At 37.5% G+C, this 72089-nt stretch overlaps 1 protein-coding gene, 1 long non-coding RNA gene and 1 pseudogene across 3 annotated transcripts; 1 reads left to right on the top strand and 2 right to left on the bottom strand.

Annotated features, from left to right (window-relative positions):
* Positions 1 to 5501: 5501 nt before the first annotated feature.
* Positions 5502 to 17272, bottom strand: LOC140879354 (probable ADP-ribosylation factor GTPase-activating protein AGD8; annotated as a pseudogene).
* A 10290-nt stretch (positions 17273 to 27562) lies between these two features.
* LOC140884675 (uncharacterized) lies at positions 27563 to 30066 on the bottom strand. The gene is made up of 2 exons (XR_012150697.1): positions 29872 to 30066; positions 27563 to 27832 (listed from the first exon to the last, which is right to left on the bottom strand). It is a non-coding gene; the product is annotated as an uncharacterized lncRNA (long non-coding RNA).
* A 17617-nt stretch (positions 30067 to 47683) lies between these two features.
* Positions 47684 to 51691, top strand: LOC140881400 (protein ACCUMULATION AND REPLICATION OF CHLOROPLASTS 6, chloroplastic). 2 transcript variants are annotated; one of them, XR_012149941.1, is made up of 6 exons: positions 47684 to 48204; positions 48540 to 48764; positions 49384 to 49644; positions 49731 to 50675; positions 50925 to 51055; positions 51181 to 51319. XR_012149941.1 is itself a non-coding variant. In XM_073286684.1 (6 exons), exons 1-6 carry the CDS (start codon positions 47701 to 47703, stop codon positions 51469 to 51471), a joined length of 2361 nt encoding a protein of 786 aa, XP_073142785.1. In that variant the 5' UTR covers positions 47684 to 47700; the 3' UTR covers positions 51472 to 51691. The 2 variants fall into 2 exon arrangements, 1 of the variants encoding a protein (XP_073142785.1); XM_073286684.1 differs by having other exon boundaries at positions 49731 to 50679; positions 51181 to 51691.
* The last annotated feature ends 20398 nt before the right edge of the window (positions 51692 to 72089 follow it).

Consider the following 72089-nt stretch of genomic DNA (forward strand, 5'->3'; position numbering starts at 1 on the left):
ACAATCATCGATCAACTGAGAAACACCAATAGTAGAAAGAGATAAAGAACAAAGCTTTCGGCTCAAGGCATCTGCAACTGCATTCGACTTCCCGGGATAATACTTGATTTCGCAGTCAAAATCTTTCAACAGATCTAACCATCTTCTCTGTCTCATATTCAGCTCCGCCTGTGAAAACAAATACTTAAGGCTCTTATGGTCAGAAAAGATCTCGAAAGACTCACCATAAAGATAGTGACGCCAGATCTTCAGTGCAAAGACGATCGCAGCTAGTTCAAGATCGTGAACCGGATAACGGGTCTCATGCGGTTTCAGCTGTCTCGATGCATACGCTATCACATGCTTATGCTGCATAATAAAACAACCCAAGCCTCGGTTAGAAGCATCACAATAGACTGTGAAACCTCCAGTACCCTTCGGAATAGAAAGAATTGGAGCACTGGTCAGTCTCCTCTTCAGATCAACAAAGCTAGCCTCACAATCTGGAGTCCAAACAAATGGCGCATTCTTCTGAGTTAGCTGGGTAATTGGCTTGGCAATAGACGAGAAACCCTTGATGAAACGACGGTAATAACCAGCTAAATCCATGAAGCTTCGGATCTCAGGTACTGATGTAGGTCTAGGCCAATTCATAACCGCTTCAATCTTGCTGGGATCGACAGAAATCCCATCTTCAAAAATAATATGACCGAGAAAGACAACTCGATCTAACCAGAATTCACACTTAGACAGCTTGGCAAACAACTGCTCAACTCGCAAAATCTGCAGTATGGTCCTCAAGTGCTCTGCATGGTCAGTACGGTTCTTCGAGTTGATAAGAATATCATCGATAAAGATAATCACGAACTCATCTAAATAGCGCTGAAAGATACGGTTCATCAAACCCATAAAAACCGCTGGAGCGTTGGTCAAACCGAACGGCATGACTATAAACTCAAAGTGACCATACCTCGTCCTGAATGCGGTCTTAGGAACGTCTTCCTCTCGCACTCTCAACTGGTGATAACCTGACCTCAGATCAATCTTAGAGTAGATAGAAGAACCCTGTAGCTGATCAAAAAGGTCATCTATTCGGGGTAAAGGATACCTGTTTTTAACTGTAGCCTGATTCAATTGGCGGTAGTCGATACAGAGCCGCATAGAACCATCCTTCTTCCGAACAAAAAGCACAGGAGCACCCCAAAGCGATACACTAGGTCTGATGTATCCCTTGGAAATCAAATCCTCAAGTTGTTCCTTCAACTCTCTCAATTCAACAAGTGCCATACGATAAGGAGCTTTTGAAATAGGTTGAGTACCTGGCACTAAGTCAATGCTGAATTCGATTTCTCGAATAGGCGGCAACCCAGGAACATCTTCCGGGAATACATCCGCAAATTCTCTAACCACCGGTAAATCTACCAAAGCTGGGCTAGATTTCAGTACATCAACTGCATACACCAAAAATCCTTCTGCACCTTTCTGTAGCAAACGAGTCATAGATAACACTGAAATCAAAGGAATTCTAGATCGAGAACCCTTACCAAAGAACTTCCACTCGTCTGCCATTTCAGGTCTGAACCTGACAACCTTTAGAAAACAATCGACTGTTGCCCTGTACTTGGTTAAAGCATCTATACCGACAATACAATCAAAATCTGACAGTCCAAGTACAATACAGTCGAATTCTAACAAATTTCCTTCAAAACACAGTTCACAGTTCCTGACTAATCTGACAGAAACAATTCCTCCACCCAAAGGTGAAGTAACAGCTACTACTGTAGGCAACAACTCAATAGGCAAAGCATGTAATAACACAAATTTCTCAGAGATAAAGGAATGGGAAGCACATGTATCTATCAAGACATGAGCAGAATAACCGAAAATCGAACAGTTACCTGCAATGACATCGTCAGGTGCTGCCTGAGCCTGATCCTCTGTCAATGCAAAGACTCGTGCCTGCTGTCTTGGAGGCTGATTTGCACTAGAGTTACCTCCCTGTCTGTTCTGCTGCTGAGGCTGGAAAGAGTGCACTGCAGAAGACTGCCTCTCAGGCTGAGCTGCAGGTCTAGACGAACTCCCACTCTGAGCTCTATCTCTGTTACGTTGAGGGCACACCTTAGAGAAGTGTCCCGGTTGCTGACATGTGTTACAATTGCCAAAGACTCCCACACACTGATCTGGTGAGTGTCTTCCTCCACACTTGCTGTAGTACAAGGATGATGACCCAGAACTCGGTCCTGAACCGAATTGCTTCGAACCACTGGAACTGGACGAACTGTTCCCCTGCCTTTTGAACTGTTTACCTCTTGCCTTGTACTGATCCTTTCTGTTTCCCCCACTGTTTCCACCTTCATACCTTTGCTGGTGGTTCTGATGCTGCTGTGGCTGATTCTGATACTGAGATGGTTGGTTCTGATACTGCCTCTGCTGCTGAGGTGCTACCTGATTACCTCTTTGCCTCCACAAGCCTGCTTCTGCTCCCTTTGCGTGATTCATGGCGTCCGCAAAGTTGTCTGGCCTAGCAGTGTTCACCAAAGTGAAGATGTCAGGATTCAAGCCATTTATGAAGTGATCTGCCTTAGCTTCTTCATCTCCGGCAATTAGTGGTGCAAAACGCAACAGACTATCAAACTTGGCAACGTACTCTTCGATGTTCAGATTCCCTTGTCTCAAATTGGCAAATTCTGCTCCCTTGTCCTTACGGTACGAGATAGAAAAAAACCGCTTATAGAATTCAAATTTAAAAAGAGTCCAAGTAACTTCCGTACCTCTATTCTCTATTGCTTTCTTTGTCATAATCCACCAGCTCTTAGCAACCCCACGTAGCTGATGAATGACTAACCTGATTCTGCGGTCATCTATGTAGTCAATGGAATCAAACAACTGATCAATATCATCCAACCAACTTTCACAGTCAACTGGGTTTTCTGAACCTATCAACAACGGCGGATTGAACGACTGAAACCTCTTCAGCAAGGTTTCCATAGGAGTCGCTGAAGCATCCAACTGATCAACTTAAGTGCTAGCTTGCTGAGTTGCAGGGATAACTGGCGGTGTGTTTCTTTTTATCACTCGACGAGGACCCATCTGATAATCAAAGTTTAGGACATGAGATATCTCAATCGCTACAATCAGTGCCCTTACAACCGCTTGGAATACCGGATACCAGTCGATAATAGAAACAGTTATATCTCAAGTAGATCATGCTTTTAAAATTAAATCACATAACCATGTAATTCAATAATTCTCAATAATAAAGCATGCTTGCATGGAATTAAGTACACAGTTAAAATAATTCAAACACATGCGAGGAGCCAATACACGCAGACTCGATCTACCCCGCTCACTCTAGTTCAACCAAGAATCTTAACTCTCTGATACCACTTAATGTAAGACCTCGGTTCTAAACAACTAATCTCGGTAATAAAACAACAATTAGTCAATCAAGAACCAAGATTAAAAGCAATAAATTAAATTTTTTTTTAAAAAAAATGAACAGTGCTCCGCTCGATCTGCAAGATCTTGCAGATCGAGCGAGCCAAAAATCTCAAGCCTCTATCCGAGGCAAAACAGCCCTCGCTCGATCCGCAAGATCTTGCGGATCGAGCGAGACACAAAAATCCTCAAACAGAGGACTGAACATTTTCTCTCGCTCGATCCGCAAGATCTTGCAGATCGAGCGAGGACAGAAAATGGCAAAAAGAACAGAAGAAGCTATCTGAACTCAAACTCACACATTCAAAATACAATCATGCATCAAAACATACTATCTCCAATTAATACATGAAGTTCTAGAGTCGATCAATTACGCATATGGAAATAACATAAAATCGATGAGCTCGCATAATCGATACAACATAAACAACGAAGTTCGAGATCTAAACATGTTCTAACATAAACTAGGTAGACATGCCGACACGACTTCTAAATCGAGTCTCACTTCTACATCTTTCCCTTGAAGCTAACCATGCCTCTTCTGACTTGGTCCTGCCCCACCTGTTGCCAAGTACACATACAAAACAAAGCAACAGCCGGATAACTGGTGAGAATGATAATCCCAGTAAAAGCAACATACCAAATAATGAATAGACAACATGCTATCAATACAACATATATTCAAGTCAAGGTTAATGATATGCATGTCTTTAAAATCCAGGATATCGATTCTGATAAACAAGGGATTGCTGCAGTGCTTTTGGGATCCCGAGGATAAGATCACGTAGCAACTCACCGACTCTCCCAATCGAGGTGGTGCCACGTATCCCACTCCTCTAGACTTTGAGCAACTATAATGAGTATGCTAGCACCAGGCGAAACGACTACGTCCCAGGCCACTCAATCATAGTTCCCAAACGTCTAAACAAAAAGGGCGGTTCTGCCCGCTGAAAGCAAGATTGGCTCAAGATGAATGCATAACAGAAACATAAACATAAGCCACATAACAAAAGTCCAAGAAATCAACAAGACACAAGTTCTTCATGCTAGAACAAGTGTACAAACAAGTATGTGATTTAAAAAGGGAAACTCAAGAACTAAGCTGTCTCGAGTATGCTATCCCGCTACGATGACTGCTTTTACCTCTCAAGGCAGTAGTTCCATCTTCTGGAAAGCTACAACAAAAGATTGTATCAACGACTATACAACCTAAACAACAATCAACGGTTCATGGAAATCTCTTTACCGTTCTTCGTCCAACTCTCGACGATCAAATGCTGCTAACACAGGGCTCGACAACTCCAACGAATCTGTACGAATACAAGAGATGATTGATCAATAGCCACGATCAACTTACAAGCCAAGTTCATAACTTAAAACGGTTCGAAACTCCAAAACTCAAACCGACGGCATAACGGCTATAACTGAACAAACCGGCAACGCAGACAGCAGTTCAATACCGATATCAACTCAATTCAATGCTAATACAACAACAACAAGACAAACCCAACAAATCTCAAAACCATGATTTTCGAAAATAGCTTCCAAAAATCATAACAATTCCGAACGTCGCTCTAATTCAAAACCGACAGATAATAAACGATCAGAACTCTGAAGAGAACAACATACTCGAATCTAGAACGATTCTAACAACATCCAAAAACTAGAATGTATCTGATCGTAGAAAACTTACGATAGAACGAAGCTCTCGCAGCAGTGATCGCTAATCTGCCTTCAGAAATAATTTCCAACGGACGGATCGAGCTCGGACTGAAATCTGAAAGCTCAAAACTCCAAAGAGGCGTTTCAATGGAGGCTCACGGTCTTGGAGAGGAAGATGGAGGCTTCTCCAATTAAAATCTATGTGTAGATAATATATAAAAATCAATATTTGCGTTTTAGTCCCTGAAATTTCCAAAATTTGCAAAAAGGACCCTGATCAAAATCAAACCGGCTCGAGAACTCTGTAATCTCTGATTAACTCAAATAAACTCATTTAAGATAAAAACAGGGCATTACATCTCCCGTGATCCAAAAAATTTTGATTCCTTCTGTTGCCAATGATAGTTTCTTACCTAAAATTTTTATGTAGTTGTGGTACCCTTCTTAGGAAGGCAAGTTTCCATCCCATAATGAACAAAAAAGTTGGAGGATTTTGGTGGAGTTAAATGGTTAATAACTCGAGAACCTCCAGAACCAATGAAACGACCCTAACTTCTAAGTTTAAAAAAATAAAAGAAAATACGGATTTTTTTAAAAATTTTGGCCATGACTTGTTTGAAAGTAAACAAAGCCACCCTGTCACAAACAGCAGTTCATAACAAAGGAAAAGAACGACCAATAAAATATTCAAACTGCGATAAACATAAAGTACGAATGAAAGGCAACCCCACACGGTTGCAATAATAGCAATAACAAGTTTTACGACTCAAACTTAAGAACATGGAAAACACATCCTGGGTAAACTGAAAGTACTCAAACACAAATTCATTATTACATTCATAGTCTATGCAACACTAAAATAAAAAGAGTAGCGACGGTCATTGGGCTACGCACCGCCGGCGGCCTCACACCAGTGGATCCTGCCCCTCCGTCTCTAGGTACGACTCCTCACCTACAATCAATCAAGCATAATGAGTCTAAAGACTTAGAAAGTATAAACAGTGATATAACAAGGGTTTAAAATACTTGAAGCAATACACAAACTACTGTACATAGTATACTTTGAAACTTAAACTGTAAACATGCGTGAAACAAGGAAACGAGGCAACATGCAAGGATGAACTCACGCCAACTCACGCTATGAGACTTTGAACTTTCTTGACTTAACTGTAACTCATGCATGTCATATAACTAAATAAATTAAGACGAGTCAACTGATACTTGAAACGTTACTTTAACTTTTGCTTTAGAACTTAGATCCTTGAATTGTGACTCAAGTTTCGATCATGATCATGGCTGCAGTGCACTATGCCGGCAAGACGCCGAGATTTCTCCCGATGCGTTTGCCCCTTTACTTTTTTTTTTGTAGGGGAACCTAGATGAACTCGGCCGCTTACTACACGTCTCATTTGGTAGGGGAGCTGGGATGTCTCCCAACCGCTTATTACACGTCTATGGCAAGTGAGTGAGGCATCCCCCAACCCACATTGCCCTGTCCAGTCACAATCAACTCACTTTTTTCAAAAATATTTTCTTTCCTTCTTTGACTCGACTCAAAATACTTAGCATGCAAGAATTGAAGCGACTTCCTTTAAAAATATTGCTTGGCTCAAAGACGAGACTCACGCACACGAATACGCAACTTTAAGAAATGAAACTAAACTCAAAAATATGGGTGCAAGGTGGGTGAGTGGCTGCCCCTAAGCTAAAAGCCCAACTTATTCATCAATTTCCTCAAACTTGACTTAAACCAAGCAATCAAACCGTAAAACCATTAACTCTATCATACCTTAACCAAAACCCGTCCCCCTTAAACCGGCACTTGCTAAACACTTCAAAATAACTCTAGGACCAGATTGTAACCCCCAATGACAGCCCAAGCATCCCAAACAAAAAGCGTTTCCGGACAGCCCCTTAGACTCTACAAAATTCTGCACCAACACCTTAAACTTAAAATACCCTTAACTTATCCAAAACTTAACCGAAACGAGCCCAATTTATACCGACGCGACCACAACGTCTTAACCTTGACCTAGGACCAGACCATGACACGCCCAGACCTGATTTGGTGCCTCCCCTGTCCCGAAATCAGTAGCCCCTGCCCATTGAAACCACCACCCCCTTCCCTTCTACCTTGAGGGATCAACTCCATACCCTTTTTCCTTAACTCTAATTCATTCCAAACCACCAAACACACTTATTAACCTCTCTTAGGACGTAACACAAGCATCTAGGCAGCCCCTTACCACACTTCAACTCCACAATTCAAAAATAACAAGATTATGCACCAAAATGCCTTCAATCTTTGTACAATCAATGAAACCAATTGCCAAACAACAAAATGCATACACAACCTTCAATTACAGCCCTAACATCATAAATTTTCGAAATAAAATAGGGAATCAACTTCTGAATTTTCGAAAATCCTCATATGCAATCAAAACACCTCATGTCTTCAATCACTAATCATTATGCAACTCTTTTAAAACCTATAGCAATTAAATTTCGAAAATCACACAAGAACCCTACTGAAAATTTGATGAAATTCGAACCTTGCATGCATATAATAACAAGCATTTTGAAAATTTAAAAGAGATTAAGAGCAAAAACATATATAGCTTGAATGAAAGCCCAACAAAATGCATATACTTGCCTTCACTTTTTATTACCCAAAAATCGAAAATAAAAGGGAAATGAAGGGGCTGGACTCTTGCACAACAATGAGCTACACCTCCCTTGAAGGTCCTCCGGCGACGGCGGCGGTGGTGGATGGCGGCGGCGGCGGTGGCCGGAATTGTGAAGGGGAAAGGGGCGGCCAAATGGGAGAGAAATGAGAGAGTGTGGGGGGGGGGGGGGTGGCTAGTCTAGATGAAATAAGGCTAGGGTTTTGCAAAAATGATATATTTTGTGATTAAAAGTTTGAGTGTGTAGTGTGTAGGTGTATTTTAAAAGTGGTACTACACTAATAAAAGTGCTAGTCTAAGTATTACAATTTTACCTCTACAACTTTGCACCTTTAAAACACCTAAGTTTAAAATTCCCAAGTCAAGGTATTTATATTGGATTTTTACTAATTCGGGTTTAATAAAATTTTAACTTTTGAAAAGGTTAAAGAATAAACTCAAGAAAATAATAAAAGTACTTTTTGACACCCGAAAAATTCAAAAATCGAACTTTCGTCCTAAATTCCTCTTTTCTCCCGTCTCAAAATTCTAAAAATAAGTCTTGGAAATTATCGCCGAAGTCCACCATCGTCGCCTGCCGTAACTGTAAATCACTTAACTCAAGCATCTCAAAATAAATAACTTAATAAATTGAGCAACTCTATCTTTAAAAGAAACTTAAGCAATTAAATTCAAACAATTAAAAGTATAATTACTAAAAATGAATTTAGGCACTATATTAGGAATTTAAAATAAAAACTTAAAATATTTTGATGTCACTGCGATTAATGGAATATTCAAATAATAACAGGGCGATTAGAAAATAATTTAAACAAACTAAACGAACGTTTAAAAATAATTTAAATAAATACACAAGCGGTATAAGAAACCTTTAAAATGATTTGGACAGATAAAATCATTTAAATAAATAAGCTAGACATTTAAAATAATTTAAATAACTAATCAATAAACTTTAATTATTTTAAATAAATAAACTGGACAATTCAAATCATTTAAATAGGAACATATTAAACGTTTAAAAATTATTTAAATAAACAAATCTTAAATATTTAAAATCTTTAAAACGATTAAATTGCACAATAAAATCATTTAAATAAATAAACTTAAACAATTAAAACATTAATTAAATAGTTAGTACAAAATAATCATTTGAATAAATAATTAATATTTTATTAACACATAATTCACACAAAGAATTTAAATCAATAAAAGTTAAAAATAATAATCATAATATTTATTTAATTTAATGCACGCAGTTTAGTAGATTGGATTTTAGATGCTACAATTCCTTCCCCCCTTAAATGAAATTTCGTCCTCGAAATTTAAACTTACTAACTAGATCCAGATACATTAGACCAGATCGGTACTATCTATTCTTACCTAGTACCTACACGAGTCGGCGTTAATAAGCTTTCGATGCACATTCTGATGTTTATCAACACCTACCAAGCAAGGAACTAACTAACTCCCACTGTAAAATAAATTTGAAAATTCCTATTTATCCCCAATGGTAGTAGTTTATGAGAAATTTCTAATTACATGTGACTTTAAAAGTTTTCAATTCGCCTCCTAAACTGCTAAAATATCAGATACCTGCCTTAGTTTGATAACCTTAAATCCTGGATCGCAATTTCAAGCAATAAATATCTGTAAACCCAATAAAAAATTTATGTCGACCTTACTCATAACTTAAAAGCTTTCTAACAACGAAACTACGCTTATTGTCTATTTAACGATTAAACTTATCTAAATATACGACTCGAGCACTTAAGAAATTTACAAATCCTCAAAATACTTAACAACTAAACACTAAACTTTTCTAAATAGAATAGCTAAGGGAACTACACACCTCTACCTCAACTTCCCTCAAGATACAAGATGGATCTGACCCTTACTTCCAAAACATCGACACATGGAACCCATCATGTATTACTAACAAATCTGCGGCATATCCAACGATAAAACAAATTACTAATCTCCTCAACATTTGCATAAAGACCGACAAACAGAGTAAATTTCCCTACATCCCAAATCGATAGTATTACAGGGCAACGATACCCTCAAGAACAACTTATTAACCAATTTGAAATTCTAAAGATCTATGACACTTATTAGCAGTTCTGCGCTTAATGATCACGTTCTAGGCTCAATACTTTATTAGTTACTACAACTCTCAACGCTTCTAAGGATGATTAAAATTTTCTTAAACGACGACTCTAGCTCGGATAACCTTCAAGTGGGACGAATTGTTCTTCTCAACTTAGGATTTATTGACCAATTTCTATAAACAAACCTAAGCTAACCCTTGATAAGAAAATATAACCATAAAATTCCACTGTTGTTCAGTCTCAAGGTATTAACCGATAACATATAGAATCCAAATAGGGGACTAAACAGATTCCAATTATTCAATCACCAATTTATACTTTCGCCTCTTGGTCATTCTTAATTCTACCAAAAGTTGAATTTTTTAGTTAAAATTTCCCAACGGATTTAACCACCTTTCTCTAACTCAGACGCATTGACTAAGTAATCCTTACTTACTCTTCAAGTCAAAATATACCACGAGCTATTATCCACTTATTGGATTAGATGGTCTCTAAGTACCAAACAATTCTACATATCTCCTGAAGACATATCTCAAATCCCTAGTTCAACTAGAAATCAAGTCTGAAAATCCAAAGATTCCCAAATTATTATATGTACAACCAGAATTTATATTTCAAGAACTTAGTATATAACTGGACACCTCGAAGGGTTTGTAACCTGATCGTAAAGGCTTTCTAATTGATCCTCCAGTACCTTAGTATTTCACCGATAAATAAATTTACAGCTTATTTAGGAAAACTACCTGAATATTCTGTTCATCCTTCTGTACCTATAGTTGGTGCATTACTCTTACCGATCGACAATCACAAAATCTTAGAACGCTAATATAAAGTACTCAAAAGTATCTAGAGACCACTTTATTTCCCTATCTCGCGACTGACCAGCCATTCAGCTTACTAAAATCATCTGTTTACTCTTAACGATCCTATTAAAAATGAAACAACACATTCAACTAATTCACTAACTAGCAATCTTCTCGCTAGGACTAGTTATAACTAGTAGTCGACATTCCTCTGATCACACAATATCTTAGGGTTTTATCTAGTACTAATGCTAAATCCCAACGGTCTAAATACTTACCAAGCGGTTACGAGCAATTTTCTACACAAGAAATCTAATTGGTAATTGAAAATATGATCCACCCAAAATCTTTATCATGATGGATCATGAAAGAAAAAAAAATTTACAGGTAATGTTGCTCGATATGAAATGAAACGACGCAAGCATTACAAACAAACGAGCTGAAAATACCAATCTAGATAAGTGAAAACAACTCACTCATAATTCAATTCTAGGAACGAATGAATAATAATGGAGGCTCCACGAATATTGAATATGAGCCAACAAGATACAAATCTCGTGACCATTCATCCATGGGTAATGAAATCATGCTCAACAATCAAAACACAATTAAGACAGTCAGTGTGACTACAGTCGAGAGAAGTACACACAAGTCAATAATCAAGGAAAAACAACGGTCTCAAAATAAAATCAGATGTCAGCCAGACAACATGAGTAAATTACCAAAAAAAAAGTGAATCTTGCTCACATCAACATGTGGCTCGAGAACCGAAGGATAATTTCCATAAGTATGAAACATTAACAAAATTTTGCTAAGAAGTTCAACCAATGCCAAAGTGGCAGAATTCAACGCTGATTAATGTCATACGAATCCATAAATGCTCAAAGAAAGTGCAAAGAAATTTCAGATACTCAGAAATATATGTTACTACAATGGATACAAACATAAATGAAGAACAAGGAAATAATGATCGGAATAATAGTTCTCATAATTGAAAGGCTCATAGTAACCGACTCAATATTTCCCAAAATTCATATTTGCCCAAATAACAAAAGAAAACTCAAACTATCCATAATAATATAAAACCAAGTTCGTATCCCAAGTCTTCACATGTGCTCTATCCATAAACTTAACTGACTAAACACATGTCTAGAAATTCCTAATTAAACTATTCACTTAGTTGTACCCGATTAAAATTCCATCCATAAGAGAATAAATTACTACAAGGGCAAAACAAATAGTATCTTCTAAAACTTATTAGCACTACCTAATAACTCAAACAACATCCACGTACTGTCCAAAATTGGAAGGAATATTGGTACACCAACTCCGTTTAACTTGAAGTCGCGTGCTATAAAAATAATCATTTAAATAGTACACTTAAAACTACTAAAAAAATTTTAAACAGTAAAAACATTGAGCTACACATTCAAACAAATAAAGCATCTAGTTTGAAAATATTTTAGAAAAGATGAGATCAAAACATTTAAAGTAATAACTCAAATGCGTCTAACATATAAAATTACTTAAAACTTACAGACTTTGAGGCGAGATCCCTTGAGTTTCGGCAACCAACAGTAGGCTCATCCCAAACCAAGACCATGCTCTGATACCAACTGAAACGACCCTAACTTCTAAGTTTAAAATAATAAAAGAAATACGGATTTTTTTAAAAAAATTGGCCATGACTTGTTTGAAAGTAAACAAAGTCACCCTGTCACAAACAGCAGTTCATAACAAAGCAAAAGAACGACCAATAAAATATTCAAAATGCGATAAACATAAGTACGAATGAAAGGCAACCCCACACGGTTGCAATAATAGCAATAACAAGTTTTACGACTCAAACTTAAGCACAGGGAAAACACATCCTGGGTAAACTGAAAGTACTCAAACACAAATTCATTATTACATTCATAGTCTATGCGGAACTTAAATAAAAAGAGTAGCGACGGTCATTGGGCTTCGCACCGCCGGCGGCCTCACACCAATGGATCCTGCCCCTCCGTCTCTAGGTACGACTCCTCACCTGCAATCAATCAAGCATAGTGAGTCTAAAGACTCAGCAAGTATAAACAGTGATATAACAAGGGTTTAAAATACTTGAAGCAATACTCAAACTACTGTACATAGTATACTTTGAAACTTAAACTGTAAACATGCGTGAAACAAGGAAATGAGGCAACATGCAAGGATGAACTCACGCCAACTCACGCTATGAGACTTTGAACTTTCTTGACTTAACTGTAACTCATGTATGTCATATAACTAAATAAATTAAGACGAGTCAACTGATACTTGAAACTTTACTTTAGCTTTTGCTTTAGAACTTAGATCCTTGAATTGTGACTCAAGTTTCGATCATGATCATGGCTGCAGTGCACTATGCCAGCAAGACGCCGAGATTTCTCCCGACGTGTTTGCCCCTTTACTTTCTTTTTGGTAGGGGAGCAGAGATGAACCCGGCCGCTTACTACACGTCTCATTTGGTAGGGGAGCTGGGATGTCTCCCAATCTCTTACTACACGTCTATGGCAAGTGAGTGAGGCATCCCCCAACCCACATTGCCTTGTCCAGTCACAATCAACTCACTTTGTTCAAAAATATTTTCTTTCCTTCTTTGACTCGACTCAAAATACTTAGCATGCAAGAATTGAAGCGACTTCCTTTGAAAATATTGCTTGGCTCAAAGACGAGACTCACGCACACGAATACACAACTTTAATAAATGAAACTCAACTCAAAAATATGGGTGCAAGGTAGGTGAGTGGCTGCCCCTAAGTTAAAAGCCCAACTTATTCATCAATTTCCTCAAACTTGACTTAAACCGAGCAATCAAACCGTAAAACCATTAACTCTATCATACCTTAACCAAAACCCGTCCCCCTTGAACCGGAACTTGCTAAACACTTCAAACTAACTCTAGGACCAGATTGTAACCCCCAATGACAGCCCAAGCATCCCAAACAAAAAGCGTTTCCGGACAGCCTCTTAGACTCTACAAAATTCTGCACCAACACCTTAAACTTAAAAGACCCTTAACTTATCCAAAACTTAACCGAAACGAGCCCAATTTATACCGACGCGACCACAACGTCTTAACCTTCACCTAGGACCATCCCATGACACGCCCAGACCTGATTTGGTGCCTCCCCTGTCCCGAAATCAGTAGCCCCTGCCCATTGAAACCATCACCCCACTTCCCTTCTACCTTGAGGGATCAACTCCATACCCTTTTTCCTTAACTCTACTTCATTCCAAACCACCAAACACACTTATTAACCTCTCTTAGGACTTAACACAAGCACCTAGGCAGCCCCTTACCACACTTCAACTCCACAATTAAAAAATAACAAGATTATGCACCAAAATGCCTTCAATCTTTGTACAATCAATGAAACAATTGCCAAACAACAAAATGCATACACAACCTTCAATTACAGCCCTAACATCATAAATTTTCGAAATAAAATAGGGCATCAACTTCTGAATTTTCGAAAATCCTCATATGCAATCAAAACACCTCATGTCTTCAATCACAAATCATCATGCAACTCTTTTAAAACCTATAGAAATTAAATTTCGAAAATCACACAAGAACACTACTGAAAATTTGATCAAATTCGAACCTTACATGCATATAATAACAAGCATTTTGAAAATTTAAAAGAGATTAAGAGCAAGAACATATATAGCTTGAATGAAATCCCAACAAAATGCATATACTTGCCTTCACTTTTCATTACCCAAAAATCGAAAATAAAAGGGAAATGAAGGGGCTGGACTCTTGCACAACAATGAGCTACACCTCCCTTGGAGGTCCTCCGGTGACGGCGGCGGCCGGAATTGTGAAGGGGAAAGGGACGGCCAAATGGGAGAGAAATGAGAGAGAGAGTGTGGGGGGGGGGGGGGGCTAGTCTAGATAAAATGGGGCTAGAGTTTTGCAAAAATGATATATTTTGTGATTAAAAGTTTGAGTGTGTAGTGTGTAGGTGTATTTTAAAAGTGGTACTATACTTATAAAAGTGCTAGTCTAAGTATTACAACTTTACCCCTACAACTTTGCACCTTTAAAACACCTAAGTTTAAAATTCCCAAGTCAAGGTATTTAAATTGGGTTTTTACTAATCCGGGTTTATTAAAATTCTAACTTTTGAAAAGGTTAAAGAATAAACTCAAGAAAATAATAAAAGTACTTTTTGACACCCGAAAAATTCAAAAATCGAACTTTCGTCCTAAATTCCTCTTTTCTCCCGTCTCAAAATTCTAAAAATAAAAGTCTTGGAAATTATTGCCGAAGTCCACCATCGTAGCCTGTCGTAACTGTAAATCACTTAAATCAAGCATCTCAAAATAAATAACTTAATAAATTGAGCAACTCTATCTTTAAAAGAAACTTAAACAATTAAATTCAAGCAATTAAAAGTATAATTACTAAAAATGAATTTAGGCACTATCTTAGAAATTAAAAATCAACACTTAAAATATTTTAATGTCACTGCGATTAATGGAATATTCAAATAATAACAGAGCGATTAGAAAATAATTTAAACAAACTAAAAGAACGTTTAAAAATAATTTAAATAAATACATAAGCGGTATAAGAAACTTTTAAAATGATTTTGACAGATAAAAGCATTTAAATAAATAAGCTAGACATTTAAAATAATTTAAATAACTAATCAATAAACTTTAATTATTTTAAATAAATAAACTGGACAATTCAAATCATTTAAATAGGAACATATTAAACGTTTAAAAATTATTTAAATAAACAAATCTTAAATCTTTAAAATCTTTAAAACGATTAAATTTCACAATAAAATCATTTAAATAAATAAACTTAAACAATTAAAACATTAATTAAATAGTTAGTACAAAATAATCATTTGAATAAATAATTAATATTTTATTAACACATAATTCACACAAAGAATTTAAATCAATAAAAGTTAAAAATAATAATCATAATATTTATTTAATTTAATGCACGCAATTTATTAGATTGGATTTTAGGTGCTACAACCAATGTCTGTAGGCTGGTCACTATCTGTAAACTCAAACCGAGAAGAAAATTATGATCCAAATGTGGGGGTACTACTATTTGATGAAGCAGCAGAAGAAATGACCACGGGTGGTTCTTCTGGCTTATGCTCATAAAGGCTATCGCTATGCTAAAAACATGTAAAAAGCATTCGATTATTCAGTTGATAGAACATATGATTGTGATGGATAACTAAAGAATATTGAACCATATCATACCAAAAATTCAAGAAATTACATTTACAGAATAAAGCTATATTTACCTTGGTAGTAGGTTTTTGAGCACCTAGACCCCATGCCTTTCCAGGTCTTTTTGCACCAAGAGGCTTCTTAATTGTCACCAAAGAAACAATTTGAGTTGCTCTTGGAGAGGTATGAACCTTCGAAGTACCATTTTTTTATTGCAGAGTTATCCTTTGTAGGATTCTTTACATCGATTCCTTTTTGAACTTTACTTATGTCATTGTTAAAATCTGAAAATTTGTTAGAAGGCCTTGATGACTGAGAAGCTATATATGGGTGATGTAGGTAAACTTTTTTTGCAAGTAATTGCCTGTATAATTCGGAAGCCTTTAAGGTATATTTGGCTTCTACCTTGCCTCCATCAGTCCATCCGTGCTGATTGAAGAAAAATTGAGCGCGAGTATTTCCGCCGAAGCACCTCAACTTCAACTACTAAGGAGTCCAAGAATCCAAATTTGTTGACCTGCAATTAAAAAGTCAATTTCCACAAACCTACAAGAGAAAAAATCTCTTTGTAAGATAAAATCAATTTCTCAAGTACTAGTTAGATAAATGAAAAACATAGCTTACAAGGTTAGTAAATGCAAATGAAAATTTAGTAAACGCAGTCGTATGCATATCTTGATTCGAAAGGACTCATATGTATTATTAAAATTATAATTTTAAGTCTTTTTCCTCTTCACGCATCACTCCAGAATATTGTTTGGTTACTTGTATTTTCGAGGCCTTCCATATAGCGATGTCAGAGTTCGTATCTTGTCTAGAAAACTTTCATTGGAAATTAGTTTAACTCTCAAGCATTATAACTATAATTTTTTTTTCAGGTTAATTTTTTGTTAAAATAAATTGGATTTGATATTGAATTTATTTTTCCTAGCCTCGTACGTAGATTAGTATAGCTAAATAACGAAGACTTTTAAGCATTTTGTTTGAGAAACTTCATTACTAGAATATTAGTATCTCTCAAATGGGAAATAAATTAGTTGTCTAGAGATACGATTACGTTTAGGTTTTGAAATTTAGGAAATAAAAATTTGACATGTAGCGGTTGACTCAATTACATTAAAAATTCTTAGAAACCATTATCTATCTCACACAATTACTCATGTCTCATGCTACAATTTACCCCTCTATCATCCAAGCAACTTTCGAGTACAACAATACAATCCGATTACCATTAGACACCATCACAAGTAAGGTTCTTAATCAGTGTTACGTTAACCAGCACTTAAAAAACTTTGAAGATTGATCGAACATATCACAAAAACTAAAATATAAGCCTAATGAAATTGTTGGGGATCGGTTACCTCATGCCCCGAAACGCAGCAGAAGTTTAAAATTTTATAAAAAAAAAAAAACCAAGCACTTGTGTATCATGCAAATCATCAAACATCCATAGGGTGTTTATGAAAATTTTGTAAGAGTGGGTGCCCAGTGAGCCAACTGTGTGGCTATGGGCTTTGTTGACTCTTTGTATAAACAATCTTTTGTTTAATATTATTTACACTTTTATGGCAATGACTTTATATTACTTCATATTGTTATATTGTGATATACTATTGTTGTTTTGATAAAGACCTTGAATATACTATAGTGTATGTAAGATGTGGTAGAACATGGAGATGTCTATCATGAAATACATCTTATAGTCACTGTATATTCTAAAACCGTTCCTAGTCGATTGAGCCGTCCGATAATAAGGATAAGGGTCGCTCGAGTTTGAGACTAGCATTTGCGATGCGGAGTACCACGTTTCATTGGTAGGGAACATGGAGATGTTCGAAGCATGCAAATGGATATTCATAGGATGAATAGTCGAACTACCCTATCCGGACTTTCCAAGTGGTTATCACTTATCGAGTGGATAAAGTCCGCGGTTTTGGTTGTACACCATTAGTCCTTACGACTTGAAACATCATGGAGACTCTATATGCTAGTACTGTGCTTTGACTCGTTTACCGACTCTGAGGGGGTCATCAGGTGTCGAGATTGGGTACAGTTACGACACATATAGGAGTCAATGCATTGTTGTCAAGGATTCACCACATACTTGCGAGTGTGGATATCCTATGCGATCTGAGGAGATATTAGTGTGACAAATCTCTGGCCAGAGTACTTGATGTGATTTAAGAAATGGTTTCTTAGTAGCACATGCGATGTCACTAATTTGATCTTCAAGATGCATTGCATAGTTATCGAATCTTGAGCGACTCTCGATATACCAATGGTTGTTGATTCGATCGGGATATTTGGATGAAGGGACCGTACTGTACGTTAACCAAAATCTACTGGTTCTTGTAGGCACTATCAGTGATACCTAGGGAATCATGGGGCGATGTTGCTAGGCGCTTTACCATGATTCGTTGGGCAAGTCGGAAAGTGTTGTTCCGAGTCACAAGGAGTTGTGAGCCCACGGCTAGCTGTATCCCTGAACCATTGAGGGTCACACAGTGTAATGGAGTTTTAATCCCCGTTGAGATAGTTAAATTTAAAGAGTTAAATTTAATGAACTAAGGAGTTGGACTTCTTAAATAAGAGTAAGGGAGTAGGATTTCCTAAAATGACATAGGGATGGACATTTTTGGAAACCACTGAATTCGGATTCAGGAAAATTTATTTTGACTTTAAAACGTGCAGAAATGGTTTCTGTGCACATTGGTGAAATCGTTTCATCAATCGGAGTCACGATGAATTTTATATTAATTTCTGAACGAGTGGGCTTTGCTTGTCGGGCCCCAGCTTATGACTAATGGGCCCTAAGGTGTTAGTGGCCTGCATTATAAATAAGTTATTTCAGTACAGAAATTACACACGATAGCTCATAATTTTGAGAGAAAAAAAATCGAAACCCTAGCCCCTCTCTCAAGCTTGGCCGTCGCCCCCTCCCTCTCTGTCTGAGAAATTCCGGTCTGTGATTTTGAATCGCAGTAAGGAATAACGAATCAAATTCGTGTATTCTCTTCGCAGAAAACTTCTGATAGATTTTCTAGTGCAATCTATCAGAGGGATTAAACCTCTGTTCGTGGACCTGATTGAAGGCGTTCATCGGTTCCAGGGAGAGACAACAAGAGCAGAATTGTTCTGTTGGTGTCCATTAATCTCGTTGCGAGATTTGAGGTAAAATTTATTTAATTGTTATTTAAATTTTACACACACGTAATTCAATCGATGAACGGTTGATACCCATACCATGGAAACGTTCCATGAAAAATTTTTAAACTTCCGCTGCACCGGGTATCAATCGTAATTGGTCTGGGAACTCGCCAGTTTTCCAACAGTGGTATCAGAGCCAGGTTGCTCAGATCAATCGATTGAATTAATCAATTGTACAAAATTTTTGAGTCTCGGTTTTTGAAACAAAATAAATATTTTAAATAAAAAAATTTTTTTTTTTTCGGGGCAAAACCCGGGCAGCGATTGGATCGCTGCCCGGTGGGGCAGCAATTGTTGCTGCCCCGGGCGGCGCACGGCGCCGCCCAAAGGGGGCGCACGGCGCCACCCAAGGCGGCGACCGTCGCCGCCCAGGGCGGCGCACGGCGCCGCCCAGGGCAGCGCTGTGCGCTGCCCAGCGCAGCGCTGGGCGCTGCCCAGGGGCGGCGCTCGGCGCCGCCCAGCGCAGCGCACGGCGCCGCCCAGGGGCGGCGCCAGGCGCTGCCCTAAGGGGGCAGCCGGGCTGCCCCCGGCCCGCGCCCCGGGTGCGGGCCAACCCGGGAGTGTCCCGGGTGGCCCGCGGGAAAAATTAATTTTTAATATTTTTATTAATTTTAATATTTAAAATTTTATTTTTGGTCCGGTCAAAAATTGTTTTTGATTGGTTCACGAGATTTCGGATCGAATTGTTCGAGTCCGTAAATTTTAAAATTGATTTTGGATAAATTTGAATTTTTGGAAAATTTTAATATTTTATCCGTAAATTGAATTTTGAAATCAATTATTTTGGTACAATTGATGATAAGATATGATCTTATGATATATTAGATAAAATATGATTTTATTTGTAAAATTGGATTTTATAGATAAAATATGATTTTATTTGATATGGAGATAAAATATGATTTTATATGTGAAATGTGATTTTATATATAAAATATGATTTTATCTTGTTTAAATTTGAATTGCCACAGCATGTTATCCAATAAATTAATTTTGAATTAAATGTTATTGGATAAGGATGATCGATTGCCATGACCAATTTTGTAGGTGTATGTTAGGAATTTACATTTTGTCTTTATTGTTGTTGGTTTTATTAATGGGCCTGGTTTATGGCCCGATATGAATGTCATATGTAATAAAAGTGGGCTTGGTTTATAGCCCGTTCCCACCCCCTAAAAATGTATCCCCTACTTGTCATTGTTATTTATTGTAAATACATTAGATTTAGTGGGAGATCAAGATTTGAAGATGGTGGGCCCAGCAGACAATGAAGACTGAAGAAATGTAAATTGGAAGCATATGTAATAGGATTGCATTTGCATACTGCATATTACCTAGGATTGGACTAAGACCCGTGATTGGCAACCACGGGTCAATTAGAAATGGAATCGATCATCCTATATAATATGTGATATTATGATTGTATGCATGTTTAGACATAAATTGCGTGAATCCGGCAATGCATGCAATAAATTAAATATGATGAGACAAATATTTTTATAAATAAAATCCCTCATTTTAAATATGATTTAAAATTTATATCAAGATAAATAAAGGAAATTTAAATATTGTTTAAATGTTCCTACCTTCCATCAACGGTCAATGTATGTGATGCTACCCGCGGATACGGTCCGGCTCATATTATTGGGGGGGCCCGTCCGTCGGAAAGCTGTACATTGGATCGACAAATGTTGTAAGTTGGGTGGAACTCCCATGGGATCGGCTCATATTATTGGGGGATCCACATGGCGACCGTCCATCACAACTTAATATTGATGGGTCATCTTGACATGTCACTTTAAACGGCGTCATATTATTGGGCCCTTATTGGACATGAGGTAAATACATGGGGGTTGCTTTGGAAGCAATTGGGCTCTACCTTTTGAGAATTATGGTTGGCTGATATTATTCGGGACCATAAGTTTGTCAATTGGACTCCATGTTCTCACTAAGGAAAAAGTTTCCCGTTTTCACTAGAGGGTGGTGAAATCGTTAAAATAGTGGGAGTGAGATTCATAAAATTAAATTCGCCTATTTTATGTCTTAGTAAATTGTTAAACAATCATTGATATATGTCTGTTTTTCTTTTCAGTATTTCATACAATGAATTCGCGAAATCCATTATTCTCGATCCTCGAACAAAACAAGTTGACTGGCGCCAACTATACGGAATGGTTCCGGAAGTTGAAGATTGTCTTAACTTCGGAGAAAATGCTCTACGTGTTAGAGAAAGCACCTCCGAAGGAAGCACCAGCTGACATAAGTCCGGAGGAATTGGCCAAACTTGATGCATGGTGTGACCATGACATCAAGACCAAATGCTATATGCAAGCCTCGATGTCTGATGAACTCCAGAGGCGATTTGAGGACACGGTGAATGCTGCTGACATTCACACGCAACTCAAGGAACTTTTTGGGGCTCAGTCGAGGGCTGAAAGGTTCGCTACTGTTAAGGAGTTGATGACGTGCCGCATGCGTGAAGGGACTTCGGTCCGTGATCATGGGGTACGAGTGATTTGGCTCATACAGAAGTTGGCAACCCTAGATTTGGTGTTGGAGCATGAACTCAATGTGGATTTATTGCTTCTGTCTCTTCCTTCTTCATTTGATGGATTAGTGATAAATTTTAATATGAACAAGATAGAGGCCACCCTTGAAGAGATGGTCAATATGCTCGTTACATATGAATCCACACTTAAGAAGGATAAGCCAGCTTTCTTGGTGGGCTCCTCATCTTCTGCGAAGAAGGGGCCAAGTATGAAGGGCAAGAAACGTTCTACCCCACCCAAGAAAGTTGAGCCCGAGAAGAAGCAAAAGACAAAGGCTTCAAACAATGGAAAATCCAAGGATGTTTGCCATTACTGCAAGAAGCCGGGTCATTGGAAGCGCAACTGCAAGGAATATCTTGAGCAGTTGGGAACTGCAAAGGGTATGTTCTATATTGAAATAAACATGTCACTTAATACAACTTTTTGGGTATTGGATACCGGATGTGGATCTCACATTTGCAATGATTTGCAGGTGATGACAAGAAGTCGCAGGCTTAGAATGGGTGAGACCCAGCTGAGGCTCGGGAATGGTTCCAGAGTTGAAGCTACGGCCATTGGAGATGTTTGTTTGACTTTGCAGAACGGTTTTAAATTATTGTTAAGAGATGTTTTATTTGTGCCAGATTTAATTAAAAAACATTATTTCTATTTCTATGCTTGATAGAGATGGTTATTCTTGCAATTTTGTGAATGGGATTTGCAATATTTACAAGAATGAATGTTTAATTGGAAATGGACAACTTGAAAACGATCTATACAACTTAAAACTAAAAGACGTTCCAGTGAATTATGTTGATAAACCGGCGACAACAAACAAAAGGAAAATCGATAGTCAAAACCCGGCAAACCTTTGGCATGCTAGGCTAGGTCATATTTCCTCAAGGAGGATGAACAAGCTAGTGGGAGAGGGCATGTTTGATATGTCTGATATTAATTCTCTACCTACTTGTGAATCCTGCCTAAAAGGAAAAATGACTAAATCTCCTTTTAAGGGGAAACCTGAGCGTAGTCAGAATCTGTTGGATTTGATCCATACAGATGTTTGTGGTCCATTTAGAGTAGGGACTCAACATGGCCACACCTACTTCATTACCTTTACTGATGATTATTCAAGGTATGGGTATTTATATTTAATGAAATATAAGTCTGAAGCATTTGAAAAGTTCAAAGAATTCAGGGCTGAAGTAGAAAACAAGCTAGGTAAAAGTATTAAAGCACTTCGATCGGATCGAGGTGGAGAATACTTGAGTACCGAGTTTTTGGACTATCTGAAAGAGAATGGGATTCTCTCTCAGTGGACTCCTCCTATGACACCACAGCTTAATGGTGTATCGGAGCGTCGTAATCGAACTTTGTTGGACATGGTTCGATCTATGATGAGCTTCACTGAGCTTCCACCTTCGTTTTGGGGCTATGCGCTTGAAACGGCAGTATTGTTGTTGAACAACGTCCACACTAAAGCAGTGGACAAAACACCATACGAGTTATGGAATGGCAAAGCTCCTAAGTATTCGTACTTGAGGATTTGGGGATGTCCTGCTTACGTGAAGCGGACAGTGGGAGATAAGTTGGATAGTCGATCCAGCTTATGTTATTTTGTAGGGTATCCGAAGAATTCAATCGAATATTATTTCTATTATCCTGCTGAAACAAAGGTGTTTGTTTCTAGGAATGCCACCTTCTTGGAGAAGGAGTTCTTATTGGATAAGAAAGGCGAGATGATGGAACTCGAAGAAGTTCGAGAAGAACCCGAAATACAAAATAACGATCCTACACCTCAGGAACCATTGCTGGACACGCCTGCACCTAGAAGATCCGAAAGGACTTCTAGACCTCCAGTTCGATATGGTCTTCTTCTTGAAGGGGATCAAGATGAACCCGACATTGGATGTGATCCAAGAAACTTCAAGGAAGCAATTTCTGATGCGGATTCGAATTTATGGCTTGAAGCTATGCAGTCAGAATTGGATTCGATGCATACAAACCAAGTTTGGTCTTTAGTAGATCCTCCCGATGGAATTGTTCCAATAGGGTGTAAATGGATCTACAAGAGAAAGCTTGGGCCTGATGGTAAGGTATTGACCTACAAGGCGCGATTGGTGGCGAAAGGTTATACTCAAAGGCAAGGAGTTGACTATGATGAAACCTTTTCACCAGTTGCAATGTTCAAGTCCATAAGAATCCTGATTGCCATAGCTGCATGGTATGACTATGAGATATGGCAAATGGATGTGAAGACTGCTTTTCTTAATGGAGACATTAAGAAAGAAATCTATATGAAGCAGCCTGAGGGGTACACATCCATGGGAAGCGAGCATAAGGTATGCAAGCTTCAGAGATCAATTTATGGTCTAAAACAAGCATCAAGAAGTTGGAACCAGAAATTTGATGAAACAATTAAAGACTTTGGTTTCATCAAGAACCCGGAGGAACCTTGCGTGTACAAGAAAGTAGTTAAGGATGCGGTGACATTCTTAGTACTTTATGTTGATGACATCCTACTCATTGGGAATGATGTAGGGATGTTGCAGTCAACAAAGATATGGTTATCAGGTAGATTTTCGATGAAGGATTTGGGTGAGGCATCCTACATTCTTGGGATACAGATCTATAGGGATAGATCTAAGAGAATGATAGGACTCACTCAATCAACCTACATCGATACCATATTGAAACGGTTTTCAATGGATGGGTCCAAGAGAGGACATCTACCCATGTGTCATGGAGTTTCTCTATCCAAGTCTATGTGTCCCAAGACTGATGCAGAGATAGAGAATATGACACATGTACCATATGCGTCAGCTATAGGTAGTATCATGTATGGGATGATATCTACCAGACCGGATGTAGCATTTGCTCTGAGTGTCACGAGCAGATATCAGTCTAATCCTGGTCAGATGCATTGGAAAGCCGTGAAGGACATTCTTAAGTACTTGCGAAGGACTAAGAATATGTTCATGGTTTATGGAGGACGAGAACTCAAACTGGAAGGCTATACCGACTCTAGCTTCCAAAGTGATGTGGATGACTCGAAGTCAACCTCTGGATTTGTGTTCATGCTCAATGGCGGTGCTGTCTCTTGGAAGAGTTCCAAGCAGGACACCACAGCGGATTCCACCACTGAGGCTGAATACATTGCAGCATCAGCTGCTGCTAAAGAGGCCGTTTGGATGAGGAATTTCGTCCAAGAGTTGGGCGTCATTCCTGAATTTGTTGGTCCAGTCCCGGTGTACTGCGACAACACGGGTGCCGTTGCTCAAGCAAAGGAACCAAGGTCTCATCAAAGATCCAAACACGTACTGAGGAAATACCACATAATCCGGGAGATTGTGGAAAGAGGAGACATCAGTGTCGAACGAGTGGCCTCTGCAGACAATATCGCTGATCCACTTACTAAGCCTTTGCCAGGACCATTGTTTGACAAACATCGCGAAGCAATGGGTCTACGTAGTATGACTAGTTGGCTATAGGGCAAGTGGGAGATTGTAAGAGTGGGTGCCCAGTGAGCCAACTGTGTGGCTATGGGCTTTGTTGACTCTTTGTATAAACAATCTTTTGTTTAATATTATTTACACTTTTATGGCAATGACTTTATATTACTTCATATTGTTATATTGTGATATACTATTGTTGTTTTGATAAAGACCTTGAATATACTATAGTGTATGTAAGATGTGGTAGAACATGGAGATGTCTATCATGAAATACATCTTATAGTCACTGTATATTCTAAAACCGTTCCTAGTCGATTGAGCCGTCCGATAATAAGGATAAGGGTCGCTCGAGTTTGAGACTAGCATTTGCGATGCGGAGTACCACGTTTCATTGGTAGGGAACATGGAGATGTTCGAAGCATGCAAATGGATATTCATAGGATGAATAGTCGAACTACCCTATCCGGACTTTCCAAGTGGTTATCACTTATCGAGTGGATAAAGTCCGCGGTTTTGGTTGTACACCATTAGTCCTTACGACTTGAAACATCATGGAGACTCTATATGCTAGTACTGTGCTTTGACTCGTTTACCGACTCTGAGGGGGTCATCAGGTGTCGAGATTGGGTACAGTTACGACACATATAGGAGTCAATGCATTGTTGTCAAGGATTCACCACATACTTGCGAGTGTGGATATCCTATGCGATCTGAGGAGATATTAGTGTGACAAATCTCTGGCCAGAGTACTTGATGTGATTTAAGAAATGGTTTCTTAGTAGCACATGCGATGTCACTAATTTGATCTTCAAGATGCATTGCATAGTTATCGAATCTTGAGCGACTCTCGATATACCAATGGTTGTTGATTCGATCGGGATATTTGGATGAAGGGACCGTACTGTACGTTAACCAAAATCTACTGGTTCTTGTAGGCACTATCAGTGATACCTAGGGAATCATGGGGCGATGTTGCTAGGCGCTTTACCATGATTCGTTGGGCAAGTCGGAAAGTGTTGTTCCGAGTCACAAGGAGTTGTGAGCCCACGGCTAGCTGTATCCCTGAACCATTGAGGGTCACACAGTGTAATGGAGTTTTAATCCCCGTTGAGATAGTTAAATTTAAAGAGTTAAATTTAATGAACTAAGGAGTTGGACTTCTTAAATAAGAGTAAGGGAGTAGGATTTCCTAAAATGACATAGGGATGGACATTTTTGGAAACCACTGAATTCGGATTCAGGAAAATTTATTTTGACTTTAAAACGTGCAGAAATGGTTTTTGTGCACATTGGTGAAATCGTTTCATCAATCGGAGTCACGATGAATTTTATATTAATTTCTGAACGAGTGGGCTTTGCTTGTCGGGCCCCAGCTTATGACTAATGGGCCCTAAGGTGTTAGTGGCCTGCATTATAAATAAGTTATTTCAGTACAGAAATTACACACGATAGCTCATAATTTTGAGAGAAAAAAAATCGAAACCCTAGCCCCTCTCTCAAGCTTGGCCGTCGCCCCCCTCCCTCTCTGTCTGAGAAATTCCGGTCTGTGATTTTGAATCGCAGTAAGGAATAACGAATCAAATTCGTGTATTCTCTTCGCAGAAAACTTCTGATAGATTTTCTAGTGCAATCTATCAGAGGGATTAAACCTCTGTTCGTGGACCTGATTGAAGGCGTTCATCGGTTCCAGGGAGAGACAACAAGAGCAGAATTGTTCTGTTGGTGTCCATTAATCTCGTTGCGAGATTTGAGGTAAAATTTATTTAATTGTTATTTAAATTTTACACACACGTAATTCAATCGATGAACGGTTGATACCCATACCATGGAAACGTTCCATGAAAAATTTTTAAACTTCCGCTGCACCGGGTATCAATCGTAATTGGTCTGGGAACTCGCCAGTTTTCCAACAAATTTTACCTATCAATATTAAAAGATTGATTTATGGCTCCAACCAAGTTGTGAACAACTTAGCTCTTGAAATAGTAGACACTATCTACAAGCTTCCAAGAGCACACCTTGCTCAAATGGATTCAAGCCTTCAAGAATACACCTTATTCGAAATAGCTCCTCCTTCGAATTAGGTCCACGACTAGTACTCGAACTAGATCCACTCTAAATATGCACTAAAATATTTAGAGCTTTTCCATTGAAATGTTTCTTGCCATATATACATGACCCTTGAACTTAATATTTAATTATTTATTAAACTCAAACTCATTTAAATTTAATCAATTAATTAAATCCAACTTTGAACTCATTCAAGCCCACTAATAAAATTAAAACGACCCTAACCTCTACTTTAATAAATTAAATGAGAAAAAGAAAATTTCGGGATGTTATTAATATTATAATAGAATTATTATAGAAAATTTTACAAAAAGTTCGCCATGACCTAACTGTAAATATCTATTCCGACCTGTCTCAACACAGCAGTTAAAACTATAAAGAAAGACTCCCCAGAGATAGAAACGTAACACGACAACATAAACACCAGAAAGAGCATAATCCCAACTACAAGGGGATAAAAGCGGATAACATGTTTACATGTCAAGTAATAAAACAGGGAATCTCATCCTACTAAAACAGCTGGAAAATAAACAAGTGTAAATAATTCTTTATTATAGAAAACTCAATGCTGAAAAGAAAAAGGGAAGCAACGGTCATGGGTGTGCTCCGCCGAATGCCGTCAACCTTGGTGATCCTGCCCCTCAGTCACTAGGTAATCATACTCACCTGCACCAAGCAGATGTAGTGAGCCTAACGACTCAACAAGAACATGGGGTGAAATAACGAATAATAAATATACATGCACACACAATTAAAAATATCATATACTGAAAATACATTGTCTTTTCCTAACTGAATCTCTAGCAAAAAGGAGTGCTTGAAAACATTGCATGCATGAGTGAATCTAACTGACTGAAACTAAACTCGTACTGAAAGTGCATAGCAAGATTGAACATATGGACTGAAGAGACTGAACTAGGAAATAATGAACTGAACTGAGAAACAAAATTGTAAACTGATAAACTGAATTGTAAACTGATAAACTGATAAACTGAATTGTAAACTGATAAACTGATAACTGAACTGTAAAATGATGACTGAACTGTAAACTGAACTGTAAACTGATAAACTGAACTGTAAACTTAGATCATTGATTGTAACCGTGTGTTTTGATCGATCAATGGCTTCAGTATATTATGCCGGCAAGACGCCAAGATTTCTCCCGACGCGACATTGCCCCTTATAACTGATTTTGTAGGGGTTCCGAGATTTCTCCCGGCTGCACACTACACGTCGATTTGGTAGGGGTTCCGGGATGTCTCCCGGCCGCACACTACCCGTCGTTTGGCAAGTGAGTTGAGGCATCCCCTAACCGACATTGCCCGTCTTGGCACAATCAACTTTTCTTGTTCAAAATATTTTATTTCTTGACTTGACTCGAAGACTTGGACTGGATTCAAGAAAATGACCTTCTTTACAAATTTTTACTCGATACTCAAATGAATGAAGTAAGATGGTTGACATGGATGGTGATTTCGATGGCAAACCAAAGCTAAGAATCTAGACTTACTTTTAGGCACTTAGGAAGTATCCCAAAGAATCAACTTGCAAAACTTATAACTTATGCAAACCTTAGTCAAAACAATTTCCAATAAAAATCACGGCTCCCAAGTACTCTATACTCCATTAGGAAGTCATCCTCGAGGTACAATTCCTATCCAATAATTCTTTGACAATAATGTTTTCCGGCAGCAACACTTAACACTAAAAATCCAAGCACCTTAACCTCCATTAGCCTAGAACTCGACCAAAACTTAACCGACTTAGTTCCCGCTTAATACGACATTTCCCAAATCCTAAGCTATTCCTCGAACTCATTCTTTAAGCCAAAACACAAGCATATCACTGATTTACTCGGCCCTAATTGGACAATCCCTAATTCTTTGGCAAAATCTGCTCTTAAGCTCACTTCCCTTCTCCAAAGTTTAACCCTAGAACACCCATGATCCCGGTCCTTAACTTAGGACCTAGACTACTTCCTAGTCCAGCATAACCCTGGAGACCGACCCTCTTCAAAAGCCAACAACCCAGCCGAGACCAGTCCTCTGTTCTTAAGTCGCTAGCCAACCCGAGAAGCCCCTGTCCTAAGCATGTCCGAGCTCGAAACCGCCCTGCCCCAAGCCCATTTCCCAGCTCAAAATAGCCCTGCTCTCAAGCCATTACTCTAGCTCGTGAAAGCCCTGCCCCAACCTCCAGAACTCGATTCTTACAACCTCTAACCAACAGCCTTTTGCCTCGATTTTTACCAGCCAACTCACACAACTTGGGTGCTACCATGTGAGCTACTTTCTCACCCATGGTAGCCCTATATCACCATCCAATCAACAAACCAAGACTAGAATCAACATGCACTCAAACTCGAAACAAGACTCATGTCAGGGCTGAAGCAACAAAATGAATCGCAAAAGCCCAATACATTGGGAATTCGAAAATAAGGCAGAAGCACACAGTCATCAAACATCTATCCTCAACACATATCCAACTCAAGAAAACAACATTAATAGATCATAAGCGTGTATTTAATTCCAAGGGAACCTGAAATGGACTTGAACCGCTAAAAGAAGGAAAACAGAACATCGAACAACCCTTAATAAATCAGAAATCGATCATGCTCCCAAGGTCCAGAAATTACGAAAAGAAAATAAGAAGACAAACACACAATCGTATTAATCTACTTGGTGGCCAAATAAACCCATAAATCTTGCCTTAATCACGAAAAATCAGAAAAGGAAGGGAAATGGGGAGCTCGGCGAGCAGGAACGGGGAAGGCGGAGCTCAAGAAGCTCGTCCGGCATTGAGCCTCATCGGGAAACGATGGGGCTGCTGCGGTGGGCGTCGACTGAAGAAAATGGGAGAGGAACCTGGTGCGGCCGATCGAGAGTGAGAGCAAGAGAAATGGAGTGAAGCCTGATCCGCGAGGGCTTGGTGAAGGGGATTTAATAATGGGCCGAGGTATTGGGCTAGGGAAGGCAGATTAATGGGCCGGAATAATGGGCTAGGAGATTATCTTTAGGCCGGATTAATACATAAGTTTAAGCCGGTAGAAATATAATACATAAAACATAATATACAGTACTTTATATGGCGCGAGTAAAAGTATTAGGCCCAGATTTTGCAAATACTCAAATTCGGAAATTCAAGAATTAAATGCTCAAATTCTATTTACCGGGTTTGAAAATGCTAATCTTCAATACTTAACATTTTGATGTCACGGCGACAATTAAAATATTTAAATTATAAATCGAGTTATTAAAATAACTTAAAAAAACATGACGAACAATTAAAAGTCATTCAAATAACTACACAAGCGAAAATAAAAACCTTTAAAATGTTTGGATAGTTAAAAAAGATTTAAATAAATAGGCTAGATATTTAAAATAATTTAAAGCGACTAACCGCTAAATTTAAGTTATTTAAAATAAATAAATTGGACAATCAAAGTAATTAAATAAATAATTTTAATAGTTAAAATCATTTAAATAACTATCCACTAAGCTCAAGTAATTTTAAATAAGTAAACAGAATAGTTAAAATAATTTAAATAAATAAACTATATAATTAACATCATATAAATAAGCAGGCTTAAACATTTAAAAATCCTTAAAACAAATAAGTAGTATTATAAAATAATTTAGAACAATTAAATTGCACAAGAAAAATTATTTGGATAATTAATTAATATTTTATCAGCACATAATTCCAATATGAAATATAATTCAAATAAGGAATATAAATCAAATAAACTTAAAAATAATAATCTTAATATTTATTAAATTAAATGCATGCGATTTAATAGATTAGATTTTTGGTGCTATAATTCCTTCACCCCTTAAATAGAATTTCGTCCTCGAAATTCAAGGCTTACTAACTAGGTTCGAATAGCTTAGATCAAAACAACACTAAATTTTCTTACCTTGCACCCACAAGAGTTGACGCAAATCAGCTTTTGATGCGCACTCGGATGCATAGGGATACTTATATCATCGAATATCTGACTGACTCTTACTGCAACGTATAACCACGATTCTAATTTATTCTCAAGTGAAGGTATCCTAGGAGAAATTTCTAATCACTGTACCAATGTGATAACAAAAGTTTTAATTTGCCACTTAAAAAAACTCCTATAATATCAGATATTTTCCGTTAGTTAAACATCTTTAAGTCTTGGTCACAACTTCAAGCAATAAGGGTATGTGTAACAGATAAAAAATTTATGTCGATCTTATTCATAATTCAAAAGATTTCTAACCTCGAAGCTATGCTTAATGTCTATTTACCAATTAAGCCTAACAAATATAATATAGAATCGAGCTCTTAAGAAATTCACAAGTTCTCAGAATACTTAGCAACTAAACACTAAACTTTTCTAAATAGGATAGCTAAGGGACTATACAATTCTACCTCGAAGACCTCGAGATATGAGATGGATCTGACACAAACTTCCACCACCCTGACTCATGAGACCGATCATGTATCACTCACAACTCTGCGCCATACCCAAATGATAAAACAAATTGCCCATCTCCTCAAAAATAGCATACGGGCCGTCAAACGAGTTAATCTACCTTTATACCCAAATCAATAGTATTACTGAACGATAATACCTTCAAGAACAATTTAATAAACATTTTGAATTTCCAAAGGCCTACGCCTCTCATTAGCAGTGCTTTGCTTAATGATCTTGAACTATGATCATCCCCTACTTAGTTACTACAGCTCGCAACGCTTCTGAGGATGATTAAAATTTCCTCAAGCAACGACTCTAGTTCAGCTAACCTCCAATTGGAACAAATGACTCTCCTCGACTCAGGATTGATTGACCAATTCATGTAAGTAAATCTAATCTAATCCTTGATAAGAAAATATAACCATAAAATGTTGTTTGGTTCCAAGATATTATCCAATAATATAAAGAATCCAAATAGCAACTAAACCGATCTCAATCATTTGTTTCCCATTTTATATTTTCGTCTCTTAGGCATTGTTGGTTCTACCAAAAGTTCAATTCTTAGTTAAAGATTCCCAACAAATTTATCCACATTTATCTATCTCAAACGCAACGACTAAGTATTCCACATTTACTATTGAAGCCAAAGAATATCTTGAGCTATTAACTGTTTTTGTAATTAGGTTGTCCCTAAGTACCAAATAATTCTGACATATCACCTGAGGACATATCACCAACCTCTAGCTCAACTCGAATCATATCTGAAAAATTCAAAATTTCCCAAATTAATATATGGTACAACCTGAATTCATAATTCTAGAACTTGGTATACAATTGGACACCTCGAAAAGTTTGTAATCCGACTGTAAATGTTTCTAATTGTTTTCTCCAGTACCTTAGCATTTCATCGGCAAGTAAATCTATAGCTTATCCAGAGAACTCCCTAAATATTCCATTCAATTAATTCACTAACTCGCAGTATTCTCGCTAGAACTAAATATAATTAGTAGTCATCATTCTCCATAACACAACGATAACTTAGGATTTTATCTAGTACTAATACTAAATTCTAACAGTCTAAACACCTACTACGCGGTTACAATCCAAATCCCTACATAAGAAATCGAAATGATAATTAAAATTATGATCCACCCATATTCTCATCATGATGGGTCATGAAAGTAAACAAAAATACAAGTAATGCTGCTTAATATGAAATGAAATAATGCAAGAATTACAAACAAACGAGCTGAAAATAAAAATCTAGATAAGTGAAAACAACTCACTCACAATTCAATTATAGGGGTGAATGAATAATACTGGAGGCTCCATGAATAATGATTATGAGCCAACAAGATACAAATATCGTTTTCATTCATGCATGAGTAATAAAATCATGATCAAACAATCAAAACACAATTAAGGCAGTCACTGTGACTTCAGTCGAGAGAAGTTCACACAAGTCAATGATTAGAGGAAAACTACGGTCTCAAGGTAAAAACATATGTCACCCACACAACATAAGGAGATTACCAAAAAAAAAAAGACAAAGTGAATCTTACTCACATCAACATGTGGCTCTAGAAAGGAAAGAAAATAATTCAAGATGTGTGAAACATTAACAAGATTTTACTAAGAAGTTCGATCAATGCCAAAATAGCTGAATAAAACGTTGACTAATGTCATACGAATTTATAAATGAACAAAGGATGTGCAAAGAAATTTCGGATACCCAAAAGTATATGATGCAATAGATACAAGCACAATTGAAGAATAAGGAAATAATGATCGGAATAATAGTTCACGAAATTAAAAGGCTCATAGTTACCGACTCACCATTCCCCAAAATCATATTTGCCCAAATAACAGAAGAAAACTCAAACTATCCATAATAATATAAAACCAAGTTCATATCCTAAGTCTGCACACGAGTTTCGATCCATAAACTTAACGGACCAAAACATATGCCTTATCAATTTCTAAACAATCCATGCACTTAGTTGTATCCGACTAAAATCCAATATGAGAAAATAACTTACAATACTAACACACAGTTAATACATCCTAATACGCAAGTTTAATATTTTTCATCAAACTCCTACAATCTCATAAAAAATTATTAACGCTACCTAATAACTCAAGTAACTTCCATTTACCGCTTAAAACGGAAAGGAATATTGGTACACCAATTCCGGTTAACTTGAAGCCGCATGCTATAAAAATAAACATTTTAATGGTACACTTTAAACTACTAAAATAAATTTTTAAACAAAATAAACACTGAGTTACACATTTAAATAAATTAAGCATTTAGTTTTGAAAATATTTTTAAATAAAAGGATGACATCAAAACATTTAAATTAATAACTCAAATGCGCTTAACATACAAAATTTCTTAAAACTTAAAGACTTTGAGGCGAGATCCCCTAGATTTCATCAACCGACAGTAGGCACAACCCAAAGCAGGACCGTTTCTCTGATACCAACTGAAACGACCCTAACCTCTACTTTAATTAAATAAATGAGAAAAAGAAAATTTCGGGATATTATTAATATTATAATAGAATTAATATAGAAAATTTTACAAAAATTTTGCCATGACCTAACTGTAAATATCTATTCCGACCTGTCTAAACACAACAGTTCAAACTATAAAGAAAGACTCCCCAGAGATAGAAACGTAACACGATAACATAAAAACCTGAAAGAGCATAATCCCAGCTACAAGAGGAGAAAAACGGATAACATGTTTACATGTCAAGTAATAAAGCAGGGAATCTCATCCTGCTAAAACAACTGGAAAATAAACAAGTGTAAATAATTCTTTATTATAGACAACTCAATGCTGAAAAGAAAAAGGGAAGCGACGGTCATGGGTGTGCTCCGCCGAATGCCGTCAACCCTGGTGATCCTGCCCCTCAATCACTGGGTAATCATACTCACCTGCACCAAGCAGATGTAGTAAGACTAATGACTCAACAAGAATATGAGGTGAAAAAACGAATAATAAATATACATGCACACACAATTAAAAATATCATATACTGAAAATATATTTGTCTTTTCCTAACTGAATCTCTAGCAAAAAGGAGTGCTTGAAAATATTATATGCATGACTGAATCTAACTGACTGAAACTAAACTCGTACTGAAAGTGCATAGCAAGATTGAACATATGGACTGAAGAGACTGAACTAGGAAATAATGAACTAAACTGAGAAACAAAATTGTAAACTGATAAACTGAATGGTAAACTGATAAACTGATAACTGAACTGTAAAATGATGACTGAACTGTAAACTGATAAACTGACTGTAAACTGATAAACTGATAACTGAATTGTAAACTGATAACTGAACTGTAAACTGATAAAATGAACTGTAAACTTAGATCATTGATTGTAACCCTGTGTTTTGATCGATCAATGACTGCAGTATACTATGCCGGCAAGACGCCGATATTTCTCCCAACACGACATTGCCCCTTATAACTGATTTGGTAGGGGTTACGAGATTTCTCCCGGCCACACACTACTCATAGATTTTGTAGGGGTTCCGGGATGTCTCCCGGCCGCACACTACCCGTAGTTTGGCAAGTGAGTTGAGGCATCCCCCAACCGACATTGCCCGTCTTGGCACAATCAACTTCCTTGTTCAAAATATTTTCTTTCTTGACTTGACTCGAAGACTTGGACTGGATTCAAGAAAATGACCTTCTTTACAAATTTTTACTCGATACTCAAATGAATGAAGTAAGATGGTTGACATGGATGGTGATTTAGGTGGCAAACCATAGCTAAGAATCTAGACTTACTTTTAGGCACTTAGGACGTATCCCAAATAATCAACTTGCAAAACTTATAACTTATACAAACCTTAGTCAAAATGATTTCCAATAAAAATCACGGCTCCCAAGTACTCTATACTCCATTAGGAAGTCATCCTCGAGGTACAATTCCTATCCAATAATTCTTTGACAATATTGTTTTCGGGCAGCAACACTTAACACTTAAAATCCCAGCACCTTAACCTCCATTAGCCTAGAAATCGACCAAAACTTAACCTACTTAGTTCCTGCTTAATACGACATTTCCCAACATCCTAAGCTATTCCTCGAACTCATGCTTTAAGCCAAAACACAAGTATATCACTGATTTACTCGGCCCTAACTGGACAATACCTAATTATTTGGCAAAATCTGCTCTTAAGCTCACTTTCCTTCTCCAAAGTTTGACCCTAGAACACCCATGATCCCAGTCCTTAACTTAGGACCTAGACCACTCCCTAGTCCCGCATATCCCTGGATACCGACCCTCTTCAAAAGCCAACAACCCAGCCGAGCCCAGCCCTCTATTCTTAAGTCGCTAGCCAACCCGAGAAGCCCCTGTCCTAAGCATGTCCCAGCTCGAAACAGCCCTACCCCAAGCCCATTTACCAGCTCAAAATAGCCCTGCTGTCAAGACATTACTCTAGCTCGTGAAATCCCTACCCCAACCTTCAGAACTCGATTCTTACAACCTCTAACCAACAGCCTTTTGCCTCGATTTTTACCAGCCAACTCACACAACTTGGGTGCTACCATGTGAGCTAATTTCTCACCCACGGTAGCCCTATATCACCATCCAATCAACAAACCAAGACTCGAATCATCATGCACTCAAACTCGAAACAAGACTCATGTCAGGGCTGAAGCAACAAAACGAATCGCAAAAGCCCAATATATTGGGAATTCGAAAATAAGGCAGAAGCACATAGTCATCAAACATCTATCCTCAACACATATCCGACTCAAGAAAACAACATTAATAGATCATAAGCGTGTATTTAATTTCAAGGGAATCTGAAATGGACTTGAACGGCTAAAAGAAGGAAAACAGAACATCGAACAACCCTTAATAAATCAGAAATCGATCATGCTCCCAAGGTCCAGAAATTACGAAATGCAAATAAAAAGTAAAGCACACAATCGTATTAATCTAATTGGTGGCCAAAGAAACCCATAAATCTTGCCTTAATCACGAAAAATCAGAAAAGGAAGGGAAATGGGGAGCTCGGCGAGCTGGAACGGGGAAGGCGGAGCTCAAGCAGCTCGTCCGGCGTTGAGCTTCATCGGGAAACGATGGGGCTGCTGCGGTGGGCGTCGACTGAAGAAAATGGGAGAGAAACCTGGTGCGGCCGATCGAGAGTGAGAGCAAGAAAAATGGAGTGAAGCCTGATCCGCGATGGCTTGGTGAAGGGGATTTAATAATGGGCCGAGGTATTGGGCTAGGGAAGGCAGATTAATGGGCCGGAATAATGGGCTAGGAGATTATCTTTGGGCCGGATTAACATATAAGTTTAAGCGGGTAGAAATATAATACATAAAACATAATATACAGTCCTTTATATGGCGCGAGTAAAAGTATTAGGCCCAGATTTCGCATATACTCAAATTCGGAAATTCAAGAATTAAATGCTCAAATTCTATTTACCGGGTTTGAAAATGCTAATCTTCAATACTTAACATTTTGATGTCACGACGATAATTAAAATATTTAAATAATAAATCGAGCGATTAAAATAACTTAAACAAACTTGACGAATAATTAAAAGTCATTCAAATAACTACACAAGCGGAAATAAAAACCTTTAAAATGGTTTGGAAAGTTAAAAAGGATTTAAATAAATAGGCTAGATATTTAAAATAATTTAAAGCGACTAACCGCTAAACTTAATTTTTTTAAAATAAATAAATTGGACAATCAAAGTAATTAAATAAATAGTTTTAATAGTTAAAATCATTTAAATAACTATCCACTAAGCTCAAGTAATTTTAAATAAGTAAACAGAATAGTTAAAATTATTTAAATAAATAAACTATATAATTAACATCATTTAAATAAGCAGGCTTAAACCTTTAAAAATCCTTAAAAAAAATAAGTAGTATTATAAAATAATTTAGAACAATTAAATTGCACAAGAAGAATTATTTGGATAATTAATTAATATTTTATCAGCACATAATTCCAATATGAAATATAATTGAAATAAGGAATATAAATAATATAAACTTAAAAATAATAATCTTAATGTTTATTAAATTAAATGCATGAGATTTAATAGATTAGATTTTTGGTGCTACAAAAATAATTATTCAACACTAATTTTATTTTGAGTTCTACTAGACTCAATAGTGTTTAATTAATCCAACACTTGAATTAATTTAATTATTTAAACTTCACAAAGTCTACTAGTGGAAATTAATTCAACACTTGAATTAATTAATTAAGTTCAAAATAATAGTTTTGAAAATCATCATTTTCAAAAACTAATTATTTATTCAAGTCAACTTTTAATCTTGGAACACATTCACAAATTAAAAGTTACTTTCCCATTTAATCTCCATTAGAAGTCAAACTTCTAATTTATTTTACTTATAAACTCCTTTATAAATTGTTCAACACAATCAACTAATTTTAATCTCAATGGGATCTAGAAAGCTAGTACTTGTGTGACCCTCAATGGTTCATTGATATAACTAGCAGTGGGTTCACATCTCCATGTGATTCGGGATCAACAAGTCCCTTATGTGAGCATACCTTATATAGCTCTATTCTTATTAATCAACCCTTTGATAATAAGAACGTTAGAAAACTCAAGTCTGATAGTACCCAACCAGTCATGTTAAACATCTAGCAACATCGCTTACATGACTCCCTAGATATCAAATGATAGTGCCTGCAAGAACCAATCAATTATGGTTAACGTACAGTACGGTCCCTTCAACTCATATATCCCGATCGATTCGACAACCATTGGTATATCGAGATTTGTCAATGAATCGATAACTATGTGTCATGCCGTAGTTGCATCGAAGGTGTAATTCCAGAAACCACTTTCTTAATTACCACCTACTCTGACCAGAGATTTCAAGCTACATATGCATGAGAACACATAGGATATCCATACCCATAGGTAAGAGATGAATCCCCAACTACAATGCATCGACTCCTATATGTTTCGTAACAACACCCAACATTGCCACCTGATGACCCTAGATGAGTCGGTAAACAAGTCAAAGTGAAGCATTAGCATATAGAGTCTTAATGTTGTCTAGGGTCATAAGGACTAATGGTGTACAACCATAAACTAGGACTATTCCACTCGATAAGTAAGAACCACTTGGAAAATCCTTTAGGGAGGGTTGTTCAGTGCACTCTACAAGGAGCACCTATTTGCATGCTTGGACATCTCCATGTCCCCTACCAATGAAACATGGTACTCACATCGCATATACTAGTCTCAAGCTCGAGCGGCCTTTATCCTTATTTATGGCGGCTGAATCGACTAGGAACAGTTTAGAATATACAGTATTCCAAATATGAGTTTCATGATAGTCATCACATGACCATCTCATATTCTTTCTACTATTTGTATAATCAAGGGCTTTATTTATGTAGCTAGCATGGGTATATAGATAAAGATGTGCCAAATTAAATAATTCAAATATTATTAAAATAAAAATTATCATACAAGAGTTCTTTCAAGGACCATCGACCAACATATTGTCTAGACGGGCACCTACTCTAACAATCTCCCACTTGCACTAGAGCCAACTACCCATATTTTTCAAACCCATTAATTCGCGATGCTTTTCGAACAATGGTCCTGGTAAAGGCTTAGTTAGTCGAGCAACAACATTATCTACGGAGGCGACTCTGTCTTAACAAGACCTCTCCTCTTTCCACAATCTCTCAGATGATGTGGTATTTTCTCAGTATACGTTTGGATTTTTGATGAGACCTGGAGCAACTCCATTAGGAACAACGTCCAACTCTTGGACGAAATTCCTCATCCAAACACTCTCCTTTTGCTGCATCTAATGCAGCAATGTATTTGGTCTCAGTGGTGGAATCCGCATTGTTGTCTTTCTTGGAACTCTTCCAACAGATAGCAACACCATTGAGCATGAATACAAAACCAGATGTTGACTTTAATTCATTGATATCGCTTTGGAAGCTAGAGTCGGTATAGCCTTCCAATATTATTTCTCCACCCCATAGACCAAGAGCACATTCTTAGTCTTTCGTGGGTTCTATTGATATCTACTTGAAACACTCAGTGCAATTGCAATGCCAAGATGTGTAGATATCATCGCATACATGATATTACCAATAGCATATGCGTGTCATCTTCACTATCTCTGCATCAGTATTGGGAGACGTGGACTTGGATAGTGACACGCCATGACACATTGGTAGATGTCCTCTCCTGGACTCTTCCATTGAGAACTTCTTCACGATGGTATCAATGTATGTAGACTGGGTGAGACCAAACAATCTTTTGATCTATCCCGATAGATTTGTATTCCCAATACAAAAGATGCTTCACCCAAGTCCTTCATTGAGAACTTACTCGATAGCCATACTTTAGTTTATTGCAACATTTCTACATCATTCTCAATGAGTAGAATGTCATCAACATAAAGTACCAGGAATGTCACGGCACTCCCACTGACCTTCTTATATACACATGATTCCTCAGGATTCTTAATAAAACCAAACTCTTTGATTGTACCATCAAATCTGAGGTTCCAACTCCTAGATGCTTGTTTTAGACCATAAATAGATCTCTGAAGTTTGCATACTTTATGCTCACTTCTGATAGATATGAACCTTTTAGGCTGAGACATGTAAATCTCTTCCTTAATATCCCCATTAAGAAAAGATGTCTTCACATCCATCTGCCATATTTCATAGTCATACCATGCAGCTATGGCAAGCATTATCCTTATAGACTTGAACATTACGACTGAAGAAAAAGTTTTCTCAAAGTCAACTCCTTGCCTTTGAGTATACCCTTTGGCTACCAATATCGCCTTGAAGGTCACCACCTTCCCATTTGTTCCAAGTTTCCTCTTGTAAATCCATTTACACCTTATAGGAAAAATTCCCTCAGGTGGATCCACAAGATTCCACACTTGGTTCGAATGCATGGAATTCATCTCTGATTCCATAGCTTCAAGCCACTTGGATGAATCGGCATCAGATAACGCTTCCTTGAAGGTCCTTGGATCACATCCATGGTCAAACTCATCTTGGCCCTCTTCAAGAAGCAGACCATACCTCATAGGTGGTCTCAAGATCCTCTCGGATCTTTTAGGAACTTGTATCTTCTCTCTTGGCCGTTTGGTTATGGGCTCTACAATCGTGGGTGTTTCTCGAACTTCTTCAAGTTCTATCATCTCCCATTTTCTATCCAATAGAAATTCTTCTCCAAGAAGATTGCATTCCTAGAAACAAACACCTTTGTTTCTTTTGGATGATAGAAATAATATCCAATCGAATTTCTTGGATATCCAACGAAGTAGCATAAAATGGATCGAGCATCCAATTTATCTCCCACTGTCTGCTTCACATAAGCAGGGCACCCCCGTATTCTAAGATAAGAATACTTAGGAGGCTTTTCCATCCATATCTCATATGGTGTCTTATCAACTGTCTTTGAATAGATATTTTTCAACAACAGTGCCGCTGTTTCAAGTGCATATCCCCAAAAGGATGGCGGAAACTCCGTCAACCCCATCATAGACCGAAACATGTCCATCAAAGTTCGGTTACGACGTTCTGAAACACCATGCAACTGAGGTGTAGCAGGAGGAGTCCACTGCGAGAGAATCCCATTCTCCCTAAGATACTCTTGGAATTCAGCACTCAAGTACTCACCACCTCGATCCGATCAAAGTGTCTTGATGCTTTGTCCCAATTGTTTCTCTACTTCATTTCTGAATTCTTTGAACCTTTCAAAAGCTTCAGATTTGTATTTCATCAAATACACGTACCCATACCTAGAGAAGTCATCGGTAAAGGTGATGAAGTAGGAATGTCCGTGCTTAGTGGTGTTGCTAAGTAGACCACACACATCTGTATGGATCAAATCCAACAGTCCATTGGCTTGCTCCACATGGCCCTTAAAGAGAATTTTGATCATCTTTTCTTTTAGACAGGGTTCACAAGTAGTAAGAGAATTAATATCAGACATATCAAACATGTCTTCTCCCACTAGCTTGTTCATCCTTCTTAAAAATATATGACCTAATCGAGCATGCCACAAGTGTGCAGGGTTCAGAGTATCTTGTTTTCTTTTGGATGTTGTTGATATCTCTTGGACATTATACATTGGAATATCTTTTAATTTTAAATAATAGAGATCGTTTTCCAATTATCCTATACCAATTAAACATTCATTCTTGTAAATATTGCAAACACCTTTGCCAAATAAACAAGAATATCCATCTTTATCAAGCATAGAAATGAAAACAATGTTTTTCACCAAATCTGGTACAAACAAAACATCTCTCAAAATTAATTTAAAATCATTGTCCAACAATAAGTGAACATCTCCAATAGCTTTTGGCATCAACTCTTGCTCCATTGCCCATCCCCTCAAGAAGGTCCCACCTTCCCCGAGTCTCCTACTTCTTGCCATCAACTGCAAATCATTATAGAGATGTGAGCCACAACAGGTATCCAATACCCAAGAAGAAGAGTTAATTGAATTGTTCACTTCAATGTAGAACGTATCCTTTCCATAACCATTCTGGTCAAGATATTCCTTGCAATTATGCATGCAATGTCCATGCCTAAGTGGACGTGTTTGCTCACCAAAGAGCTCTTTGAGATGCAAATGAATGTCAGCAACATTCTTGGCATCCTCAAAACGCCTCTGCAGCTTATCAGACATAGAAGCCTGCATATAACACTTGGCTTTCAAGTCATGGTGACACCAATCCTTGTAAGCCTGCTGCTCCACATGACTGCATCTAGTTGGAGCCTCAACAGGGGGCGACTTCTCAAGTGTATATGATATTATTTCTGAATTCAAGACTATTTCCATATTTCTTAGCCAATTGAGGTAATTCGGACCGGTCAATATATGTTTGTCAAGTATTGCAGATAACGAATTACGAATTGATGACATGTCAAAAGTTTTGTACTGAAAATAATAACAGATAAATGTTACCGACTATTTTAAAATATTTAATAAGATATAAAGTATGGACTTTAACTTTTTAAATTTTTACTCCCACTGTTTTGACATTTTCACTTCCCTCTAGTGAAAATGAAAAACTCATTTCCTCAGTAGGTACGTAAGGTCCAATTAGCCAATCATGATCCCGAATAATATCAGCCAATCACAATTCCTAAAAGGTAGTTTCCAATTGCATCTCCATGCAACCCTTACGTAAACTTTTGTCTCACACTTGATTAGGACTCAATAATATGACGTGGTTCATCTTTACGTGTCAAGCCTTACCCATCGATATTGAACCTTAATGGACGATCGCCATGAGTTCCCCCAATAATATGAACCGAATTAATGGGAGTTCTACGTAGTTCATATCATCATGTCAATGGATGTCACAGCTTTCCGGCATCCAAACCTCCTCAATAATATGATCCGAGCATTGAATACGGGTAGCGTTCATCATGCACTCATTGTCGATGGAAGATATGAAAATTATAAACAAATTTATAATTCCCCTTTTCGGGCTTGATATAAATTTTGAATCTAATTCAAAATGAGGGTTTTTAATTTTGAAATGGTCTCATAATTTATTTTAAAACTCGCCATGATTGATCGTATGTTTGCCGGATTCATGCAAATTTTTACTCATTATTTAGAATATATCATGCATATATTATAAACATTAAATTAACAAGGATGATAAATCGTTTCAATACTATTTGGCCCGTGTGAGCCAAACACAGGCCTAGGTACAATCCTAGGAAATGCACGGGATGCAAATGCAACAATTACATATGCTTCCAATATTTACATGTCTTGGATCTTCATAATTCATCATGGCCCACCATCTTCCAATCTTGATCTTCCACTATCAAATATTTTACATTAAAATATCCATGGCAAATAGGGATACATCTCATGGGGTGGGAACGGGCTATAAACCAAGCCCACTTTAAATTTGATAATTATTACAACTCATTCAACACAAAATATCCTAGCATACACCTAGCAAATTGGGCTTGAGCTTTGATCATCTTTCATGCATAATATCACATATGATACACCATCAATTAATTATCACAATAATCAATTGATCAAATATTATGTATCTTGGTCCAATCACTAGCCGCCACAATTATAAATTAAATTAACAAAATAAACAAACACCTTTGTTTACTTTCCAATTAATTTATTTATAACCGAATTTCTTGTAAATCACCATTTACTATAAAATCAAAGTCGCACTTTAATTATTTATTTCATGAGAAAATACATACTTTATAAAATTTAATTTTTCACAAAAATCAACTATTATAATTTTAACAACTTAGGGCCCTTAACACTTGGATATCCCAAAACACTTTTGGAAACCCCAGTCGTCAAAGTCGTTTCCAGAGCTCCGTCACCGGATTTCGGCCATCCATTTTTTTTTAATAAAACGGGCAGCCCGTAGGCTACCCTAACCGCCCCTCGGTTGATGGAAATGATTTTCTCATGCGATTAGAAATTGACCTTAACATAATATTCAACAAATGCTACATAATAAAGAGCAACCTAGGCTTTGATACCACTGTTGGGGATCGGTTACCTCGTGCCCGAAAATGCAACAGAAGTTTAAAATTTTATCAAAAGAAAACCAAGCACTTGTGTAGCATTCAAATCATCAAACATTCATAGGGTGTTTAAGAAGATTTTACCTATCAATATCAAAATATTGATTTATGGCTCCAACCAAGCTGTGAACAACTTAGATCTTGAAATAGTAGACACTATCTACAAGCTTCCAAGAGCACACCTTGCTCAAATGGATTCAAGCCTTCAAGAATACACCTTCTTCGAAATAGCTCCTCCTTAGAATTAGGTCCACGACTAGTCGAACTAGATCCACTCTAAATATGAACTAGAATATTTAGAGCATTTTTCATTGAGATGTTTCTTGCTTTTTCTCCCAAAAATCAAAAGACAAGGATTGTGTACTTGAAATGCTCGGCCATCTTGTGTTTTTTAGTGGAAGAATATATATATAATATAATTAACATGATCAAAGATGATTGATACAATTAAATCATTCATGAAAAAATGAAAGACATGCATGAAAAATTGTGTCCAATCTTTTAACCCTTCATATTCCCTCACAAATATAATATATAAATATATATATATGTCAAACATATATATATGTCAAACATATATATATATATATATATATATATATATATATATATATATATATATATATAGCCCTTGAACTTAATATTTAATTAGTTATTAAACTCAAACCCATTTAAGTTTAATCAATTAATTAAATCCAACTTGAACTCATTCAAGCCCACTAGTAAAATAATTATTCAACACTAATTTTATTTTGAGTTCTACTAGAGTCAATAGTGTTTAATTAATCCAACACTTGAATTAATTTAATTATTTAAACTTCACAAAGTCTACTAGTGAAAATTAATTCAAAACTTGAATTAATTAATTAAGTTCAAAATAATAGTTTTGAAAATTATCATTTTCAAAAACTAATTATTTATTCAAGTCAACTTTTAATCTTGGAACACATTCACAAATTAAAAGTTACTTTCCCATTTAATCTCCATTAGAAATCAAACTTCTAATTTATTTTATTTATAAGCTCCTTTATAAATTGTTCAACACATTGAACTAATTTTAATTTCAATGGGATCTAGAAAGCTAGTACTTGTGTGACCCTCAATGGTTCATTGATACAACTAGCAGTGGGTTCACATCTCCATGTGATTCGGGATCAACAAGTCCCTTATGTGAGCATACCCTATATAGCTCAATTCTTATTAATCAACCCTTTGATAATAAGAACATCAGAAAACTCAAGTCTGATAGTACCCAACCAGTCATGTTAAACGTCTAGCAACATCTCTTACATGACTCCCTAGGTATCAAATGATAGTGCCTGCAAGAACCAATCAATTATGGTTAACGTACAGTACGGTCCCTTCAACTCATATATCCCGATCGATTCGACAACCATTGGTATATCGAGAGTTGTCAATGAATAGATAACTATGTGTCATGGCATAGTTGCATCGAAGTTGTAATTCCAGAAACCACTTTCTTAATTACCACCTACTCTGATCAGAGATTTCAAGCATCACTGTGAGAATCAGGAATAACATTTAAAAGAACAATAGGGGTGTAATCATCAATATTTTTTTATCTCCAGTTTGCTTAATGTCTTGAACTAATTTGGTAAACACATCAAGGTTTTCATCAATGTCCTTGTTTAAATCAAGTTTGAACTGAAAAAATTTCTCAACCAAGAACAATTTACTGGGCAACGAAGTTTCAGTATAAAGTTTTTCTAATTTTTTTCAAAGTTCCTTAACTAATTTTAGTTTACCAACTTTTCTTAACACAGAGTCAGATAATTTAAGAATTATAGAAGAATAAGCAAACTCATCCATTTCAGCCTTTTATGAAGATTTTCATTAGCAAAATATGATAAGTCTATAGCTTTGAAAACTTTTGTTGTACCAAAATACCTTTAATTTTCTGCTTCCATATTGAAAAATCTGTTTTACCATTAAAAAGTTCGAGATTATATCCAATCATAGACATTTTTTCACACAGAAAAAATAGAAAAACAAAACCAGCAGATTACACAGCAAATTACACCAAGAAACTAGTAAATCACACAATATATATTCAAAGAGAACACAACGGTAACAACTATTAGCCACGGAGATGGAAACACAACAGTAACCAATAAGAACATAAAACCTAGGGTTCTACCAGCATCAAATCCCAACACGTAAATCCGCGGCAAGCGGTTTCGTTACTAAAGCAGTAAAAGGAGGTTCCAGCCAATATACCAGAGCGAAACCCTAAGTAGGAGTTTCAGATCCCGACAAACCGAAGGCAACGACACGGCAGACAGCTGCAACCAATGGCTCTGATACCACTGTTAGGTATCCTCTGTCCATGTCCTTGTAGCCATCAGCTCCTACGTTCAACCTGCAGAACACAAGAAACAAAACAATCAAGCAAGTAACGTGAAATATCAGAAACTCGGGGCTTAGATGAACTGAGGTTTTGGCCTCTATGAAACCACAACGAACCACGACGAAGACCACAAAGGTTTCCCACGCCTAATACATGCTCACTGCCCTAAACACCCCAGTAGAAAGACCCCTCTAGAAAGAGGCTGATCGAGAAAGGAACACACCGAATAACACAAAGCAAAGAGAAAGGCAAAGACACTAAAAAGGAAGCACACCAAGTAGCTTTCAATCTCTCGCTCTCAATCAAGATCTTTTCTCTCTCTCAACTTGTGCGGCCGCCTCTCTTTTACACACAGCAATGGAAAGACACACACTACAACAACTTAGGACAAGAGAGGGGTATATCAAAAAGAACTTGGTAGTGGGAAAAGAAAAATAAAAAATTAGTTGGGTCAAAGCCCAACAATAAGAACCCTAAATCTATACAAAATATATATATATATATATATATATATATATATATATATATATATATATATAAAACTAGAATATCATAGTAAATTCAGAAACAAATTAATCTCAAAAATCATTTATCTTGAGAAAATTTTAGTTTTTTGAGAAGAGTTTAGCGAGATTGCAGCTGAGACCTATGGAGGCTTTTGAATCGGGATCTTAATTAATTGGGTTAGGGCTTTTGAAATGACTTTGATCGGGTGTTTATTTTTATGAGTTGACTTGTCTCATAGATCGGTTTTATATGAGACCTACACATTTTTTTATAATCTGATTAATTAAAAATATAAAAGAAGAATGATTATTTCCATAACCATATTATACTTTTATAATCATTGTGATTAATTAAAAATTCAGAGAAGATAGAGGATCATTTTTTTAAAAAATAATAATTTCTTTAACAAAAATAAATGGAAATAAATCAGAACTGCAGAAATTAAGTTAAATTAAATGTAACAATTAGTTTTTATATATGATTTTTCAATTTTGTTTAATGAGTTTAAAAATATAAATTTAATTATAATTTTTTGAATAAATAATTTAAAAAGAAAATGAAAATCTGAGATTCAATTCCCACTAAACCTCAGGAATGGAAGCTCTTCGGAACCTCAGTATCGGACTCTACGGCCACCGCCTCCTCCCGCCGCCGCCAAAATTTTCCGGTAGAAAACCCCACATCAAACTCCACGCTGCCGTCACTGGAGGACCCACCACCAGCAAATGGGCTGATCGCCTGCTTGCAGATTTCCAGTTCCTTCCTTCCACCGCCACGGCTACTTCGGACCCTCCCGACACCACTACACCCCCGTCCTTCCCTTCCCTCCCGGAGCGCCATGTGTCCATGCCTCTCGACTTCTACCGTATCCTCGGTGCCGAGTCTCATTTCCTCGGGGATGGGATTCGGAGGGCGTACGACGCCAGGGTTTCGAAGCCTCCGCAGTATGGGTACAGCGACGATGCTTTGATTAGCCGCCGGCAGATTCTTCAAGCCGCTTGTGAGACGCTGGCTAACCCTAGCTCGCGACGCGAATATAACCAGAGCCTTGCGGAGGATGAATTTGATAATATTCTGACCCAAGTTCCCTGGGATAAGGTTTTTTTTTTTTTTTTTTTTTTTTTTTTTTCTATTTAGTTTTGCTTTCACATTGTTGCTATTCGAGAAAGTATCACCACTTAAAGCAGATGGGAAATTTATGGAGTGAAGATGGTTTGAATTGGCAATTCTTTCTTTCTCCCAATGAATTTTGTAGAATGGTAAGCAGTGAGAGACCTTCCAAATATGAGAATAGTTTCGAAGCTGAAAATGGTACTTAAGAAAAAGGAGGAATAACTCTGTTAAGATGGTTGTGCAAATATTTTTGTTGTGATGAAAATTTGGGTTTTGGTAGAAGAGTTTATTTTTAAGGTTTTAAGTCTGCTGTGTTATAGGTTCCCGGGGCATTAAGTGTATTGCAAGAATCTGGGGAGGCAGAGTTAGTGCTTCAGATTGGAGAGAGCTTGCTGAAAGAGAGGCTGCCCAAATCATTCAAACAAGATGTGGTTCTGTCCATGGCACTTGCTTTTGTCGATTTATCTCGGAATGCTATGGAACTTTCACCTCCAGATTTCATTAGAGGTGGTGAGGTACTTGAGATGGCTCTCAAGTTGTTGCAGGTTAGAGTTTTGATCATACATTAATGGTGGTTGTATTTGTTTCCTTCTTGGATTGAATTATAAATGACGTTGCCTGTTTATCTTGCTAGCTTACATGACAGATTTGTTTTGCATATTGTTTGGGAGATATCAATGATGTGCATCATTATAGTTGATTAAGAAATTACAGAACATGGAGACTTCGGTATCAATCAAATCAGATCCATGACCTTCATGTCTTTTTTGTTTTGTTATTCTTTTTTTCCATTGGCCAAGACAATTTACTCCCAAGTAAATGATGAAGTAGAAGTGTGATCATACTAAATTTGTTTGTGCGAGTGTTGTTCCTATATAATATTAGGTCACATGTGAGTGCCAAAATGAAAGGACGATCATAGCTTGCATTGGTACTAGCACTGCATCTACATCTTTCTTAGAACACGTACCAAACTCCAAAATTAGGTTAGAATTTATGTTTATGAGAGGAGAAAATGGGATGGTTTATTTCTGTATTATTATTTTTAATTTCATATTTTCATTCAACAGTGTTTAGCTTTTTTCAGAAAAAATTGGAGTGCGAGGAGTTGCGGGTGTGAGAATTTATGTTGTTTGTTGAAAGATATGTTAATTTGTGTTGTAGGAAGAAGGTGCAAGCAACCTTGCTCCAGATTTACAAGCACAGATTGATGAAACCCTGGAAGAGATCAACCCACGCTGTGTTCTTGAGCTCCTATCTTTACCTCTCGGTGATGAGCACCGATCAAAAAGGGGAGAAGGTCTTCAAGGTGTGCGAAATATATTGTGGTCTGTTGGAGGAGGCGGCGCAGCTGCTATTGCTGGAGGATTTACGCGTGAAGATTTCATGAACGAAGCTTTTCTGCGCATGACAGCCGCAGAGCAGGTAAATTTGAATTTAATTGATTGTATTTTATGTCTGAAGTATCACTGTGATCTCGTGGATATGAAAATTTTTATTATTTTTTGAAGGCTGATCTCTTTGTTGCTACACCAAGTAATATACCTGCAGAAAGTTTTGAGTTCTACGGAGTGGCACTTGCCCTTGTATCTGAAGCCTTCATAAATAAAAAACCTCATCATATCCAAGATGCTGACAATCTTTTTCAGCAACTTCAGCAAACCACTGTGGGTGTCCCTTCATCTGTTTATGGCTTTCGAGAAAATCGAGAAATAGACTTCGCTCTTGAAAGGGGGCTTTGTTCACTTCTTGTTGGTGAGGTTGATGATTGCCGCACTTGGCTGGGTTTGGATAATGAAGACTCGCCATATAGAGATCCATCCATTGTTAATTTTGTCTTCGATCATTCCAAGGATGACAATGAAAGTGATGTCCTTCCTGGACTCTGCAAACTGTTAGAGACATGGTTGATGGAGGTAGTGTTCCCAAGATTTAGGGAGACCCAAGATGTCAGGTTCAAGCTTGGGGACTATTACGATGATCCTACTGTTCTGAGATATTTAGAAAGGCTAGAAGGTGTGGGTCGTTCACCTTTGGCTGTTGCTGCTGCTATAGTTACGATTGGAGCTGGGGCCACTGCTGTGCTCGACAATGTGAAGGTTAGTGCAATTCAGGCACTTCAGAAAGTGTTCCCTCTTGGATCTGGGGAGAAAACTGCTGGACGTTATTGGGAGAAGCAAATAAGCAATTATGATTTAGCAGATGCGACCCAGGAAACTGGAGTTGATCAAGATGATTCCTACACAGTTGGAGCTACTGGGAGTGGTATTTCTGCTGATATGGAACAGCTAGAAAATATTACTGACAAGATAAAAGACACAACCATAAAGATCATGTGTGCTGGTGCAGCAGTTGGTTTGCTTACATTGTTGGGGTTGAAGCTCCTCTCATATAGAAGTGACACTTCTAATCCACGGAAAGATGTTGGCGCTGCAATGGCTTCTGATGTCATCAATGTGGGTATGATTTATCAGTTATTTTATTTTACTTTGGTGGTTCATTAAGACCAAAATTCTTCTCCGCGAGCTTGAACTATCATTTCTGTCTCTTAATCTCATTTTTACCGTGCTGGAAGCAAGTGAAAGTAAAGCCTTGCTCATTTGCATCAAAGATTCGTTTTTTTAAGCATGACTTCTTTTCCTCTCATCTTTTGTTCTCTGCCTTTGCTTCCATTCCAACAAACGCATCCATCATTTTACTTTCAGGGAATCCAGTAGTTGATTCTGATGAAATACCTCGAATGGATGCAAGATTTGCGGAGAGTCTTGTTCGCAAATGGCAAAGTATCAAATCCCTAGCTCTTGGACCAGATCACAATTTTGGAAAATTGACAGAGGTGAGAATCCAACTGCTTCAGTTTTTATATGAATGCCGGTTTACAGTCCTTCCCCCGAATATCTTAGCGGCTCTTCCTTTATACACTTTTTTTCATCAAATGGAGAACAATCTTTGTACTTGCAGGTACTGGATGGCCAAATGCTAATTATCTGGACAGACAGAGCCACAGAAATTGCGCAACACGGCTGGTTCTGGAACTACAGACTTTTGAACCTGAACATCGATAGTGTGACTGTGTCAGTCGATGGCAAGCGTGCGACTGTGGAGGCTACTCTCGAGGAGTCGGCACAACTGACTGACGATGCTCATCCTGAACACAACGATTCCTACAGTACCACCTACACGACACGGTATGAGCTATCAGGTTCGAAATCAGGTTGGAAAATCGTAGGAGGAGGTGTTCTCAAGTCATGATTCCGACGGTAAATAACGACTCGAGTGTAAATGCGATCGTATTAGTTTTCTGCATTTGTTTGGTATTTTACTATTATTTTTCCTAATAAAATTAAAATAAAATTTGCCTTTGTATATTAGTCACAAAAACTATTGTATGATCGTCATGAGCTAATATGGTGAGACGGATCTGGTACTTGACCGGGCCATGATATGTTTTAAATGAAAGTATTGTTTTTCACTCTTTATATATGAATGAATCGGATCACTTTGTTTTACGAATATAAATCCGTGAGATCGTATTACAAACTAATTCCATGCATTTAACAAAAGATTTAACCTCTTGTTTGCCTCGAATACTTTTTGGCATTCTGCATTTACCCTCTCATTCTCAGTTTTTAACTTACTAACTTCTGCTTTTATAACTTCACAGCTGCTTTGCTACATACAGCTGAGTTTACTGCTTTGTTCCTTTATGCTTCTGTTTTTAGTCTTAACTTTCTCGAATGATTGTGAAAGTTTTTGGTACTCTTTAACCATGTCATGCAAAACATCAACTAAAATATAACATCCCAAACTCTATTGGAGCCTTACTCAAACATGCATATTTAAAATTTTGTGAAAATTAAAAATTTTGCGGAAGCAACAACTTATTTATTAAATAAGAGTATTAAAAAGTGCACAAAATAATGAAATAAACATTTATAAAAACTGTCAAACATTGCCAGCAAATAAAAATCAAAACTTGTTTTCCCTTCATCAACATAAAATTTTGTTTGATCATCTCTCATACGTAAGCCTCGCACTCGTGCATTGTCCGCTGGACCGACCCCCGGCTCCTCTTCATGTCCATCAACAATGTCATCGAGGAAGGCATCTATATGCTCGTTACCTGCACCATTCAAGTATAGTGAGTCTAAAAACTCAGCAAGAATAATGCATAAAAAGGATTTTACTAAAACTTTAAATGGGAAAAAACATTTCATGCAAAACTTAACATGAACGCATCTTGATGTAACCATAACATAAAACATTTGGGGGTGATGAAGTATGTGTATTGTGATAACCGTCATAATGAGTCATTCATAGTTTTCTGTTGTACAACAAGCATATGACATTACTCCCTTAACTTTCATTATTTGGATAGCCGCTCCGGAGCTCATCCCGAAGTGCATACCCCATGTAATCACCACAAAACGCATAAATCATCAAAATATTTTTCATGTATCGTATCATTCATCGTCACACATCTCGTAACTTCTTAAAATCATGCTCTTAAAACTTCTCGCGATGTTAACATGCTTAAAATACTTCAAAACATTTCATGAGGAATTATCTTTCATGAGAAAATCACATAAACATATAATACATAACTTAACCGATCCACGTGAGGCATTCCGTCCGTCCCGGACATCGAAAACTCGAAACCTTTTCATAAACATTATTAAAAATATTTAAAATACATTAAAATATCATAAAAATGATTTTTAGTACACAAAAACATTAAAAATGGGGTTGGAAATTCAAACCTGCTGCGCGGGGGCCCCAACATAGATCGAACCAACTGATCGGCTCTATTGTAGAATGTCTGAGTCTGTTGGCTCTGAGTAAGATTATGCTGAGGACACATCCTCAACATCTTTTTGAATTTGGTCCATGCTGTATGTAGAGACTCTCCCTCCTTTTTCTTGAATGAGATAATGTCAGAGAAGAGGTTTGCCATCTTCGTGGAATGGAAATACTTGTTCAAAAAAAGTTTGAACAAGGCCGGTCCAAGTAGTGATAGAACCCGCAGGCAGATCATCCAACAATTCCAAAGCTTCGCCTTGTAGAGTGAATGAAAATAACCGCAGTCGCACTGCATCAGATGTTACCCCATTAAACTTGAAAGTGTCACATATAGATAGAAAACACTTCAGATGAGCGTAGGGGTCTTCCACAGATGTGCCCCCGAAACGAGCTTGCAGCTGAATCATCTATATGATAGAAGACTTCAATTCAAAAGTGTTCGCCTCAATAGCAGGGCGAACTATGCTAGATTCATAGCCTTCCACCGGTGGACGAATAAGATCAAGAACAGTTCTGTTATCCTCCATCTCTTGTTCTGGTTCAGATTCTGACTCAAGCTCTAGATTTATAATTCTCCTTGCTTTCCGAATCCTTCAGAGCGTGCGTTCGATCTCTAAATCAAGCGGTAAGAGATCCTTATACAATCGAATGATACGCATGCACAACAGTAAGTACCTGAAAAACACAAAGACAAGAGATAAAAATTTCAGAATTTAATAGAACTAATAAAGCAAAATAAAGTCTAATCTCAAGTAAAATAACAATTCTGATATCACAAATAGTCCCCGGCAACGGCGTCAAAAACTTGACCGCTTAAAAATAATTACTAGCAAGAGCACTAGGTCAAGTAATAGTAAAGTGAACAGTGAGTAATAGTAAAGTGGACAGCGAGTCCAGATGTCGAACCCACAGAGACTGATATATGTAATTACCAAATTATAATTAACTTAATCTAGACTAATCAATAAAAGTAATTTCAGGATTTTTTTACTAACAAATAAAATTGTAAATAAAAGCAATTCAAATAAACCGCAATAAGAATTTTTAAGTTTAAATCAATGAACAAAAGATTCGATCAAAGACACACGTAGGTACCGAACAAATCATGAACAAGTAACCAATTTAGGACTCAGATTAAATCTTAAATTACGGTGAATTCTCCTAATTTGTTTAAAGTTATATTTCTAGAACAATTAAAACTATTTAAATATTGACGGATCAATCTTTAATAATTCAAATAAAATTCGAATGCATTAAGAATCGTGAAAACTCAATTTGCACCTAAAACCGCACAATGAAATTGAATACTATTTCTAGTCGATTTAACCTTGTGTTGATTAATGAAGTGATCAAAATCAATTCCTCCTCTATCGACTTGGAATCAATTAACATGAAATTAAACAATTGGCCAGATTATTCACAAGACAAATTTAAATCCAAAAATCAATAATCATAAAACCAAATATGAGAAATCCCAAACAAACATTCAAGTTTTATTCATAAATGTTCGAGCAAATACTAACACTTAAAAATCAGTCTAAATATCTCTCAATTCCTCTCGAAATTATCGCAATTGCACGAATGATAGGAGTGTTTGTGTTGTTTATTTTAATATCGTTTTGTTGTTGTTTTGAACTCATTTATATGTTGTAATTTAGCATTTTGTTCTTATTTGATTTATCATGTCTGCAAAACATACTCTCGGATTTATTGTGTAGTACGTCGCATTTTACTCGAAAAAAAGAGAAGTGTTGAAGAATGAAGATGAAGTGTTGGTGCCGAGAAATTGAAGAACAAAAGATGAAGCTATGCAACAAGACAAGGAAAAGAAGTTGAGCATCTGCACAAGAATGGAAAAGAAAGCCATGCGCTGAAGAAAGGTTGGAGCGCGATTGCGCTTGGATTGGGAAGAGAAAGATGTTTGCACTACTTCTTGTGCAAACGCACTAGTTGTTTGCACTAGTTGTTTGCGCTTAATTCTTATGGTTTGCACTTGGAGTATTGTTGTTTGCGCTTGATGGAGCGCAATCGCGCTTAAGGAATGCTCGTCTGCGCTGCTGTGGTTTGCGGATAGAAAATCGAAGAACAGAGTGTGCCGCTCGATCGGTAATCTTCTACCGATCGAACGGTCTGCGTGAAGAATGAAGACAGTAGGCGTCAAGATTTTAGCTCGCTCGATCGGTCAATCTTTACCGATCGAGCGAGATATCGGGCGCAGAAAAAAATAAATTTCGAAAATTTAAAACTCTTATTTTGCGGGCTTTATTTCGTGGGCTTTCAAAGCCATTTAAATAGGATCTTGAGATGCAAAAGAGGGGATTATGATCGTAAGAGGCAGAGAGGAGACGGCTACAGACATAGAGAAGAAACATCTGGCGGCTAGGTTTTATCTTTCTTGTTCTTAGTTTTAATTCATTTAGTTTTTGTACTTGGTTAAGGAAGACGAAACCCTTGATTTTATTCACTTTGTGAGATTTGATTTTTAATGTTTAATTCAATTTGAGTATCAAGAGTTGTTTTGATTTATTTCATGCTTGTGTGTTTGATTATTAGATTGATCACCTGATAATTCTTTTATACAATCTACTGCTAAATTAAAACTCAAATCCGTAATTGTTTGAACCATCTAATTTGTGATAAAACTATGATTAATATTTTCTACTGTTGAATTTGTTAAATCGTAGGAACAACAATTGACTAGGATAAATACATCCGCTGGTGCATGTGTTGTCTAGATTCATCAGTTTCACTCATATGAATGCTACCTTAGATTTAAATCTAGATCGCTGGTATTTGGGTTGATTTATTGGTAAGAGTTAAGTTAGAACGCTGGTGTCTAATTAACTAAGATTAAGGTGGAATATGAATTAGATTTTCAATGGTGAATATTCAATGAGAATTAACTATTTTTAGAGAATCGATGATCTAGTGAATGATTTCAAGGGTTTAGTCGACCGATACCAAGGCTTGTTTTTAATTGATTTCTCTAGTTTAATTTAATCTTGCATGTTAATTGATTTAAATTCCAAATCCCCATTTATTTATCTCTGGTATTTTTAAGAACACAAATAAATTTCACTTTTCTCGTGGGAACGATCCTTACTCACACTACTGCATATTTTGTTATCTGATTTGAGTTGGGTAATTTGGGCGTGATACGACTTAGCGCTACTAAATTTTGGCGCCGTTGCCGGGGAAGGCGTTTAATTTATTTGTGTTTTTGTTTTTGTTCTTATTATTATTATTATTATTATTATTATTATTATTATTATTATTATTATTATTATTATTATTATTATTATTATTATTATTCTTTCACAGTTCTTTTTTTGCAAGAATTTTTGTGGTGTAATACTTCGAGATGTCAAATCGACAAGTATTCACAAGTTTTATCCTGCAACACGGAGAGCCTTTCTACGCAGCATGGGAGAGATTCAAGGATTTAGCGACCATCTTTCGGTTTCATGATTTTTCTAACTGTTCTCCCCTTACATTTTTTCTTGATGGTTTGGATGCAGTGACAAGAAGATGGGTAATTGAAGGAGCTTTCGCAGCCGGTAGTTCATTATTTTGCCGAGATGATGATAGTTTGATGCATCTGTTGGATGATATGAAATAATTTGACTATTACCGGTATTGGGATCTTACACACCCGAATTTTACAGACCAACCATTTGAGCTTCAAAAGGAGGAGGGAAGTTGTTCTAAATTGGTCTTACATCCGCTAGAGGATATTATGAGCAAGCTTGTGGGATCAACTAAAGAAGCTATAAAAGATCTAAAAAATTCTAGATGTCACCTTGTGGAGTACATAGAGAATATCAAGAGATCAATCGTCCATGAACACCGAGAACAGGAAGTGAATCAAGAGACTCAAGCAGTGACCAATCCGATTTGGTTGGATGATGATGACTCTGAGAACCAAGATTGGGAGTGCAAATCAAATCATGCTGAAGATTTAGAGGCGTTTGACTTTTCTCTTCTTATTGAACCGCAATCTGAAGATGTTGTGGAAGAAATAGGGTATGATAGAAATATTTTGCCACTCGAGTTTGAGGATGATGAAATTCAAGAGTCTATCGGTTTGAGCTCATCGATAGTATTATTATACACACATCCCCAAAATCATTCTTTTCCATCAGTACCAGTTTCAAAAGATGTTGGCTTCTAAGAGCCCACCGAGACGTTCTCTTCCCATGTTTACCAGCCGCTATGGAGTGTTGCCGAGGTGACGAGCTTTAACTGTTTACATCTAGCCAAGCTTGAGGGCACATGGAACAAAGACCCATTTGTGGTGTCATATGACACTTGCTTTGGACGTCAGCCGCTCTTTGAGGAGTGCTTCTAAGGGTCAAGCTGAAGACTGAAAAAGAGGCGCTGACTGGGAGGCAAGCCAGTGTTATTTTCTTTTAGTTAGTTTTTATCTTTCATTTTGTTTTTGCGTTTTATTTTTTTTGTTTTCAGAAACCGAATGTCGCCACCTCCACAGTCAAAGTTTCAATATGAGTTTTCCGTGATGCTGTCAGACGTTGAAGAGGATAGTGCCAACACTTAAACCAGGGGAGTTTCGTTTTACATTTTTGCATTGCATTGTGTTTAGTTGTTTGTTTGTGTTTTGTGTTTTGATGCATTGAGGGCAATGATTCATTTAAGTGTGGGGAGGTGCATTCAATACATTCATTGCATTCATTGTATTTTGTTTGTTTCGTATGCATAAGTAGGATGATGATTGTTAGCCTATGATGATGGAAGTGAAAAAAATGAAATTTTTGAAAATTTTTACTCTTGATTGGATATGAGAAACCGTAGGTTGATTGTTGAATATTTTAAGCAAGCATGTTTAACTGGTGAAATGTAGTGATGTATTAGATACTGTGGATGTCTGTTGGACTATTGCACGACAATAGGTGTTTGTAGAACATGATAGTTCTTGAGTCTTGATGATTTCTTTGATATGAAATATACACTCTTGGGCGCACCTTTTGAATTTTTTTTTAAAGCATTGATGAAAAATTAGCTCCATCCGGGTTGCGAGCAAGATGTTTGAAATCCGATTTGTCTTGTTTGTGGCTAAGTATGCGGATAAAATGAGGTTAAACTTTTGAAATTTTTTTAAAATAACAATTCCATCCGGGCTTGGAATGTGAATGAAATTTTATTCACTATTTCATAGCTAAGTTTGCGGACCTAATGGGGTTGTAGTTCCATCCGGGCTATAGACAAGGGGATTGAAATTCGAATCCTATCTAGTTGTGGCTAAGTCTGCGGGTAGTTATTGGGACTTTTAAAATTTCGGGTGCAAAATCCGACGGTGCGTAATTTTATATCAAGAGAGTTGTGTTGTGTTGATAGATTGTTGAGAGGAGATTTCTTGATTGTGAGACTAACACTGAATTGTCTTAGGTCGGCAAACATTCTTGAAGCTTTGTCTTTTGAAGTTGCATGTAGCTGGGATAACATGTCACACACGCACGTTCGCATTCGACTGAAGGTGTATAATTGATAATCGAGAGTCGTTGTGAGTTTGGTTTTTGTGGAAAAACTTCTCTGAGGCTATGTTGTGTATGATTCATCCTTGCTTATGTTTTTGTTGGGTTTTCATTTTGCTTTTGCATGACTTGCTCTAGGGCGAGCAAACTTTAAGTATGTCGGTATTTGATAGGAGTGTTTATGTTGCTTATTTTAATATCGTTTTGTTGTTGTTTTGCATGCATTTATATGTTGTAATTTAACATTTTGTTCTTATTTTATTTATCATGTCTGCATAACATACTCCCGGATTTATTGTGTAGTACGTTGCATTTTACTGGAAAAAAAGAAGTGTTGAAGAATGAAGATGAAGTGTTGGTGCCGAGAAATTGAAGAACAAAAGATGAAGCTATGCAACAAGACAAGGAAAAGAAGTTGAGCATCTGCACAAGAATGAAAAAGAAAGCCATGCGCTGAAGAAAGGATGGAGCGCGATTGCGCTTGGATTGGCAAGAGAAAGATGTTGTCTGCACCACTTCTTGTGCAAATGCAATACCTGTTTGCACTAGTTGTTTGCGCTTAATTCTTATGGTTTGCACTTGGAGTATTGTTGTTTGCGCTTGAAGGATGCTCGTCTGCGCTGCTGTGGTTTGCGGACAGAAAATCGAAGAACAGAGTGTGCCGCTCGATCGGTAATCTTCTACCGATCGAGCGGGCTGCGTGAAGAATGAAAACAGTAGGGGTCAAGATTTTAGATCGCTCGATCGGTCAATATTTACCGATCGAGCGAGATATCGGGCGCAGAAAAAAATAAATTTCGGAAATTTAAAAATCTTATTTTGCGGGCTTTATTTCGTGGGCTTTCAAGGCCATTTAAATAGGATCTTGAGACGCAAAAGAGGGGATTATGATCGTAAGAGGCAGAGAGGAGATGGCTACAGACATAGAGAAGAAACATCTGGCGGCTAGGTTTTATCTTTCTTGTTCTTAGTTTTAATTCATTTAGTTTTTGTACTTGGTTAAGGAAGACGAAACCCTTGATTTTATTCACTTTGTGAGATTTTGATTTTTAATGCTTAATTCAATTTGAGTATCAAGAATTGTTCTGATTTCTTTCATGCTTGTGTGTTTGATTATTAGATTGATCACCTCATAATTCTTTTATACAATCTACTGCTAAATTAGAACTCAAATCCGTAATTGTTTGAACCATCTAGTTTGTGAAGCAACTATTATTAATATTTTCTGCTGTTGAATTTGTTAAATCGTAGGAACAACAATTGACTAGGCTAAATACATCCGCTGGTGCATGTGTTGTCTAGATTCATCAGTTTCACTCATATGAATGCTACATTAGATTTAAATCTAGATCGCTGGTATTTGGGTTGATTTATTGGTAAGGATTAATCTAGAACGCTAATGTCTAATTAACTAAGATTAAGGTGGAATAGGAATTAAATTTTCAATGGTGAATATTAAATGAGAATTAACTATTTTTAGAGAATCGATGATCGAGTGAATGATTTCAAGGGTTTAGTCGACCGATACCAAGGCTTGTTTTTAATTGATTTCTCTAGTTTAATTTAATCTTGCATGTTAATTGATTTAAATTTCAAATCCCCTTTTATTTATCTCCAGTATTTTTAAGAACACAAATAAATATCACTTTCTTCGTGGGAACGATCCATACTCACACTACTGCTTATTTTTTGTTATCTCATTTGAGTTGGGTAATTTGGGCGTGATACGCATTAGCGCTACCAACGAATCAAGTTATAGTAAAAGGTACTGAGTACGAGTATCGTCCTCAGGGACTATTTCAACAAAAAATCATTTATCTTATTTCTCTACCCAAAGTTACCAAATTTTGAGAGTGATTATAACTAAAATTATAAACTAACAAAATTGACTTAAATAACTGAAATTAAAATAGATGAAAATATTTTTGAAGAAAAATAAATAATGAATACATTTGTTGGAATTTCGGTTCACCTTCACCTAATTGAACTGGGCGATTGAAATTCACTTTTTTACACATATGTTTGACAAGAATTCCTGATATATTGACACTCTTTTTCAAATTATGCCAATCTATTCAAGTTAATGAAATAATCAAATATCTCTGATTATTTATCATTACCTATTGTCTTGCGCTCTTTGAATTCCCATATTTCAACCTGGTGGTCTATGGTTATCAACATGTACTAAATATCATATCTCTATGCATATTTTAAGTCCATGGATCATGTTACTCATTCCAATCATGAATTTATCTCTCGATAAGAATTCACAATATACGAAACTATGCTAAAATTAGCTACTCCTCAATATAGAATAATAAAACCATGACAAAATCAAATAATAATATAAAGTAAATTCGATTCGTCCAAAATATTCAATCACACAAAAGTGTTTCGGGGGTAGGATCCCCTAGATTCCAACAAATTATGTTTAGCTACTGAAAGTCATAATAAAAATCAATATAACAAAGTCTTAAACATAAAATCCCAAAGTTTGGAAGAGAAGAAAACTCAAAACAAGATTAAGAACGCATCTGATCTTCAGTAGCCACCGCCCTCTATCTTCTCCGTCTCCAACCCTTAAAAACGTCCAAAATTTATCTATTTATAGTACCCCAGAGTACTTTCCATGTAAAACACCCGCAGAATAAAAATTTCCAAATTCGCGAGAGCGCCCGCGCGTTAGGAATTGACGGATCGGGCGCGGGGTATTCTGCCTGCGAGAGCGCCCGCGCGTTTTATATTTTTCTCGAGGAAACGCTCAGGCTGCAAGATTTGACTGCCCAAGCGCACCCTTCTTTGCCCTTTTTCTTTTCTTTTTTAATTTCCGCGCTCGAGCTGCAAGATTTGACCGCCCGAGCACACCCTGGTTTTGGCAAAATATATGATTTTTCTTGTTTTCCTGCCAAATCAACCACAAATCAGGAGAGTTGACAATATGCATGGATAAATACTAAATGCAAATAAACTAATTTTAACACACACAAAATGAAGCGAAACTAATGCAAAACACACAGAAACCATGCAATAAAAACACGTAAAATTGACTCATGTCAACCTTCCCAAACTAACCTTTTGCTCGTTCTCGAGCAAAATAGGTGACAAACTAGAGTGCAAACACAAAAACACGAAAACATTGACACACAAAATTGAAAAACAACTGGATGAACTCAACTTTTCAAGCCTCAGAAAACCTCAGTACCTCAGAATCAAATTATCATATTCCTTTTAGAATTTCATGTGAACGTGAGTGTGTGAGTAGTGGCTCCCGTGTTATGCACTTTGATAAGACTCAGTTTACTTGGGCTGCTAGATCTAAATGACACATCCGAGTAAATCTATCTCTCCCATACCCGTTTTCTCATTTATGTCCACCTTTTCACCTCCTTTGGAGTTTAAGAAAACAAACACAAATGAATGATCCATAAATATTATTTTACGCACCACCGGATTTTACATCCGGTAAATTTTTAACCCCATATGGTCCGTAAACTTAGCTTAGATTAGGGATTAGGATTTCAATCCCTAATCAAGTCTGGATGGAGTTATAAAAAAAATATTTCATATCCAATTTAACCCACAAACTTAACTATAACTTTGATAGGATTCGAATTTCAATCCACTCGTCTATAGCCTAGATGAAATATTTTTGTAAAAATTTGATTTCTTTTTGCAAGAAATCAGTTTTTCATGCCCCATTCAATCCGCAAACTTAGCTTAGACTAGGGATTAGGATTTCAATCCCTAGATAATCCGGATGGAACATCACAAAAAGAAAAAGTTTTTACGAGTGCACTATGAATCATTCATTTAGTCCAAAATTATCAGTGCATTAGTAGAAATAACTGAAATTACCAAGTATGTAATCGATTTTGATAAACCTTTAGTGCCGTGCAATGATCTAGCCACTGAAACTTTGTCTTTCTTAGTGCACTTCACTAGTTGAACTATAGTGCAATGAAATATTCAAAATCAATCCAAAGGTTCATTATTACAAATAATTTCAAAAATTTTCATCCTACTAATCATCATTGGCTTTTATGAATTTATCCATCAACCACATGCATTAAACGACATATACTAACCACAGACAAAAGACATAATGCATGAATAGCATAAAAGACACCCTCCTCCCCAAACTTAAAACCTAGCAGTGTTCTCACGTCTAAACAGAGAATAACTAACTCCTAAAGGCAACACAAACACATAAAAATTTAAACAAGGAAAAACAAAGAAAGACATACGAAAATAAAATAACACAAACGGAAAAAATAAAACAGACACTCCCCTAACTAGTGGTCCTTGTCGTCTCCAGCGGGATCGTCAGGTAGATCACGCGCTGGTGCGGCATATTAGAAACGGAACAGAGGTGGATACGGTGGTGATGCTGGAAAGGCTGCGGGATCCAAACCGGCCTGGGACAACAAGCTTCGCAACATGGAATTCGTCGAGTCAAGATGGGCGAAGGTGACATTTTGGCATACATTTTGGTACTAAGCCCAAGCAGACAACTCAGTAATCATCTCAGTACCGGAGCGCCTACTTGGTGGAGGTGGTGCTGCGTCCCTCGAGGATTGGCCGGGGACCTGAACTCTCATATGTGCCCGATTGGAACTATATTTTTCTTACAGTCCTCTTAGTCTTCACAATGGAATCATCTACCGGCTGCATAGGTTGTAGCCATTCTTCATCTTCTCTGAAAAACACTCCAGCCTGAGCACAAAGTGCTGTGATAATGGACGGGAAGAACAGTGTGGAGACCTCGGGTGCAAATACTTAAAATAATCAATATGACATTTGGCGACGCAAAACGCGTCGCGGAAAGAAATTTATTTTTTTTTGGAGTGGAGGCGCGGGCGCGCCCTCAAGGCGCGCAGGCGTGCCTCTGTTGCGCAAAATTGTGCACCGGATGCGCGGGCGCGCCCCTGGGCTGTGCGGGCGCGCTGGGGCTTCAAAATTTTCTATTTTTCTCTTTTTTTATTGCTCCAAAGACCCGGAATAGTGACCTATCAAAGTCTAGATCACAATATACAATAAAGAGATGTCCGAAAATCATTCAAACGAGTATAAAATGCAACAAGTTTGAAAGCTCAAATATTCAACATGTTTTCAACATTTATTTAAAATCATTCGATTGCTAGACCCGAGCTCCACTTCTACTCTCAATTCAAATCTGTAAGGTCCTCTAAAGCTTGACCCCAAACCTCCTGTTTCAATGCACACACACAAGACAAAGCAACTACCGGAAAACTGATGAGTATAAAAACCCAGTATGAATGACAGAAACAAATGAGCATTTAAACATTTCAATGATATCAATATAAATCCATAAGTAATCTCAAATGGATAATGCATGGGTGAAATGAATGCTCAAGAATTTGGGGTTATCAATTCTCTGATTCAGTCTGAATCTCGATCTTACGGATCCCAAGGGAAAAGAAAACACAACGTCATCACCTACTCTCCCAATCGGGGTGGGCGTTGAGCTTCTCAACCCAGGACTTTGGAACTACTATATAGAGTATTCTGGTCATGGAAGTTGCTCTACATTCCATGCCACTCAAATATAGATCCAAACGTCCGCTTCAATCTAGGCAAGTCTGCCATCAAATCTAAACCAAGTCTGGTTCAATATGAATTAGATGATGCAATTCAATATATCAAAATCTCTGCTCAATCTAAGCATTTCATCTCATATATAAAATCATTAGCATGAATCATATATCGATAATCATCGAATAAAATCAAATTCATAATTTCATGCTATTCAATCAATTCATATAATTCAAATAATATAGCAAATAAGTGTGTGATTTTATTGGGCTAGAGAATCTCAAAATATTCTCGAGGATTCAATCCCAAGCTCTTCATTGTCTATCCATACCTCAATTCCAAGTCCGGAATGCTCAAGTCTTAAAAGCTACATCAATATGAAATTCGTATCAATTTCTTGTTATTCTTGCTAAATAATCATTTAACAATTTCTTCAAGATTCAACCCGACGGCATAACGTCTAAAAATCGGGTATTTATAAAATTCTCAACATCAATATTACTACAATTCCATCACAATATCATCATCAAAATCATCTCTAATTTTTGAAAATCATTAACCAAAAATTCCAGAAATTCCGAAAATTCTTCGAAAAAAAAACATGTTCAAACGATGGTATTTTCTCAAACCATATTAGATATACCATCTCTATTATCTCAAGAATATATTTATCCAACTAAAATTCAAATCCAACAACATATAAAAATTAGAAATTGGTAGAATTTAATCATACTTACGTAGAAACGTAGCTCTTGTTGCGAGGATCGCAAAACCGTGCTTAAATAAAAATTCTACCGGTTGGATTTTCTTGGATCAGGGCTTGAAAAGCTTGAAAAGCCTTGGCTATGGCTTTCTCTCTCTCTCGGTGAAGTTGTGAAGATGGGAATGATTTGGAGACAACACTTAATTCCCATTAAGTGTATTGTCTAGCCAATTTGCATTTTAGTCCTTAAAACTCTCCCAAATTTGAAATCTAGTCCCTGATTATTCCAAACTTCAATTTCAGTCCTTTAATTTATGAAACTTAGAAATTTAATCCCAATTCTCATAAATTATTTAATTGATTATTTTTCGGGGCATTACAAACAGTGCGATGTTTGGGGTTCGTATGGACGTGTACAACTCCTTATGTATGATTTGACCAACATTAATCGGCAAATGATTGTTCAAAGCAGATAACAACATTGCCCGGCTAGCTAACACGTCATTAGTGTGGGAGACCGGGATCATTCTATGAGTTACAAATGCATACCAAAGGGCCGGTTCCATCCGCAAAAATTTTTCTTTAAAGGACGCAAATTTAACCGGGTCTTTCCACGCGACCCCTTCAAAACATAATTCAATAGTGAGTAGATTAAAATTTTGACTTGCCTTGAATTCCTGAAATTGGCTATCATCGATCGCGGGGGGTTTGCAACAATGAATTCAACGTGTCCGGATCGAACGACACTAACTTACCCCTGAAAAATGATTTGTTGTCGGTTCTCTCCGGGGCATTGGCGTAGAACTCGTGAACCACGGGCATGACAGCCGCTTGAGGCTGTGTACAAAAGTGGGTCCAACCTCGTCGATGGATTCCCAAAGAGATGGTTTGTGCCTCTAATAAGTCAAAACTTTGCTCGGCAATTGGATTTCTATTGAGTTTTGCCGATTCATACCTCAAATTTGCTTCCGCGGAGATGAATTTTCCGTCAATGATGGTGGAGGAGGAAGTAGAAGCCCGAGAAGAGGCGATCTTGGATTTCTTGGGAGGCATGATCGGGGATGGAGAAATTTGGTAGAGTACCTGCGATTAAGAAGGGGATACATGAAGATTAAGGTAGAAGGTGAAAGGGGAGTAGGGTTTTTCAGCAAAGAGAAGAAAGAAAATAAGAGAAAAAGGAAAGAGGATCGCGATTTAATTTTTCTGAAATCGCGATGCGCTCGAGTGGTAGGATTTTTCTGCCTAGGCGCATCCTTTTTTTGTACGAGTACTGGAATTCCAGTGGATTACCTCGCTCGGGCGATAAGGCATTACCGCCTGGGCACACACCATTTTTTTTTGACAAAAAAAATCAAATTAACTAAAGAAAAGAACTTAAGTTGAGAAACAATAAATAACTAAAAAAAAAGTTTAAGAGAGTAGTTCTCAATTTAGAGTCTAGAGCTCGACTGTTCTCCTCCCCAACTAATCTTGATCAGCAAGTGTGGTGGTGATTGGAGTCGAGTCGACATCGCCTCCCACATAATGTTTCAACCTCTGAGCATTTACTGTGAATGATTCATTTCACGCATCTTTTAGCTCCACAACACTGGATGGATACACCTTGGTGATTTTGTAGGGGCCAGACCACCTAGACTTCAACTTTCTTCGAAGTGCCCAATCTTTCGTGTTTGTGCTCACACTTTTTTCCAAAATTTGTTTGATTTCGCAATTGGACTCTTCTACTTGACCACTTATTTGGGGATGATAGGGAGTAAAAACTTTGTGCTTGACACCATATTTCTTCAAAAGTTTGTCAAAAAGTTTATTGCAAAAGTGGGTGCCACCATTACTAATAATTTCACGGGGTGTACCAAACCGGTTAAAAATGTTTTCTTCAGAAATTTTGTGACTACCCGTGCATAATTAGTTACACAAGCTTCTGCCTCCACCCATTTAGACATATAAATGACGGCGACCAAAATGTATTTTTTTAAAATAATTTGGAAATGGACCCATAAAATCTATTCCCTAAACATCAAATATCTCACATTCAATAATATTATTCAATGACGATTTGAGATATTACATGTCCCTGACATCAATCACATGCAATGACATAAGAACGAGAATTTTTAAAAAGACTAGGCCAATAAAAACCACATTCAAGTACCTTAGCTGCCGTCTTGATTGACCCAGCATGGCCTCCTACCTCACGGTCATGACAATGACTGAGGATATTTCTCATTTCTACTTTCGCCACACATCTCCGTATCATAGAATCAGCACAAATTTTAAACAGAAAAGGCTCTTCCCAAAAATAATGCTTGACATCTGACATAAACTTTTTCTTTTGGTGAAAAGATAAGTTGTGAAAGTGTGCCCGTGACCAAGTAATTTGCAAAATTAGCATATCAAGGTGAGTTTTCTATCTCAAACAGCTTTTCATCTGGAAACCAATCATCTATTTCCTCAGTATCATCCTGTGAGCAATCAGGAATGCACTTTAATCTATTGCACTTTAATCTAGGCAAGTTGTAACGACCCACTGTATGAAGACGAGTCTTTCCAGCGTGCTTATGTCCTCACTCACACGCACCCTGAGAAACTTCCCAGGGGGTCATCCATCCTATAATTTTTTCAAGTCAAGCACGCTTAACTTTGAAGTTCTTATATGATGAGCTCCCGAAAATAAGATGCACCTTATTTATATGAGTAATACATATGAAATTTTTTTAATGAACCATTCCGTACTAAGAGAGGTCGGTTCTGATACCATTTGTAACGACCCACTGTATCAAGACGGGTCTTTCCAGCGTGCTTATGTTTTCACTCACACGCACCCTGAGAAACTTCCTAGGGGGTCACCCATCCTATAATTTTTCCAAGTCAAGCACGCTTAACTTTGAAGTTCTTATATGATGAGCTCCCGAAAAGAAGATGCACCTTCTTTATATGAGTAGTACATATGAAATCTTTTTAAACCCTCCTCAACTATGCAGTCCCATACCTACATAGTCTCAAAATCCCTCTCATTCCGGCAGGATCGGTTCATTAATGTCTCCCTCCGCCTAGAAGCCTACCAGGAGCCGCTCATTGTCCGTGCAACCTCTTGGCACCGGCGATCACTCCTCGCCTCCTCAGCCCCGGGCGTCACAATTCTCTCCCCCTTAAATGGAATTTCGTCCTCGAAATTGAAATGAACGTTGGAAAGAGTCATTTTCTCGAGTAGTTCCTAATCGAGCATTCCAAGTACAACAATTTAATTACGTTAGTTAAGATTACCCGTAATGCGCAAAGTATCCGGAACTGCCTTCTCCGCCTGCATCACAAAGACTTGCCCGGGCATTCTTCTTGGGACAGTTCAGCATAATGTGTCCAGGTTCCTTGCAATGATAACACTTGCCTGATCCCGCCATGCACGGTCCTGGATGGGATCTCTGGCACTTTTGGCAGAGTGGTAGTACTTCGGTATGAGGGACAATAGCACCCTGTTGCTGCCTCAGTGGATTTGGGCCCTTTGACGGCCCAGTGAACTGATTCATCGCGTGCTGCTGCGAAGACGGTTCATGGAACCTTTGTTGGTAATGCCTCTTCCTCTGCTACTCCGTAAGTATCTCCTTCCTGCCGCTCTCCGATCGCAACGCCCTATTGACTGCTGCCTCATAGGTGTCCACATCTAGCATGTGCACATCGTGCTTAATATGTTCCCTCAGGCCATCAATGAACTACCGCATCTTATCTTTCTCATCACCTGCGATTAGGGGTACAAAGTGACACCCCCGCTCAAACTGCTTGATGTACTCAACAACGGACCTATCTCCCTGCCGAAGACTCATAAAATCCCTGATCATCTAGCTGCGCACATCTTATGTGAAGTACTTGGCAAAGAATGTCCTCTTGAAGCCCTCCCAAGTCAAAGTCTCCAAGTTCACCCCTCGAACTATCCTCCCCCACCACAGGGCGGCATCATCCCTCATCATATATACCACACACCTCACCTTATCGGCATCAGACAAGCCCATGTAGGCGAATATGCTCTCCAAGGACCAAATCCACCCCTCAGCAACGAGTTCATCGGTGGTACCGGTGAACTCCTTTGGTCCATTCTTCTGGAAACGCTTAGTAACGTCCTCATCATGCGACTTCCTAGGCTGTGTGGTCTGGTGCTCCAACAGCCTTGTAATCCCTGTCATCATAGTAGCACTGGCCTGCTCTAGTGCTGTAAGCTAATTCCTGGGAGGTGGAGGTGGAGGTTGAGGTGGAGGATTCCCACGTCTGATAATCCGTCTAGGAGCCATACTGCATCGCCACACATTTCTTCACATAAATCGCAATGCATAACTAAGTATTTTTAACTTTAAGACTATCATAACTTTAAATTCTCCTTTCATAAATCGTTAAAACATAAGTTATGTGTTCCATGCATAAAACATAATTTAAATCATTTAAAACTTATAGACTGGCAGTGCGGCATCTGAGCTCCGTAAAGCAGGCTAGTCACCCTCCAAGGACCATGGCTCTGATACCAAATGAAACTACTCACTGTATCAAGACGGATCCTTCCAGCGTGCTTATGTCCTCACTCACACGCAACCTGAGAAACTTCCTAGGGGGTCACCCATCCTATAATTTTCCCAAGTTGCACGCTTAACTTTGAAGTTCTTATATGATGAGCTCCCGAAAAGAAGATGCACATTCTTTATATGAGTAGTACATATGAAATATTTTTAAACTCTCCTCAACTATGCAATCCCATATCTACACAGTCTCAAAATCCCTCTCATTCTGGCAGGATCAGTTCATTCATGTCTCCCTCTGCCTAGAAGCCTACCAGGAGCGGCTCATTGTCAGTGCAACCTCTTGGCACTGGTGATCACTCCTCGTCTCCTCAGCCCCGGGCATCACACAAGTGGTCAGCTACAACATTTTCTACCCCTTTCTTATCCTTGATCACGAAATCAAATTCTTGTAAAAGCAGGATTCACCTAATCAATCTAGGTTTTGCATCTTTTTTAGCCAATAAATATCTTATTGCAGAGTGATCAGTGTACACAGTGACTTTTGAGAGGACAAGGTATGAATGAAACTTGTCAAGAGCAAAAATTACAGCTAACAATTCCTTTTCAGTGGTAGCATAATTCAATTGAGCTTAATTCAAGGTTTTGCTAGTATAGTAGATAGTACGAAATACCTTGTCTATTCTTTGGCCAAGTACAGCGGCGACCGCTGAGTCGCTTGCATCACACATGACCTCAAAGGGGAGATCCCAATGTAGTGACCCATGAAAGAGTGGGTGCCCGGTGAGCCAACTTGTGGCTAAGGGCTTTGATGACTCTTTGTATAAACAATCTTTTGTTTAATATAATTTACACTTTTATTAATGGTAATGACTTTATCTTTCTTCATATTGTTATATTGTGATATACTATTGTTGTTTTGATAAAGACCTTGAATATACTATAGTGTATGTAAGATGTGGTAGTACATGGGGATGTCTATCATGAAACACATCTTATAGTTACTGTATATTCTAAATGGTTCCTAGTCGATTGAGCCGTCCGTTAATAAGGATAAGGATCGCTCGAGATTGAGACTAGCATTTGCGATGCCGAGTACCACGTTTCATTGGTATGGAACATAGAGATGTTCAAAGCATGAAAATGGATATTCATACGATGAATGATCGAACTACCCTATCCGAACTTTCCAAGTGGTTATCACTTATCGAGTGGATGAAGTCCGCGGTTTTGGTTGTACACCATTAGTCCTTACTACTTGAAACATCATTGAGACTCTATATGCTAGTACTGTACTTTGACTCGTTTACCGACTCTATTGGGGTCATCAGGTGTCGGGATTGGGTACAGTTACGACACATATAGGAGTCGATGCTTTGTTGTCAAGGATTCACCACATACTTGATAGTGTGGATATCCTATGCAATCTGAGGAGATATTAGTGTGACGAATCTCTGGCCAGAGTACATGATGTGTTTTAAGAAATGGTTTCTTAGTAGCACATGCGATGTGACTATTTGATCTTCAAGATGTATTGCATAGTTATCGAATCTCGAACGACTCTCGATTTACCAATGGTTGTTGATTCGATCGGGATATATGGATGAACGGACCGTAATGTACGCTAACCAAAATCTATTGGTTCTTGCAGGCACTATCAGTGATACCTAGGGAATCATGGGGCGATGTTGCTAGGCGCTCTTACCATGATTCGATGGGCAAGTCGGAAATTGTTGTTCCGAGTCACAAGGAGTTGTGAGCCCATGGCTAGCTGTATCCCTGAACCATTGAGGGTCACATAGAGTAATGGATTTTTAATCCCCGTTGAGATAGTTAAATTTAAAGAGTTAAATTTAATGAACAAAGAAGTGAGACTTCTTATTTAAGAGTAGAGGAGTAAGATTTCCTAAAATGACATAGGGATGGGCATTTTTGGAAATCACTGAATTCGAATTCAGAAAATTTATCTTGACTCTAAAAGATGCAGAAATGGTTTCTGTGAACATTGGTGAAATTGGTTTATCAATCTGAGTCACGATGAATTTTATATTAATTTCTGAACATGCGGGCTTTGCTTGTCAGGCTTGAACTTATGAATAATTGGCCCTAAGCTGTTAGCAGCCCACATTATAAATAAGTTATTGCAGTACAGAAATTATACAACAGAGGTCACAATTTTCGAAAACCCTAGCTGTATTTTTTTTAAAGTGGCCGCCCCCCCTTTCTCCCTCTCTGCTCGAAAAAATTCCAGCATGTGAATTTTAAATTTGCAGTCTGGTTTAACGGATCAAATTCGTTAATTCTCTTCGTAGAAACTTCTGATAGATTTTCTAGTGCAATCTATCAGAGGGATTAAACTTCTGTTCGTGGACCTGATTGAAGAATTGTTCGTCCATCAGTTCCTGGGATATACAACAAGAGAAGAGTAATCTGTTGGTGTCCATAATCTCGATTCGAGATTGGAGGTAAAAATTTATAATTGTTATTTAATTTTTACACACACAATTTAATCGTAAAGTTTTGATACCCATTATGGAATCGTTCCATATAAAATTTTTAAACTTCCGCTGCACCGGGTATCAATTCTGATTGATCTGATCACCGTTCTCCAATAGTGGTATCAGAGCCAGGTTTCTCAGATCAAGCGATTAAATTAATCGATTGTACAAAAAATTTTTAAGCCTCGGTTTTTGAAACAAAATAAATTTTTTTTAAAAATAAAATTTTTTCGGGCAAAACACGGGCAGCGATTGGATCGCTGCGCAGGGCGCTGCCCATGGGCGCGACGTTATCGCTGCCCAGGGCAGCGCCCCTTTGGGGCGCGGG

Source organism: Henckelia pumila, chromosome 2 (genome assembly GCF_033568475.1).
Source record: "Henckelia pumila isolate YLH828 chromosome 2, ASM3356847v2, whole genome shotgun sequence".
Classification (NCBI taxonomy): Eukaryota; Viridiplantae; Streptophyta; class Magnoliopsida; order Lamiales; family Gesneriaceae; genus Henckelia; species Henckelia pumila.

Excerpts from the sequence above, each read along its gene's own strand:
- LOC140881400 (XM_073286684.1), top strand. The coding sequence starts at position 47,701 with ATGGAAGCTCTTCGGAACCTCAGTATCGGACTCTACGGCCACCGCCTC. Across the intron at positions 48,765-49,383 it reads TGGCTCTCAAGTTGTTGCAG|GAAGAAGGTGCAAGCAACCT; the intron begins GTTAGAGTTTTG and ends TTTGTGTTGTAG. Across the intron at positions 49,645-49,730 it reads GCATGACAGCCGCAGAGCAG|GCTGATCTCTTTGTTGCTAC; the intron begins GTAAATTTGAAT and ends TATTTTTTGAAG.